General features: G+C 44.8%; 5 protein-coding genes, 1 long non-coding RNA gene and 3 other non-coding genes across 10 annotated transcripts; 7 read left to right on the plus strand and 2 right to left on the minus strand.

Moving 5' to 3' along the window:
• The first annotated feature begins 15,803 nt into the window (after positions 1-15,803).
• Positions 15,804-17,890, plus strand: LOC123082453 (bisdemethoxycurcumin synthase-like). The gene is made up of 2 exons (XM_044504780.1): positions 15,804-16,034; positions 16,381-17,890. The coding sequence occupies exons 1-2, from the start codon at positions 15,830-15,832 to the stop codon at positions 17,370-17,372; spliced, it is 1,197 nt and encodes a 398-aa protein (XP_044360715.1). The 5' UTR covers positions 15,804-15,829; the 3' UTR covers positions 17,373-17,890.
• Positions 17,891-22,050: 4,160 nt separating this feature from the next.
• On the plus strand, positions 22,051-25,216 carry LOC123087305 (uncharacterized). The gene is made up of 3 exons (XM_044509297.1): positions 22,051-22,359; positions 22,468-24,812; positions 24,908-25,216. Exons 1-3 carry the CDS (start codon positions 22,248-22,250, stop codon positions 24,992-24,994), a joined length of 2,544 nt encoding a protein of 847 aa, XP_044365232.1. The 5' UTR covers positions 22,051-22,247; the 3' UTR covers positions 24,995-25,216.
• Positions 25,217-26,436: 1,220 nt separating this feature from the next.
• On the plus strand, positions 26,437-31,217 carry LOC123087306 (pyruvate kinase isozyme A, chloroplastic). Its single transcript, XM_044509298.1, has 7 exons — positions 26,437-26,978; positions 28,834-28,921; positions 29,020-29,210; positions 29,432-29,550; positions 30,038-30,281; positions 30,395-30,629; positions 30,726-31,217. Exons 1-7 carry the CDS (start codon positions 26,574-26,576, stop codon positions 31,064-31,066), a joined length of 1,623 nt encoding a protein of 540 aa, XP_044365233.1. The 5' UTR covers positions 26,437-26,573; the 3' UTR covers positions 31,067-31,217.
• Positions 31,218-31,704: 487 nt separating this feature from the next.
• TRNAT-AGU (transfer RNA threonine (anticodon AGU)) lies at positions 31,705-31,778 on the plus strand. Its single transcript has one exon. It is a non-coding gene; the product is annotated as a tRNA-Thr (tRNA).
• Positions 31,779-32,691: 913 nt separating this feature from the next.
• TRNAT-AGU (transfer RNA threonine (anticodon AGU)) lies at positions 32,692-32,765 on the plus strand. The gene has a single exon. It is a non-coding gene; the product is annotated as a tRNA-Thr (tRNA).
• A 1,966-nt stretch (positions 32,766-34,731) lies between these two features.
• On the plus strand, positions 34,732-34,805 carry TRNAT-AGU (transfer RNA threonine (anticodon AGU)). Its single transcript has one exon. It is a non-coding gene; the product is annotated as a tRNA-Thr (tRNA).
• Positions 34,806-41,376: 6,571 nt separating this feature from the next.
• Positions 41,377-43,680, minus strand: LOC123082454 (transcription factor bHLH18). Of its 2 annotated transcripts, XM_044504782.1 has the most exons (4): positions 43,545-43,680; positions 42,768-43,388; positions 42,264-42,674; positions 41,377-41,714 (listed from the first exon to the last, which is right to left on the minus strand). In XM_044504782.1, the coding sequence occupies exons 2-4, from the start codon at positions 43,359-43,361 to the stop codon at positions 41,640-41,642; spliced, it is 1,080 nt and encodes a 359-aa protein (XP_044360717.1). In that variant the 5' UTR covers positions 43,362-43,388; positions 43,545-43,680; the 3' UTR covers positions 41,377-41,639. The 2 variants fall into 2 exon arrangements, with proteins under 2 accessions (XP_044360717.1, XP_044360716.1); XM_044504781.1 differs by lacking the exon at positions 41,377-41,714 and having other exon boundaries at positions 41,751-42,674.
• Positions 43,681-45,151: 1,471 nt separating this feature from the next.
• Positions 45,152-46,744, plus strand: LOC123087307 (uncharacterized). The gene is made up of 2 exons (XR_006441305.1): positions 45,152-46,282; positions 46,381-46,744. It is a non-coding gene; the product is annotated as an uncharacterized lncRNA (long non-coding RNA).
• Positions 46,745-53,385: 6,641 nt separating this feature from the next.
• LOC123082455 (transcription factor bHLH19) lies at positions 53,386-56,144 on the minus strand. Its single transcript, XM_044504783.1, has 3 exons — positions 55,281-56,144; positions 54,791-55,192; positions 53,386-53,594 (listed from the first exon to the last, which is right to left on the minus strand). The coding sequence occupies exons 1-3, from the start codon at positions 55,884-55,886 to the stop codon at positions 53,496-53,498; spliced, it is 1,107 nt and encodes a 368-aa protein (XP_044360718.1). The 5' UTR covers positions 55,887-56,144; the 3' UTR covers positions 53,386-53,495.
• Between the last annotated feature and the right edge of the window lie 14,166 nt (positions 56,145-70,310).

Here is a 70,310-nt window from a genome sequence, read left to right on the forward strand (position 1 = left end):
TATGTTGACACGCAGGTCATAAATAAATTAAGACAACTCCTATGGCTCCTGCCGGTTGTCATACTGATCGACATGCAAGTCGTGATTCCTATTACAAGAACATGATCAATCTCATACATCACATATATCATTCATCACATCCTTTTGGCCATATCACATCACACGGCATATGCTGCAAAGACAAGTTAGACGTCCTCTAATTGTTGTTGCAAATTTTACGTGGCTGCTATAGGTTTCTTAGCAAGAACGTTTCTTACCTATGCCAAAACCACAATGTGATATGCCAATTTCTATTTACCCTTCATAAGGACCCTTTTCATTGAATCCGATCCGACTAAAGTGGGAGAGACAAACACCCGCGAGCCACCTTATGCAACTAGTGCATGTCAGTCGGTGGAACCTGTCTCACGCAAGAGTACGTGTAAGGTCGGTCCGTGCCGCTTCATCCCACAATGTCGTCGAATCAAGATAAGACTAGTAACGGCAAGTAAATTGACAAAATTGGCGCCCACAACAACTTGTGTTCTACTCGTGCATAGAAACTACGCATAGACCTAGCTCTGATACCACTGTTGGGGATCATAGCAGAAATTTAAAATTTTCTACGCATCACCAAGATCAATCTATGGAGTAATCTAGCAACAAGGGGAAGGGGAGTGCATCTACATACCCTTGTAGATTGCTAAGCGGAAGCGTTGCAAGAACGCGGATGAGGTAGTCGTACTCGTGGTGATTCAGATCGCGATCAATTTTGATCTAAGCGCCGAACAACGGCGCCTCCGCGTTCAACACACGTGCAGCCCGGTGACGTCTCCCATGCCTTGATCTAGCAAGGAGAGAGGGAGAGGTTGGGGAAGACTCCGTCCAGCAGTAGCACGATGGCGTGGTGGTGGTGGAGGCGCGCGGTACTCCAGCAGGGCTTCGCCAAGCACTACGAGAGACGAGGAGGGAGAGAGGTAGGGCTGCGCCTTGGGAGAGAGAGACTCGCGTGTTGGGCAACCACAAAACCTCCACTATATATAGGGGAGGGGAGGGGCTGCGCCCCCACCTAGGGTTCCCTCCCTAGGGGTGGCGGCAGCCCCCAGATCCCATCTGGGTGGCGGCCAAGGGGGAGAGAGAGGGGGCGCACCTAGGGTGGGCCTTAGGGCCCATCTGCCCCTAGGGTTTGCCCCATCTCCTCTTGAGGGCGCCTTGGGCCTTGGTGGGAGGCGCCCCAACCCACCTAGGGGCTGGTCCCTTCCCACTCTTGGCCCACGCAAGCCTCCGGGGCTGGTGGCACCTCCCGGTGGACCCCCGGAACCCTTCCGGTGGTCCTGGCACATTACCTGTGATGCCCGGAACACTTCCGATGGCCAAATCCACACTTCCTATATATCAATCTTTACCTCCGGACCATTCCGGAACTCCTCGTGACGTCCGGGATCTCATCTAGGACTCCGAACAACATTCAGTAACCGCGTACATACTTTCCCTATAACCCTAGCGTCATCGAACCTTAAGTGTGTAGACACTATGGGCTCGGGAATCATGCATACATGACCGAGACATCTCGCTGGTTAATAACCAACAGTGGGATCTGGATACCCATGTTGGCTCCCACATGTTCCACGATGATCTCATCGGATGAACCACGATGTCAAGGATTCAATCAATCCCGTATACAATTCCCTTTGTTTACTGGTATGATACTTGCCCGAGATTCGATCGTCGGTATCCCGATACCTTGTTCAATCTCGTTACCGGCAAGTCTCTTTACTCTTTTCATAACACATCATCCCGTGATCAACTCCTTGGTCACATTGTGCACATTATGATGATGTCCTACCGAGTGGGCCCAGAGACACCTCTCCGTTACACGGAGTGACAAATCCCAGTCTCGATTCGTGCCAACCCAACAAACACTTTCGGAGATACCCGTAGTGCACCTTTATAGCCACCCAGTTACGGTTTGACGTTTGGTACACCCAAAGCATTCCTACGGTATCCGGGAGTTGCACAATCTCATGGTCTAAGGAAATGATACTTGACATTAGAAAAGCTTTAGCATACGAACTACACGATCTTGTGCTAGGCTTAGGATCGGGTCTTGTCCATCACATCATTCTCCTAATGATGTGATCCCGTTATCAACGACATCCAATGTCCATGGTCAGGAAACCGTAACTATCTATTGATCAACGAGCTAGTCAACTAGAGGATTACTAGGGACATGGTGTTGTCTATGTATCCACACATGTATCTGAGTTTCCTATCAATACAATTCTAGCATGGATAATAAACGATTATCATGAACAGGGAAATATAATAATAACCAATTTATTATTGCCTCTAGGGCATATTTACAACAGCGGTGTCCTTTCCCATGACAGAAGGGGCAGCAAGGCACGTATTGTATCGTTGCCATCGAGGATAACAAGATGGGGTTTTTATCATATTGCATGAAACTATCCGTCTACATCATGTCATCTTGCTTAAGGCGTTACTCTGTTTTTAACTTAATACTCTAGATGCATGCTGGATAGCGGTCGATGAGTGGAGTAATAGTAGTAGATGCAGGCAGGAGTCGGTCTACTTGTCTCGGACGTGATGCATATATACATGATCATACCTAGATATTCTCATAACTATGCTCAGTTCTGTCAATTGCTCAACAGTAATTTGTTCACCCACCGTAGAATACTTATGCTCTTGAGAGAAGCCACTAGTGAAATCTATGGCCCCCGGGTCTCTTTCTCATCATGTCAATCTCCATCACTTTATTATTGCTTTGCTTTTACTTTGCCTTTTACTTTTTACTTTGCATCTCTATACCAAAATACCAAAAATATTATTTATCATCTCTATCAGATCTCACTTTCGTAAGTGACCGTGAAGGGATTGACAACCCCTAAGCACGTTGGTTGCGTTGAGCTATTGTTTTTGTGTAGGTACAAGGGACTCGCCCATTTTCTTTTTGTTTGCTCGTGTGTTCGATTGCTTGTTTGTCATGATGGCTCTACCTCAATTTGGTGATCTTCACCTTAAAAGGTTAGAGGAGATCGAAAACAACGTCAGGAAGTTTATGGTTTTGCAATTTGAGAATAATAATTTCTTTAGAAATGAGCTTAAGGAACAAAAAGGTTTCATGAATTATATGAATAAAGAACTCGATGATATGTCTAAAGAATTTGATGGTATAAGATCCCAAATTGCTCATCTTGAAAAATTAACTGCTGAAATTTCGGATATGCAAGCTACCTTAGTCAATAAGATGGCCGCTAAACCGGATTCCTATGAAAATAATGATGAAGATCTAAAATTTATTGATGTGTCCCCTATTAAATCTTTGTTTTGCAATATTAATCTTGATAATAATGGGACTGAATATGATTCACCTTTACCTAGAAGGTGTTCTAAAAATTCGGAGTATTTAGATCTTGATGATGAAATTGATAGAAGTGGGATTAAAAGAAATAAAACCCTAGATGATGCGAAACCCACTATATTGGATTTCAAGGAATTTAATTATGAAAATTGCTCTTTAATTGATTGTATTTCCTTGTTGCAATCCTTGGTAAGATCTCCTCATGCTTATAGTCAAAATAAAGCCTTTACCGAACATATCGTTGATGCCTTGATGCAATCTTATGAAGAAAAACTTGAGTTGAAAGTTTCTATCCCTAGAAAACTTTATGATGAGTAGGAACCTACTATTAAAATTAAAATTAAAAATTATGAGTTTTATGCTTTGTGTGATTTGGGTGCTCCTGTCTCTACTATTCCCAAAACTTTGTGTGATTTGCTAGATTTTCGTGATTTTGATGATAGCTCTCTAAACTGGCATCTTGAGGATTCCACTATTAAGAAACCTATGGGAAGAATTAATGATGTTATTATTGTTGCAAATAGGGATTATGTGACCGTAGATTTTATCGTTCTTGATATAGATTGTAATCCTTCTTGCCCTATTATTCTCGGTAGACCTTTCCTTAGAACGGTTGGTGCAATTATTGATATGAAGGAAGGGAATATTAGATTTCAATTTCCATTAAAAAAGGGCATGGAACACTTCCCTAGAAAGAAAATAGAATTACCATATGAATCTATCATGAGAGGCACTTATGGATTGCCTACCAAAGATGGCAATACCTAGATCTATTCTTGCTTGTTATGCCTAGCTAGGGGCGTTAAACGATAGCGCTTGTTGGGAGGCAACCCAATTTTATTTATATTCCTTGCTTTTTGCTACTGTTTAGTAATAAATAAATTATCTAGCCTCTGTTTTGGTTGTGTTATTTGTGTTTAATTAGTGTTTGTGCCAAGTAGAACCGTTGGGAAGACTTGGGGAAAGTCTTGTTGAACTTGCTGTAAAAACCAGAAACTTTAGCGCTCACGAGAACTGCTGTAATTTTTATTTGGAAAGTAGTATTTAGTTAATTATTTTTTAAGATGATTCATAGATAAATTCCTCACGTCCAGAAATTTATTTTAGAATTTTCGGGGTTCCAGATCTTGCGCTAGCTACAGATTACTACAGACTGTTCTGTTTTTGACAGATTCTGTTTTCCGTGTGTTGTTTGTTTCTTTTGATGAATCTATGGCTAGTAAAATAGTTTACAATCCATAGAGAAGTTGGAATACAGTAGGTTTAACACCAATCTTCTATATCTAAATAGCTAGCCCCCACTAACATATTTCTCTCAACATGCAAGCATGACACCTCATCATTCAACATGCATAAAAAAGGCCCACCTCAACATGCAACTGTACATATTAAAAATCCACTTCACCATGCACCCATGGTGCATTTAAAATTCCATTCTATTATGCTATTTACATCAAATTCTTATATACTTTCAAAAACTATTATTTCAAATATTGATGTTTCGTGTAATCAAAAACCTCATTGAAATATTGCAAAATATTCCCGCAACAACGTGCGGGGCATCATCTAGTATAAATAAAGAATGAGTTTATTACAGTACCTTGAAGTGGTCTTTTGTTTTCTTTTGCTAATGGAGCTCACGAGTTTTCTACTTTAAGTTTTGTCTTGTGAAGTTCGCAAGAGCCTAAGCTTGGGGATGCCCACGGCACCCCCAAGATAATCTAAGGACACCTAAGAGCCAAAGCTTGGGGATGCCCCGGAAGGCATCCCCTCTTTCATCTACTTCTATCGGTAACTTTACTTGGAGCTATATTTTTATTCACCACATGATATGTGTTTTGCTTGGAGAGTCTTTTATGATTTGAGTCTTTGCTTGTTAGTCTACCACAATCATCCTTGTTGTACACACCTTTTCAGAGAGCCATATATGATTTGGAATTTGATAGAATACTCTATGTGCTTCACTTATATCTTTTGAGCTTTATAGTTTTGCTCTAGTGCTTCACTTATATCTTTTAGAGCACGGTAGTGGATTTGTTTTATAGAAACTATTGATCTCTCATGCTTCACTTAGATTATTTTGAGAGTCTAAATAGCATGGTAAGTTGCTTAAAATCCTAATATGCTTGGTATGCAAGATTAATAATAAAAAATTTGTATGAGTGTGTTGAATACTAAGAAAATTTTGATGCTTGATGATTGTTTTGAGATATGGAGATAATAATATCAAAGTCATGCTAGTTGAGTAGTTGTGAAATTGAGAAATACTTGTGTTGAGGTTTGCAAGTCCCGTAGCATGCACGTATGGTAAACGTTATGCAACAAATTTGAAACATGAGGTGTTATTTGATTGTCTTCCTTATGAGTGGCGGTCGGGGACGAGCGATGGTCTTTTCCTACCAATCTATCCCCCTAGGAGCATGCGCGTAGTGTCGAGGTTTTTGATGACTTGTAGATTTTTGCAATAAGTATGTGAGTTCTTTATGACTAATGTTGAGTCCATGGATTATACGCACTCTCACCCTTCCAGCCTTGCTAGCCTCTTCGGTACCGTGCATTGCCCTTTCTCACATTGAGAGTTGGCGCAAACTTCGCCGGTGCATCCAAACCCCGTGATATGATACGCTCTTTCACACATAAACCTCCTTATATCTTCCTCAAAACAGCCACCATACCTACCTATTATGGCATTTCCATAGCCATTCCGAGATATATTGCCATGCAACTTTCCATCATTCCGTTCATCATGACACATTCATCATTGCCATATTGCTTAGCATGATCATGTAGTTGACATAGTATTTGTGGCAAAGCCACCGTTCATAATTCTTTCACACATGTCACTCTTGGTTCATTGCATATCCCGGTACACCGCCGGAGGCATTCATATAGAGTCATCTTTGTTCTAGTATCGAGTTGTAATCATTGAGTTGTAAATAAATAGAAGTGTGATGATCAACATTATTAGAGCATTGTTCCAAGTGAGGAATATAAAAAAAGAGAGAAAGGCCATAAAAAAGAGAAGGCCCAAAAAAAGAGAGAAAGGCCATAAAAAAGAGAAGGCCCAAAAAAAAGAGAAAGGCCATAAAAAAGAAAAGGCCCAAAAAATGAGAGAAAAAGAGAGAAGGGACAATGTTACTATCCTTTTACCATACTTGTGCTTCAAAGTAGCACCATGATCTTCATAGTAGAGAGTCTCTCATGTTATCACTTTCATATACTAGTGGGAATTTTTCGTTATAGAACTTGGCTTGTATATTCCAACAATGGGCCTCCTCAAGTGCCCTAGGTATTCGTGAGCAAGCAAGTTGGATGCACACCCACTAGTTTCTTTTATTGAGTTTTCATACATTTATAGCTCTAGTGCATCCGTTGCATGGCAATCCCTACTCCTTGCATTAACATCAATCGGTGGGCATCTCCATAGCCCATTGATTAGCCTCGTTGATGTGAGACTTTCTCCCTTTTTGTCTTCTCCACATAACCCCCTCATTATATTCTATTCCACCTATAGTGCTATGTTCATGGCTCGCGCTCATATATTGCGTGAAAGTTTTTATAGGTTTGAGATTACTAAAGTATGAAACAATTGCTTGGCTTGTCATCAGGGTTGTGCATGATGAGAGCATTCTTGTGTGACGAAAATGAAACATGACTAAACTACATGATTTTGTAGGGATGAACTTTCTCTGGCCATGTTATTTTGAGAAGACATAATTGCTTAGTTAGTATGCTTGAAGTATTATCATTTTTATGTCAATATGAACTTTTGCCTTGAATCTTTCGGATCTGAATATTCATACCACAATTAAGAAGAATTACATTAAGATTATGCCAAGTAGCACTCCGCATAAAAAATTATGTTTTTATCATTTACCTACTCGAGGACGAGCAGGAATTAAGCTTGGGGATGCTTGATACGTCTCCAACGTATCTATATGATTTTTGATTGCTCCATGCTATATTATCTACTGTTTTGGACTATATTGGGCTTTATTTTCCACTTATATATTATTTTTGGGACTAACCTATTAACCGGAGGCCCAGCCCAGAATTGTTGTTTTTTTGCCTATTTCAGTGTTTTGGAGAAACGGAATATCAAACGGAGTCCAAACGGAATGAAACCTTCAGAAACGTGATTTTCTCATCAGATAAGATCCAAGAGACTTGGACCCTTCGTCAAGATAGCCACGAGGGTGGAGGGCGCCCCCCCCCAGGGCGCGCCCCCTGCCTCATGGGCCCCTCGAAGCTCCATCGACGTACTTCTTCCTCCCATATATATCCACGTACCCCCAAACGATCGGGGACGGAGCCAAAAACCTAATTCCACCGCCGCAACTTTCTGTATCCACGAGATCCCATCTTGGGGCCTGTTCCGGAGCTCCGCCGGAGGGGGCATCGATCACGGAGGGCTTCTACATCATCATCCAAGCCCCTCCGATGAAGTGTGAGTAGTTTATTTCAGACCTACGGGTCCATAGTTAGTAGCTAGATGGCTTCTTCTCTCTTTTTGGATCTCAATACAATGTTCTCCCCCTCTCTTGTGGAGATCTATTCGATGTAATCTTCTTTTTGCGGTGTGTTTGTTGAGACCGATGAATTGTGGGTTTATGATCCAGTCTATCTATGAATAATATTTGAATCTTCTCTGAATTCTTTTATGTATGATTGGTTATCTTTGCAAGTCTCTTCGAATTATCAGTTTGGTTTGGCCTACTAGATTGGTTATTCTTGCCATGGGAGAAGTGCTTAGCTTTGGGTTCGATCTTGCGGTGTCCTTTCCCAGTGACAGAAGGGGCAGCAAGGCACGTATTGTATCGTTGCCATCGAGGATAACAAGATGGGGTTTTTATCATATTGCATGAAACTATCCATCTACATCATGTCATCTTGCTTAAGGCGTTACTCTGTTTTTAACTTAATACTCTAGATGCATGCTAGATAGTGGTCGATGAGTGGAGTAATAGTAGTAGATGCAGGCAGGAGTCGGTCTACTTGTCTCGGACGTGATGCCTATATACATGATCATACCTAGATATTCTCATAACTATGCTCAATTCTGTCAATTGCTCAATAGTAATTTGTTCACCCACCGTAGAATACTTATGCTCTTGAGATAAGCCACTAGTGAAACCTATGGCCCCCGGGTCTCTTTCTCATCATATCAATCTCCATCACTTTATTATTGCTTTGCTTTTACTTTGCCTTTTACTTTTTACTTTGCATCTCTATACCAAAAATACCAAAAATATTATTTATCATCTCTATCAGATCTCACTTTCGTAAGTGACCGTGAAGGGATTAACAACCCCTAAGCGCGTTGGTTGCGTTGAGCTATTGTTTTTGTGTAGGTACGAGGGACTCGCGTGTAGCCTCCTACTGGATTGATACCTTGGTTCTCAAAAAATGAGGGAAATACTTACGCTACTTTGCTGCATCATCCTCTCCTCTTCGGGGAAATCCAACGCAGTGCTCAAGAGGTAGCAGTGGCACCTGATGGAGGTGCTTGTGCAGTGGAAATAGAGGATGCACGTGGTGTCCATGATGAAGATCGACCTGCAGAAAAGTTAGTTCGCGCCAATGCCTGTCGATCCTGCACTTCACGTTCAGCTTTACAAGCAAGATGAAATAAACGAGTGATATTAGTATACTTCTTATACTCTATAATGGTCTGAATCGCTCTATTTAATCCACCCATAAAACGTGCAAGCATAGCTTCATTCTCCTCAACAATACCACATTTAATCATGCCAGTATGTAATTCCTGATAATATTCTTCTACAGAATTTTTTTCCTTGTCTTAAACGCTGTAATTTTTGAAGTAATTCACGTTGATAATATGGTGAAACCCAACGAGTACGCATAGCAGTTTTCAAAGCAGCCCAAGTAGCTGGAATAGGATATAATCTACAATGTTCAGACCACCAAACACATGCAAAGCTAGTGAAACCACAAACAGCAGCAGGAACACGTCTCTCCTCAGGATATTGTAAACATGTAAATCGTTATTCAGTTTCTAACTCCCAAGTAAGATATATATCAGGAACATATCTACCCTCAAACGGTGGAATGTTCAATTTCAGTTTAGGGAGACGGTCATGATCACGTACCTGAGGTGGTTGTGTAGCCCTACCATTGCGATGATATGCATGAGGACGACCTGGTGGCGGTGGTGCTGGTGGTTGCACGTAGTTCTGATTTTGATCAACCTCATCCTCGTAATGGTCCTCCACCTCTGCAGTAGCAGTAGGAGCTACAGAAGCATCAACAGCGGCACCAGAATTTTGACCAGGCTCAAGGGGAATGCGCAGTGCCCGTCCCACTTGATTTGGAAGGCGATGTTGTTGTTGTTGTTGTTGTTGTTGTTGTTGTTGTTGTTGTTGTTGTAGAGGTGCGTTAGGTGTAGCCGGTGGTGGTGGTGGTGGAAGACGCGCGAGAAATTCATTAAACTTGTTATCGAGCTTTGTTTTGAACGTCTTCTCCATGCCATCTATCTTCTCCATGGCCTCTTCAAATCTATTTAGCACATCTTGCACCTGTCCACTCATCATTTGCTGAAATTTATCATGTAGCTCTTTGTTCGTCATGTTCTCCCAATCTGTCTTATCGGCTTGTGATCCTACCATGGTTAGCAGCAATAGAAACACACAAGAATATGATCCTACAAACTACTAGGAAGTGGTGGTGGTGATGTAGGACAAATCCGGCAAGCGAATCTCAAATTCTTACCAGTTCTTACCCAACAACGGGTGGTGATCGGTAATCGTCGTAGTCAAAACTCTCAAAGATTGGATAGAGCCATTGCTAGGAGGTGTCAAACGCACGATGTAGATGTATGTGGAGTTGGGAAGGCTTATGATATGGTAGCAAAAATGTCAGCAATAATCAATTCAGAGATGCAAAGTTGAATAAACGCTCAACGACGGTACTGTGCTGATCCTAGGCTAGACCGTACTAAAGATGCGAGCCTAGAACACGAACAAAATCACGGCGCGGCACGTAAACAAGGAGGAGCACTCTCTGATTTTTTTTCCTTTTTTGCACTTTTTTCCTTTTTTTGCTCCGCAACAATTTTTTTTCAAAAAAGTCTACATATGTCCTAAGAACTGCCTAGCCAGAATTTTCCAGACTTAGTTTTTTTTAGTTTGGAATTATTTTTCTTCTACGGATGGCTCGGAAGTTGGGGAGTCCTACTCTGTCACGACTCGGAGTATCGTGTAATCTGGAAATCAAAAACAAAGCAACAATTACTAGACTCGGACTAGGACTGGTGATGGAGATGAATCTGGTGGAATTTTGGACTGGTGACGGAGATGAATCTGGTGTAACTCAGACTGGTGGCAGATATATGTTGCAGGTGGACTCGGACTGGTGTGATTATGTGGTGGTTGTATATGGCAGCGGCGATGAAGTTGGTGCGGTGGTGGTATATGGCAGCAGCGATGATGATGATGCGGTGGTGATGTATGGTAGCGGCGACGTGACAACCTGTGAACAGAACTCGAAACTCTAAAGGACTAGACGCTAAGACCAGCAACTTGACACGACGATGCAACCGCAAATTCAACAAAGCAAATACAGAAAAGATTATGCAAAGGCTCGGATTGGTTCGGACAGGATGAACTAACCCTAAACTTTTTTTGGCTTTTTCGTGGACTATAGGTATGAAGAACAGACTCGATCTAAAGTACAAAAAACTGTAAAATCTCACCGAGCAACCTGGAAATCTGATACCACTTGATAGAGGCAAAGGTGTCCCGTCTTTCGATGAGATGGTGGCTATCGTTTTAGAGGAAGTAGACTTTGACGATCCGACTACGAACGTGCGAGGACATCGCGCCTTAGTAATCGCTAAACCAACTCCAAGGGGTTATTGACCACGTCGGAGCACAATCAACCTAACCACGAGGGCCTGTTTCCTGCGAGAAAACGAAGAACAAGCAAGAAACTAAGATTACAATCTGGATATTGCGAATATAAGATGAAAGCTTTATTGATCAAGGTGGGGTTCTGTGACGTCTTGGTCTGGTCGCTGGATACAAACGAAGTACGCGAAGTTGCAGCTATGGCGAACTTTTAATCTAAACAAAACCCAAAGTCTAAACGACGCCCTAAGAGTTGTATATATGGAGGAAGATGGGGGATTTCGTGGCCCTTGGAGGAGGGTTCGGAAACAACCCTAACTCTTGTTTCCCCACACATATGGACTCTAAAAATAGCCTATACTTAAGTATTTCGAAAAATACATGGGTCTGGCCTAATAATAAGGTGACGCAGCACCTAAAATAGCCTCTGGACGAAATTTATGAAGTGGCATCTTGTATATTTCGTCCAAGGCTTCATGCACTCCTTATGGTGGCTTCAAAGTCCTGAAATCATCACTTGTAACTACGTTCTTGATCCCCTTGCGCATGCCATCATCTCCATGCTTGAACTTGCTCCAAGGTTCATATTTTTGTCCAAGCTAGGCCCTTCATTTGTAAGTAAAACAAATGTATCCAATTTAGGCAACATCATATTCTCATGAACATTAGAATCGTTACCAAGAAACGAAAGTACCTGATAATTTCATTGACGTGCGCGAGCTCTAGTACTTGGTTCAGTATGTATAGCAGCAGAGGTTGTGGGTATAACAATGGTATTAATGTCCTCATCACCATTGCAGCCCCGGTAGGGTGCGTCTAACGAACGCTCCATTGTAGCCACGCAACGCAGCAAAAGTTGTTGTGATGGCGGCCGCGGCGAGCGGTGACTTGAGCAGCAGCGACGACAAATTGTGCAGCACCGGCGGCGAGTTGCATACGCTGCCCCGCTTGCAGCAAATTGTGTTCTGCATCCACAGGGTACATCACCACGACGGTGTGTATACATGGACTTCACCACGCAGCAACGCGGATGACCGGTGTTGAGCCCTTCATTTGGAGCAACAACAACTGCTGAAGTGGGAGAGTAGCAAGCAATGGTCGCCATTGTTTCTGCCGGTTCGCAACACCGCTGGGGGTGGATGGCTTCGCCATGGAATCGTCTCCTCTCGAGCGGAGGGCGACAGGGAAGAGAGATGAGAGGAAGAAGACACCGCGAGAGAAAGGAAACAACGGATGGTTGTGGTCTAAGAGGATAAGGCTGGGAGTGGACGCGGTGGGCTGTGGGCGGGCCCCTCAGGAGGCATGTGTCAAACGCACGAGGCGGTTTGTAGGAGAGAGAGAGATCAGCCGGTCGAAAAGTTCTCCATTTTTGTAACATGAGATACATTAGCATTGAGTATTTTTCCACACTTCTAATTACTTTTTTAGGGATGCTAAAAAGCGTGAGTGCACCAGGAGTAGATCAAGTGCGGGGGTTGTGTGTACTAACTCACTCCTCCAAACCAACTTCTTTAGAGAAACTCTGGCACACCCGACATCCCGCCGGCCTGCAAAACGCGTTTGTAGTTCGTAGAAAATGGTCTTTGCGGGCCAGCAAGGACGGCCGCAGATACAAATCCTCAAACGGACCCGTATAAAAGTATATTCGTGGAATATGCTTTTATACGGGTCGGCTTTACGGTGTCTGCTCTTGCATCGCTACATCCCGCATCTCATTGGCCGCAAATATCAAATGCAACATAATACAACAAACGGAAGCAAACTAAATAATTATTCAAATCCAACATAATACAACAATCATCCACATTACAAATAATTATTCAAATTACCGAAGCAAAGTTAAATAATGCAATACAAAACTTGTGATGAATGCAAATACAAATGAATACAAAAATGAGTCACTGTCCAGCTCTTTGCCAATGGTGCTCAATGAGATCCTCCTGAAATTGGAAGTGTGTGTTTGCCTTTTCAATCTCCTTGTATGTCTGAAGAAAAGCTCTAATGTGGTTAGGGTCTCTAGCTGGTTTGACACGGCTACCCACATTGTCGTAGAAGATTCCAAGTTCATTCTTCTCTCATCTTCAAGAATCATATTGTGAAGAATAACACAGCATGTCATGATATTTTTCAAGGTTCTCTTACCCAAAAAAAACAATTTTTTGTAATACTTTCATTGATTTTGAAAAAATCATTGATTTTCAAAAAATGTTCATTGATTTTGAAAAAATTAACAGATTATTAAAAAGTCATTGATTTTGGAAAAAAAATGTTCATTTTTTTTAAAAGGTCATCGATATTTTTTGGAAAACTTTATCGATTTTTGTGTTCTAAACTCAAATGTCTCGCAGTTTTTTGGTGTTAAAAAAAAGAAAAAAGGGAAGATGGGCTGGCCAGCGCGGAGGAAAGGGTCTGCGCCCTTTGCGAGAAAGCAAGGAACGGGTGCTTAAGGCGCCATTAAAGATTTGCCCAACTGGGCGTTCTGCTCAGACCTCCTAGTCGGCGCTTATCTGGGCCGGCCCAGTAGCACTGTTTGCTCGTCCCATGACGCCTAGTTCCCTTGCTCACATGTCGCCTAGTTTTCTCAAAAAAAAAAGTTTGCTTGCTCACATTTGACCGATCGATGGTTGACTAATTAACGGGTCAACTGTTGACTCTTAAAAAGTAATAAAAATATATAAAAATCATGAATTCAAATATGTTCATGATTTTTTTAAAAAATCACAAACTTAAAATAGTTCATGAATTTTAAAAAAAGATCTTTAATTTTGGAAAGAGTTAATCTAATTTTGAAAGAATGTTCACAAATTAGTAAAAAAAAATTGATAAAATATTCATCAAATTATAAATAATTTCATAAATTTGATAAAAAATCAAATGTATTTATAAATGTTTATCCAATTTGGAAAAAGTTTGCCAAATTTGAAAAAACAATTATTGATTTTGAAAAAGGTTCATCAATTTATTAACAAAGTTCAGGTACTTAAAAAAAGCTTATAGATTTTGAAAACAAATTATATATTTTTTTAAAAAAGCAAAGATTTGAAAGAAGTTTGCGGATTTGAAAAAAAATAATTCATTGTTCATGGTATCTTACCAGGGATTTGGAAAAAAGTTCACGAATTTGAAGAAAAAAGTTGCAACAAAACCGAAAATTTTCATGGGTTTGAAATGGGGAAAATTAACAGGAAAAGGAATAAAAATAAAAATAAAAGGAACAAAAAAGGGAAAAGTAACAGTAACATGCACGGTGTGGTCGTCAGTCACCACAGGATTGATTTGTGATACGCACAATCGCAGCCATCACTTTGCCCTCTCGTGGATCCAGAATAGCTCTCTTGCAGCGCACACCCCCTCCCAAGCATTGGTCTCTGTTCGTATCATCAGCTAGCCACCCGCTTGCCCCTGATTGCAGCACCAGCGCCACCGGTGCTGCTGGCTGCATCCTCCGCTAGATGCTGCAAAGCAACACCAGCGAGCCTTCATTGTACCGCCGAGAGCTACATCGCAGACCGAGACCGCTAGTCACTGCTCCATTGCAGCGTCTGGAGCGCCGGTGAGCGCTCCATTGAAGCGCATGTGAGCTCTTCGTTGCAACTCTAGGAGGAAGCGCCGGTGAGTGCTCCATTGCAGCGCCGGGAGGGAGCGCCGGTGAGCGGTCCAATGCAGCGTCGGTAGGGTGCGTCCGACGAGCGCTCCATTGTAGCCACGCAGCGCCACAGAAGTTGTTGTGACGGCGGCCGCGGCGGGCGGCGATTTGAGCAGCAACGACGACAAAGTGTGCAGCACCGCCGGCGAGTTGCGTACGCTGCCCTCCTCGCAGCAAATTGTGTTTTGCATCCACGGGGTACATCACCACGACGGTGTGCGTACATGGACTTCACCACGCAGCAACGCGGATTACCGGTGTTGAGCCCTTCATTTGCAGCAACAACAGCTGCTGCAGTGGGGGAGTAGCAGGCGATGGTTGCTGTTGTTTCTGTCGGTTCGCAACAGGGGGTGTTCGGCGTCGCCATGGAATCGTCTCCTCTCGAGCGGATGGCGAGAGGGGGGAGAGAGAGAGAGAGGAAGAAGACGTCATGGCTGGATTCGAGAGAAAGGAAACAACGAGCGGTTGGGGTCTGAGAGGATAAGGCTGGGAGTGGATGCATGTGTCAAACGAAGGAGACGGTTTGTAGGAGAGAGAGATCAGCCGGTCGAAAAGTTTTCCATTTTTGTAACATGAGATACATTAGCATTGAGTATTTTTTTTCCACACTTCTAATTACCTTTTTAGGGATGCTAAAAAACGTGAGTGCACCGGGAGTAGCTCAAGTGCGGGGGTTGTGTGTACGCAATCCCTCCTCCAAACCAAGTTTAATACCACAACGAATTGGAAGCTGAACAATGCTGGCCAACTTCCAACTAAACAGCATACTACGTACATGGAATTCACGTGACAGGCTCGTGCTCGTCGGTTTCGCTGCCAATTCTCGGGTCCAAAACGTGACCATCTTTGCTAAAAAAAAAAACGTGACATCTTGTCTCTGTACTTAATACCCGTACTCTTCCGTCTTCACTGTCCAAGCTGGACAGCAGAGCAGTTCTCCCAGCCGAGACCAAGATGGTGCTGCTCGGGAACCTCACGGCAAGTCCGGCGGCCGCCGTCATCCGGCAGGCGCAGCGCGCAGACGGCCCTGCGTCCGTGCTCGCCATCGGCACGGCCAACCCGGCCAACTGCGTGCTGCAGCAAGAGTACGCCGACTACTACTTCCGGGTCATCAACGCAGAGCACGACACCAAGCTCAAATCCAAGCTTCACAGAATCTGTATGTACTCCCTCCATTTCAAATTACTTGTCGCAGATATGGATGTATCTAGATGTATTTTAGTTTTAGATACATTCATTTCTGCGATGAGTAATTTGTACTGAAGGAAGTAATTATTAAGCTCTTCCCCTCAGTTCTGTTTTGCTTACTTCTATTCATTCATGATAAGGTGTAACTAGTTTTAGTCAGTCGATTGAGATATAATCAAGTCTCAGTCGAATGGCATAATATGCAAAAAAGAAAAAGAAAAAACTGATTTTTTATGTGAATCCTAATATAATATCTCACGGATATAGTATCGATTGAGACTTGGCAAACTGTTCATCGTAGCGTGTTCTATATTCAGGTAAAAGCTCGGCCATCAAGAAGCGTTACTTCTACCACACCGACGAGATGCTGCGAGACCATCCTGAGCTCATAGACCGGACATTGCCATCCCTGGACACCCGGATGGGCATAGCCACCACCGCCGTTCCCGAGCTCGCGGCAGCTGCCGCGACCAAGGCTATGGCGGAGTGGGGGCGCCCGGCCACCGACGTGACCCACCTCATCGTCGGCACCTACTGCGGCGCACACATGCCGGGCGCCGACGTCCGGCTGGCTTCCCTCCTCGGCCTCGCCCCCTCCGTCCGCCGCACCATGCTCTACCTCAACGGCTGCAACAGCGGCGCCACCGCGCTCCGGGTCGCCAAGGACATCGCCGAGAACAACCGCGGCGCGCGCGTCCTCGTGGTCTGCGCCGAGCTCACTCTCATCCTGCTCCGCGCCCCCGAGGACGAGGCCGACAAGGCCACGCTCATCATGCAGGCCCTGTTCGGTGACGGAGCGGCCGCCGTGATCGTCGGCGCAGACGTGAACCGCGGCTCTGTCGAGTGCCCGCTCTTCGAGATGGTGGCCGCGTCGCAGGCCGTGATACCGGAGTCTGAGCGCGCCGCGGCCGGACGGCTCGGCGAAGACGGGCTCCTCTTCCGCCCCGCCGTTGAGATGACAACGCTGATTCGCGAGAACGTCGAGCAGTGCCTGGTAGAGGCGCTGGCGCCGCTCGGCCTGAGCGGTGGCTGGAACCGTCTCTTCTGGGCGGTGCATCCAGGGGGGCGAGCAATCTTGGACGGCGTGGAGGCGGTGCTCCGGCTGGACTCCGAGAAGCTGGCGGCAAGCCGCCATGTGCTGAGCGAGTACGGGAACATGTCTGGGCCGACGGTGATCTTTGTGCTCGACGAGATACGGCGACGCCGCGGAGAGCTTGGGGTTGGACGTGACGGCCTGGGTGTGCTACTGGGGCTCGGACCGGGAATTTCCGTTGAGACCATAGTGCTGCACGCCACCGGTAATTACTAGAACGAATTTACTAGCGCTCGTAAATTACCTCGTAGAAATAAGTTTATGCTAAAACGGTCAAATAAAACCGTCTGTTCGACTTCTTTCATTTTTCGAAAAAAAAGTTAGAGTAGTTTTCCAAAAGTTTAAAAGTTTCTATATTTGACCAAGTTTTTAGTACTCCCTCTGATCCATAATAAATGGTAAGTGTCACAGTTTTTTACTAAGGTTTAACTAACCTTGTTTCAAAACTGTGACACTTATTTGGATTGAAGGGGTAGTAAAGTATATCAACATCTAAACTAGTAGATAAATAAAATATATAAATATATTTCATATGAATTTAAACATAATGATTTGCTATTGTACACGTTGATTCTGGATAGAATTTTAGCCAAGGTTTAAAAAATATAGTCAAAGTTAGAGAAATTAAACTTGAAAAAAATAATACACCTTACATTTGAAATATAAGAGAGTGGATATCAAATAACGTATCGTCTCATTGGAACCGTCTCAATGGAAATTCCGGGTCCACCCTTGTAAACACACCTACGTCATCACGTCCAACCTCATGCTCTCCGCGGCGTCGCCTTACCTTGTCGAGCACAAAGATCACCGTCGGCCCAGACATGTTCCCGTACTCGCTCAACACATTTTCATTGTTTTTCATATTTCACAGCTGTACTCGCTCTCTTCATTGTTTTTCATATTTCACGGCTAACTAGTGTGCAATATGTCTGAAAACTGACTTGCAATGGTCGATGGACAACTTAAAACTTAGTTCAGTCTGCGCTGTAATGTTAGGCTATATGGGATTAGGAAAAAGTACAAAATTGGCTGACCGGCTATCATCTCGCTTCAGTCCTGTTGCACGCTACATCGAATGGGGAACCACTATAATCAGCGAACATTCACTCAGTTGATGACACTTGCAAACGTTTTTTATTGCATTTTGTGCTGGCCGAGGATGGCAATTTTTGCTAGCGAGCATGGCAACTGCAGTCTGCTATAGTTTTGTTTTCCGCTGGTAAAAATTGCCATGCTTGCAAATTAAAATTAACATCCATGCAACAATATATATTGCCGTCAAAATGTTTCCAATTGCCACCCGTCCCAGCAAATGTCAACATTGCCCCTTATTCTTCATGCAATCCTCTCTCTCTCGCGCGCGCGAGCGCACACACACATCTCCTACCTCCGGACGCACCCCGCGTGCTCCTCCCTCCCCCCCCCCCCCCCCACCACACACACACACACACACACACAACGCCCCGCGCACCTTCGCGTGCTTCTTCCTCCCTTCCTACCCAATAGCGCTCGCGCGCCGCCCTCGTGTACGCAGCCGCGCTTCCTTGCAAGAGGCGAGGGCGTCGCTCGTGTGATGGCCGTTGGTGCCGCGAATAGCTAGCACATAGACGATGTAGCGGCTACAACCTCCTCGGACTCTCAGAGAACCACACACGCATCGCTACTGACCTCCCCCCTTTGACCCGTGGTGTCGTGGCTGTCGCCCAACCCCTTCTCCCCGACGATGGTGGCTATGGCAGAGATACAACCGCAACGCTGGTAGCTACAACTGACGATCACCATAGCTGGTACCGACGGTCACTGATGCTGGGACCGGTGGTGGTCGGTGCTGCAAGAAGACCACGCCGTTGATGACCCACAAGTGTTGGGGATCACAACAGTCTTCGAGCGAAGCATTTCAACCCTTTTTTTTTTGATTTGACACAAAGGAAGTCAACAAATATTTATAATCCTTAGCAGTTGAGATGTCAATTCAACCACACCTAGACAGATAACTTGCTTGCAACAATGTATTAGTAGCATAGTTCTATGATGGTTGTAGTGATATAGTTACAACAACAATAAGACTAACAAGTAGCAGTATTACATAGAGTAGTACCAGGGTGCAACATCAGTAACTTTAAAGGAAGCAACAATAATGAAAAGCGCATGCATGGAATTAGATAGTGGTTTTTTTTCTCCAGATGAGATTCATTATGTAAAAGTCATAACATAGAGCGTTAGTAAACTAGCTCCAATTCATCAATTATATGTAGGCATGCATTTCATAACTAGTTGTACGTGCTTGCGATAAGAACTTCCACAACATGCACAACATCTTTAGTCCTACCCTCCCGTGGCAGTGAGATCCTAACGGAAACCAAGGGTAATTAAGACACTCCTTTTAATAGAGAGACAGATCAAAACATTAACATACAGTGAATACATGTAATCCTCGAGGTAAAGTCATCCTTGTTAATATCTTAGTTATTGTCACTTCGAAGGCCAGACTTCAGAACAATAACAGGTGCATACAACTTGCAGATAAAATCAAAAACGTAAATATATTCAGAAAAACAAAGAGAGTTTAGATGTGAAATCATGGCACTCGGACTCTAATGACAAGCATTGGGCATAACAAAGTCATAGCAACATCAGCCTCAGAACATAATGGATATTAGGCGTCAAGCCCTAACAAATCTGACATCTATTACATAACAAATCTCATCCAATTCCCATCTACCTCCATGTGCTTGCAGATGAATTACTCACACATGGATGAGAGCATCATGAAATTGTTGTTGGAGAAGGATTGATGATGACAATGGCGAAGAATCCCCCTCTCTAGAGTCAAAAACGGACTTCAGACCAGATCTCCAGAGGAAGAAGAGGAGGTGGCGGTGGCTCTGTGTCATAAAATGCGCCGATGATTTTCTCTGATTTTTTCTAGTATATATATATATATATAACGATTTTTGGGCAGTGGAATCATCGTAAGGCGGTGCCCGAGGGACCCACACGGCCAGGGGCGCGGGCAGGGGGTGGCCTCACGGCCTGGTGGCCCCCCTCTGGTCCATCTTCATTCCATAAATCTTCATATACTTCTGAAATAATTGTCCAAGAATCCCGGTCCAATTTCAAGTAGTTTTATTTCCGCACAAAAATAACACTGTGGCAATTCTGCTGAAAACAACATCAGCCCGAGTTAGTTTCATTTAAATCATGCAAAATTTCATCCTTTTGGTGTCCTTGACACTGAAAATGCCACTCAAGGCCTCCCACACATTTTCTTCAACCGTGACTTGAACCAGAACTTCGGGTTATCTCCTGGTACAGGATGGAACATTGATCTTTATGCAAAAAAAAAAAATGAGTCGCAATAGGGGCCATCCCCCGTTGTTTCATGCTAAAGAAACACTAAAAAGGAGTTCCTGGTGGAAATTTTCACGCCGTCATCTTTAGCTCGACGGTTTGCATCTTGATTGATGAAGTTCCCCGAAACTCTGTCTGGCATAAAAAAAAAACAGAGATGACAAAACCTGTAAAAGAAAAATTAGAGCGGCATTCAAGGTTTTGTAGAGCTGGATGGGCCTTGTCCGCACGAGCTGTTGGATGTCACGACGTGGGCTGTGACTTGTGAGAGCAACTCTAGCAGACCCCGCATCCGGCGAAACCCGCATAATTCCGCCGATTATACGGGCTCGACCTATTTTTCTGATTAGACCAGAGGCCGCATCGGTGTCCGACCCGTAAATTTTTTTGCCGCAACCCGCAAATGCAACCCCCGAGCCACTATAACTGCGGGTTTGCGGGGCAGATGCGGGTCGAAACCCATCCTCCCGCCGCCGCGTTCCCCTCCAATTCCCCACTGCGCCGCTCGATTTCTCGCCGCCGGCGAGCCTTGAACCACCATGGCCGACTCGGGGGATGAGGCGGAGCGCCGCCGCCGCGCCAGACCTGACGCCGCGCGCAAGCGGGTGGCGCGTAGGTGGCTCAACCATGGTGCCCGACCGTCGCCGTCATTCGACCGGCGCGAGCTCGACGAGTTCGAGCTCGAGCGCGCCCGTCGCCGCCGCGAGCTCGACGAGTTTGAGCTCGAGCGCGCCCGTCGCCGCCGCGCCTCCTTCGGCAACTGGTCCGCGGGGAGCTCATCCGGCCACGTGTCCGCGGGGTGCTCATCCGCGAGCGCATCGAGCTCGCGGCTCATTCCGGTGAAGAGGGAGCCGGAGGAGGCCGTGCCCGATGCGCCGCCGCGCCGAGGCGTCATCGGACCCGAGGACTACCTCCCACTGGGGCAGGAGGAGCTCCTCGAGCGCGTCGTCCTCGAGCGGTCGGCGAGGGATCAAGAGGAGATGGAAGAGCGCATCCGGCGCGAGCTCGAGTACAAGCGGCTCTTCCTCGAGACGGGCCTCACGGCATCGCAGGAGCACGCATAGAAGGAGGCCGACCTGCGCGTGATGAAGGAGGAGTAGGAGAAGCTCTTCGTCGACCTCGACTCCGACTCCGACTGATCGGCGCCGGTGGGCAGCTACCGCAGGAGCTCCGGTGAGCTCAATTTTGTTGCAGTGATGCGGTAGCGTAGGCCCTGTCTATCATATCTAACCTTTATGCATATATGTGGCTTGTATGAGCTTATATGCAAAGAAGAACCATCTATGCGAGCGAGCTCCGGCGAGCTGTGCTTAAATTTCTCGCACGAAACAACTTTTTTAAAAGTTTAATGGTTTGTTTGCGGTTTCTAATCTGCCGCCGTAAATTTCGGCCTGCATAACTGTCTCGGTGCGACCTGCAAACACATTTTGTAGGTCGGGAAAATGCTAGAGTTGCTATGAGGAGAAGGAGGAGGAGGCAAGCGCGGCGGCTCGGTTTCAAAATGGCACCACAAAGCTGTGGCAACGGTCGGCTGGGTGAGCTGAAGCCTGAAGGCAACGGGCAGAAGAGAGAATCTCTCCTCTTAACTCCACCCGCGCCCATCCCCGCCCCACTCTCCGCACATTTCATTTTCATTCCATTCCCCCGAGAAGCGAAGAGAACAAACGGATTTCGAAATCAGCCAGAGAACGAACGGGGAAAAAAAGCCGTGATCCTCTCTGCTCTCCCTCCCCCGAGATGGCAGCGGTGGCCAGGTCCCCGTCCCCGTCCCCGTCGCCGTCGCCGGCCGCGGTCAGGCCCTGCCCCTCCATGCGGAGGAGCGCCGACTCCAACCCCTTCAAGCCCGCAGGTAATTCCCCTCCCCTCCGCTGGTTTCCCTTAATTTCCGTTGGATTTCTTCTCTCGTCGCGTTTGTTCGACTACGAGCTCTGGCTGAATCCCCGTCCCTGATCTGCAGATTGCCCCTCGCAGAGGAGCGCCAGCTCCAAGGGCGTTGGCGGCGGGTGCGGGTGCCACCACGCCTCCTCGCCCTCGCCGCGCCGGAGGTCCCTCTCCTCCTCCTTCGGGGAGAAGGAGAACGAGCCGCGGGACCGCACCCCCAAGCCCGCGGCGCGCACAGGCGGCCCGAAGAACTTCATGGCGCCCACCATCTCCGCCGCGTCCAAGGCCGCCTCGCCCAGGAACACCAGCAAGGTGCTCGGGGAGCGGAACCACGACACGCCTCACCTCGCGCCCTTCTCCCCCGCCAACCTCGCGCACAAGCCCAAGGCGGGAGGAACCCCCGACCCGCGCCGCCTGCGCCTCTCCTTCGACGCCCCTCTCGCTCCCGCTGGAGATGACGACGCGGGGACGGAGATTCCCGTGCGCGCGGCGGCCGAGACGGTGGGCGCGGAGCGCAGCCTGCGGCACTCGTTCGAGCCCCCTCCCGCGGCCGCCGCATGGCACGGCCCGCTCGCTGGAGATGACGACGACGCGGGGTTGGAGGATCCCGTGGGCGTGAACCACCCGCACGCGGCGGCCGATCCGGTGGACGCGGAGCCGTCCCGGGCGGCCCTGTACGACCCCAAGACCAACTACACTTCGCCGAGGCCGCGCTTCCTCCACTACAAGCCCAACCCCCGCGTCGACATCTACCGCCACGGCCGCGCTGGCGTCGGGCGCCTCGAGGACGGCTTCGCCTCCGCCTCCGCCTCCGAGAGCAGCGACGAAACCGACGCCACTGCCACCACGGAGGACGACCTCACGGAGGAGGAGCAAGAGCAAGCACAGCAGAATCACCTGCCACGGGAGCAGCCAGCTCTCGCCGCTCCATCCGAGGCCGCCGAGGCTTGCGTCCTGGCGCCAGATCCCACGCCGGGTTCACCGCGGGCTGCTCTGCTGCTGCCATCAGAGGCTGCTGCGGTGACGCCCGAGCCGGCTCGCGTCTCTGCACCGGAGCCTAGGGCGACTCCTCCGCGAGCTCGTGCACTGACGCCGGAGCCGGAGCATGGGGTGCGAGCTCCAGCGAAGAAGGGGTCCTCGTTGAGGTTCCTGCTTCCCCTTGCTTTCGTTCTGCTCATGTCCGCTGCTTCCGTGTGCGTGCTGCTGCAACCGGATTCGCCGATCATGTCAAACACCGCCTTGTCGAAGGCGTCAGGCTTTCTTTCAGTTCAAGAATCACACCCTGTGGAGTTGGCTGCTTGGCTCAAGCAATGGTCAAGCAGTTCGTTGGATTCGATCACGTCTTACTGGGAGGCCTTGGCCTCTACATCCACGCAAAAGCAAGAGTACTTTGGTCCGCACTTTGCAGCCAACTGGAGTGCGGCGGCTGCCGATGGTGACAACCATGCTGCTGCTGCTGATTTCTACTACAACTTTGCTGAGGCATGGCCAGTGCCGAGTGAAGAGCCTATTAGCAGTGCCAATGCCTTGACTGCAGAGCCGGAAGAAGAATCAGTTGCTGATGCTGGAGTGGGAGAAAAATATGATGCATCAGACTACTACGACATGGTGGTAGTTGAGCTTGATGTTGGAATGCCAGAAGAAGCTCCTGGTAGCAGCTATGGTGCCAGTGTCCTGGAGGAGCAGTTGAAGATCCAGGATGCAGTTTCTGAAGCAAGCAGTGCTGACTTGATTGCAGAATCAGAGGGTGTTGCTGCAGTGGTAGAAGAATCTGATGCAGACTACTCCAAGGCAGTAGATGAGCTTGATGTTGGGGCATCAGAAGCAGCTCCAGGTAGCATCAGTGGCGAAGAGATCAGTCAGGATTTGGGCACCCCATCTCAACCTGCTGAGCAGCATGAACAGGATGTTGAGAGTGAAGAGCCCGAGGACAACCACGGCAGTGGCAAGGAGGGCCAGGAGCCGCATCTTGGCCTTGAGTCGGACTCGAGCATGTCGCCAAGCTACTTGGACAGAATCTCAAAGCCTGCTGCAGCAGTAGGTGTTGCTCTCGTTGTGGTCATTCTTTCAGCAGGCGTTGCCGCCCTTTCCATGTGGAAGAAGCAAGCTCAGGTTGCCACAGGTGCCAATGTACCAGCTGAGCAGGGTCAAGCCGAGGAGGCTGAGACTCGATCTGGTTCAGCAAGCAGTGAGGGCCATCGTGTTGTCAAAGGTTCTGTGGCAGAAGAAACTGAGCGATTTGGTGACTCTGGTTTCTCTCAGTACAGCAGCAGCTTGTCGTCTGGCCATGGCCATGGCAGGGGGAAGACCAAGGAGGAAGAGAACGTCGGCCTCGAGCCCGCGTCCAAGAGGGAGTCCATGTCATACTCCACATCATCCTATGGCAGCTTCACGACCTATGAGAAGATCGCTGCCAAGAACGTAAGCTTTGATTCTTCTTGTCCATCTTCTCGGCTCAGTCAATTTCAAATGTGATATATGCATGTAACTTATAGCTTGTGAACTTGTTTTTGCAGAGGAACAAGGATGATGAGGCGATGACCCCGGTCCGGCGCTCCAGCAGGCTGCGGAGTGTCAAATCACCCGAGGCCGAGTCTAGTTAGTGCTCCGACAGATATGATGATTGATAACCGACAGCTTTCTGCTGTTATGTTCTGCGCAATTGATTATTAGGAGGATTTATGTTTGTAGTTTGAGATTGCTTTTGAAACTGCACGAGTGATTGTGGACAATTCCCTTGTATTGTTCTCTGATTGAGATGATGAACCTCTGCTGTTATGTTCCATACTGAGAGTTGATCCCAATAGATTCGATTTTTTTATGGATGTGGACAGGACATCTCATCTATTGCTAACAACATTCTTGCTTTGTGACTTTGTTTGTCCATATGTATGTGAAATGATGGGTTCAGCACATGGATAACTTGCATAATTCTTGTCATTTCTAGTACTTGGATGATGATACCTCACTATGTTCTATGGCGCTGTGTACCAGCGCAGACCTAGATCAGTTGGTACAATTGATCTTCAGTTAGAAACTCTTTATGCTTAGCCCTTCTATATTGATATTACCTTGTTTTTTTTTGTTCTTATGTCAGTGTTCTAGACCAACCAGCTAATTTAGCATTGTCAAATGGATATGTTTGTCACCAAAACTGTAGGTGTGCATCTTGTACTTCTCGTTTGCGAAATGCAAAGCACTGTAATTTTCAAGCATAGAAGCAGATAGGCTGTAGTTTGCCTGACATGCCAAATAAAATTTCAGGTTGACATTGTTGTGCTTGGCATATTTTGTTTTACTGGTGGTCTGTCTGTCATCTATTTGCCTCACTTCCAGAGGATTTCAACGCTTTGGATCTGTGCATCAGCAAAGTTTCTAATATACCCGCAAAAAAGAAGGTTTCACGTGTGTACGATAAAGAAATGACTATTGCATTGTTTGACGCTTCTATGTTTTTGTAGAACGCCAACTTAATAGTTGGTTTGTCTTTCCCTTTTCTATTTCTCACTATTGCAAAATAAAATTGTTTTTATCTTATGAGACTCCACAAATAGTTAATGAGTTGGACTTTGATATAGCTGCTCGGTGCATTTTGTTCATGTGCTTACATAATCCAGTATTGATCCACAAAATGATATATGGCTGTTGAATTTATTTCAAAGTGCCAATAGAACACACACACACACACACACACACACATACATGAACCCAAACGGACATCAACTTCATATTCAGTACATTTCCATGTGCCTATGTAATATCGTTTAAAAATGACTATACAAAAAATGGTGTATAACCTACAGACAACATGTCGACTACAAAATGAAATGATAAACATAATTCATGAACTTCTTTTATCACACACCGATCGCTAGCACAAAGAAATGATAAAAACAACAACTCGTGAAAAAGGATAATTTGGGGAAAGCGGGTACCAATCAGGGGCGGGAAAAAAACTCAAACATTAGTTCGGCCGGCCGGCCCCACTTGTCAGGGACAGCTCGCCCAATCCGTTGTCCACTTGCCAGGTGGGAGTGGGACCCACCTGTCACTGTGCGCCACCACCCTCCGCAGAGCCATAGGCCCGTCGCAGGAAGGAGTCTCCCTCCCTCGCATCGTCCGCCCACCACCATCGCCGCCGCCGCCGCCGCCTCCGCCGCCGGCTCGAAAACCCTAGCCCCGATGGCCACCTCCGCCGCCGCCAGCTCGTTCCCCTCCTACCTCGTCCCGGCCCACGCCTCCCGCCGCAGCGGGGCCCGTCCGGCCCGGGCGGCGGCGGAGGGGGTGATGGACGTGGTGTCGGAGGCAGAGCTCAGGGAGAAGGGGTTCATGGGCATGCGCAAGACGAAGCTCGTGTGCACGGTGGGGCCGGCGTGCGTGGACGCGCTGCCGGCGCTGGCGCGCGGCGGGATGGGCGTGGCGCGGGTCAACCTCTGCCACGGCGGCCGCGACTGGCACCGCGCCGCCATGCGCGAGGTGCGCAGGCTCAATGACGAGGAGGGCTTCTGCGTCTCCCTCATGGTCGACACCGAGGGCTCCCAGCTCCTCTTCGCCGACCACGGCGGCGCCGCATCCGTCAAGGCCGAGGTGTGTCTGCCGGGCATGTATTCTGTTTTCTGCAATTGCGTCGGTCAGATTCAGGCGCTACACACGGGTGTGGTCGGGTCGTGGTTTGTACGGTGTTTGACTTTTGCGCTGCTGTGGAGTAGTCTGATCAGGGATCATGCAGTGACCAGAAGTAAAAAATTCTACTCGATCTAGGAGAAGGTCATATTAATCTCTAGTTTTGTCTGGGGAATTGGGACTCATTTTGGTAGTAGATAGCATCACTAAGCCACTGACAATATTCTGCAACAACATCGCTAGATTCTCAAAATTTCATTATGGTAATAAGGAAGTTTGTGTCACTCACTAGGTGGTAAGTGCACATGATGACTAATAAGAGAAACAAACTGTAATGAGGGCCATAAGAAACTGTAATGATAAACAAATTTGCGCCCATCAGATTCGGGCGCTACATATGGGTGTGCTGGTTTCGTGGTTTGTACTGAGTTTGACTTTCTGCTGTGGGGTAGTCTGATCAGAGATCATGCAGTAACCAGAAGTAAAAAGTTCTATTCGATCCACGAGAAATTGTGACTCAGTTTGGTAGACAACATCGCTAAGCGACTGACAATATTGTGCGATAACCAAGCCGTAGTTTCCTTTTTGTACAACAACTCATGTGTCGCCAAACACATACATTGGCAGTAACAATCATTGTGTGAAAAATAGACTCCAAGCTCAAGCAATTGACATTGAGTATACAAGCACTATGTCTATTCTTGCTGATCTCCTCACTGAAGGTTGCTTGCAATAGCAAGTCTCTTTCGAACACATATTGCTGGCATGGGTCTAATGGGAATCCTATAACTATTGGTCGTTGGATACTTAATTACTTTTGATAACGAGATTCTCAAAATTTGACTACGGAAATAAGAAACTTCGTTTCACTCATTAATTGCACATGATGACTACTAAGCGTCTAAGAGAAACAAACTGTAATGAGGGTCATAATAATGGGCGTATGGCTGCATGCACATACAAACTAACTAGACTAACCGCATCACAAATGCAATTACAGCGGAATTAACTAGACTAACCTGAGTTTGGTGAAGAGAGCTAGCTATGGACAGGGGTGCGTGGAAGCTTGCTATCCATGTGCCCGAGTCATGAGTTGGTTGCGAGATCTTATGGGTTTCACCTCTAGCCTACCCCAACTTGTTTGGGACTAAAGGCTTTGTTGTTGTTGTTGTTGTTGTTGTTGTTGTTGGTGGTGGTGGTGGTGGTGGTGAAGCCATCTTTGTAGTCAATGTAGTAGAAGAAGCAGAGTCGATCATGAACCTGGTGGGTTTACTGACGGTGTGCTATCCAGATTGGTTTGGATTGATGCAAGATTGGGAGCACTCGTAACCTTGATTAGTTTTGTGGTTAATCATGTCCAGGGCCGCACCCTCTATTTACATGGATTTGTGTGTAGCGCCCATTACATGCTCGTTAATTAATTAATCCCTAATGAGATTTTTAATCTCACAATTACTTATGGTGCCTTTTAGGTCATAGTTAACTTAGTCATTTGATCACATTATTTTCTAACAGTGGAATCCCACAGTGACAATATGTGATTTGATTAGACTGGAGTATCAATCAGTTGTGCTACTCATACATTGAACAGCACACTGTTTTCATGCTGACTTAGATTGACTGGGTGTTTTACTATAAGTGGGAGTGTTTGATTTTGAGCTCCTGACGAAAACAAGTGAATTGTACTAGATGACAGGCCAGTCTGAGAGTTTGACATCGCCCGTGATCTGTATAATTATATGTTTTAGTCCTCTATGCCTTGTCTTTCATCGAAGATGGAAATCCTGATATCTTTTCTTCCTTTGATGGTACATTGCAGGATTGCTCTGAATGGTTATTTACCAGTAAAAAAACAGATAAAGCTCACCCATTTACAATGCACGTGAACTTTGATAAGTTTTCTGAAGGTCTGAAGATGAACATGAGTTGCTTGTTGGTTGTCCATAATATGACTTTTAAAAACAGCTTATTGCCTTATTCACAATGTAATTACTGCACTGTACAGGCATTCTAGTTGGTGATGAGCTTGTCATAGATGGTGGAATGGCGACATTTCAAGTTACAGAGAAGATCGGGAGTGATCTGCGCTGTAAGTGCACAGATCCAGGTTTGCTTCTTCCTCGAGCCAAGTTGTCATTCTGGAGGGACGGAAAATTAGTTGAAAGGAACTTTGGGCTTCCTACATTATCGACAAAGGTTAACTTATAATGCACACTTATTATTCTTGTAGCTCTTGTATTTCATTTTTGATAGTTCCATTTTAATTTTCTCACTCATCAAGAACAAACCATATTTTTTGTAATTATCAGTTTGATGGCATGACAATTTTTTTGGCTAATATTCTTAATTTTTTATTCTTATATTACTTACTGAAACTAGTATCTTCTTGCTTGCTAACTGCCTATATTGTATTGTAGGATTGGGCTGACATTGAATTTGGCATAACTGAAGGAGTCGATTGTATTGCTCTTTCATTTGTAAAGGATGCTAATGACATTAAGTCCCTGAAAACTTACCTCTCCAGAAGATCATTAGAGTGAGCAGAACTGCAATTCTTAAAGGACCTAAACATAAGTTGGTGATACACATATTTGTTCCCCAGAGGTGTCTGTAGTGTCTAGGATTGTTCAAGTTAGAACTTCGATCATAGAAATTACCAGCAGCAGGGTTCTGACTTCTGAGCCTCTGACTGCTGTTGTACAGCTTCCAATAAGTGCAGGATCCTTTTGTAGTTTAGAGCATGCTATTTGCTATATCTAACTTGGAAAATGTGGAATGGCGTAGCAATAGAAATTGACTCCATTGTTTGACGATAGAGCATATGAAGTGGGAGTCTGTTATTTATCCAACTAAAATGGCACTTTAGGACTTTTGCCTGTGATATGATATACGCCAAACTTAGCAAATGATACAATTCTATCCATTAAAAGATGGTATACATATTCATTAGGACTTGAGAGTTACATTACTGTTCTTTTTTTGGGGGGTACCTGATATCGTAATACAATCTACTTGTATAACAGACACATTAAGATATTTGCAAAGATCGAGAGTCTGGAATCTCTGAAGAACCTTAAAGACATCATAGAGGCATCAGATGGAGTCATGGTTGCGCGTGGTGATCTTGGAGTTCAGGTTCCTCTAGAACAAATCCCAGCCATCCAAGAGGCGATTGTTGAATTATGTAGAAACCTGAACAAGCCTGTGATAGTTGCTTCGCAGCTTCTGGAATCAATGGTTGAATACCCAACGCCTACTCGTGCAGAGGTAACCTGAACTATTTTTTATGAAATCTTATTTCTGAAAATTGAATTATATTTCATCTACTTTACCCTCTTATTCTCGCATTCACTTGATGAACTCCCGTTGCCTGTATGAAGGTGGCAGATGTTTCTGAAGCAGTGCGGCAATACGCAGATGCTATAATGCTGTCAGCCGAGTCTGCCATAGGTGCATATCCCGAGAAAGCTCTGTCTGTCCTACGTGCTGCTAGTGAGAGGATGGAATCATGGAGCCGCGAGGAAAACATGCAAAGACTTCTTCCACAGTATCAGCTTGCGATAGCTCTGCCTGACCGGATTTCGGAGCAAATATGCAGCAGTGCTGTGGAAATGGGTAATGGCTATTTTGTTTTCCTGTGCAAACTCCATATCCAATTTTTATCGTTCCAGCAAAACTCACCTGTTGTATATACTCCATGGCTCCATGCAGCAAACAACCTTGCCGTGGACGCCATCTTCGTTTACACAAAGCATGGCCACATGGCGTCGCTCCTGTCACGCAACCGACCCAACCCTCCCATCTTTGCGTTCACCGACGACGCCAACACGAGAAAGAGCATGAACCTTTACTGGGGGGTGATCCCGCTCCAGCTCCCGCTGTCGAATAGCATGGACGACAACTTCAAGCAGACCATCAAGCTCCTGAAGTCCAAGGGCTCGGTGAAACCTGGGGACTCCGTCTTGGTCGTGGCCGACTCGGATCTGAACCAACTTTGTGCTGCTGCCACATCATCAGTGTACCAATCCATTCAGGTCCGATTGGTGGACTAGGCTAGGCATGATTGAACCAATAGCTGTAACTATACCAAGGTTACGGCAAATGTGCTGGAGTGAAGAACAGTTTGTGTATTTGTGCATGCATTACGAGTTTTCGCTGTCCAGTGTGAGATATATGATCATGTTGATAACTGTTACTGCCTTCCACTTTCGTATGTGTTTTTTGGGGGTTCTTTTTGAAGGTAGAAGTATTGTTTGATCTGCGTACTGCCTCAGATGGCCCAATTCATTCAGGGAAGTGTATTAAGCGCAAATTCTTGGCATATTAGTGCTACATTTTTTTAAAGATGAATTTCAGTACTAAGGGCACGACTACGTACTGACATAAACTAAATTACTGTGAGCAAACTAATACAGTAATCACTATGAGTTAAGAGCCTTGTTTTCGATATATTCTAAAACATCTCTGCAATTCATAGTTCCAACAAAAACTTGTGGACGACTAAGCTAGGATCTGCCTTTCGTTTTGTTGTTCGTTTCAAAATACAAGATGTTGCGTGCATTCAAACTTTTCCATCATCTAGCACTACACAACGAGGGACTACTTCGGCGGGTTAGGCACCGATGTATTTGGGCACGAAAGGGCAGGAAATACTTGGACAAGAAAAGGAAACAAATGTTTTGAACAACAAGCTTTCATAGCTCAGTTGGTTAGAGCACCCGTTTAGTAAGCGGGAGGTCTTGAGTTCAACTCTCAATGAAAGCAATTTATTAATTTTTTTCCTCCTTTTATTTGTTCCCCATGTTGAGCTCTCAATGAAAGCAAAATCAAAGTGATTTTGTATTTTCCACCAGCACAAATATTTCTCCCCCAAAGTTTTCAATGAGCATAGCACCCCCCCCCCCCTCCTGGATGTTGAGCTCTCAATGAAAGCAAATCAAAGTGACTTTGCATTTTCCACCAACATGATTTTTTTGGTGTTTGTTACGAGCATAGCATTTTTTTCCCTGCATACTTCACATGTTTCCACGAGTAAGGACTATTGTTTTCTTCTGTACGACATAAGTCGAGTGATCTCTGTTGCCAGAACACCCATAGAGCACAATGACAATTACTAGCTCTGCTTGAAATATTGTGATTTTCCATAGTAAGAATATGTTTTTTCGTGCGAAACACACAGATCTATTATAAAGGTTCATCGAAAGTACAAAGCATCTCAAACATAATAAAATTTACGTCGAGGTCTCTGGACTATCGGCCGACCAGTACTGTCGCTAGAACGAGCCATTGACACGTCGTTGTCGCTGCTCCCATGTTGGAGCCGGCCTGACCTTGACAACCGGGAAGTCTTCGTGTACGTGCCCCTAAGAACAATACCCGCACTAGAGTAGTAGGTGTCATCGTTGAACCCTTGAACCATTCTGAAGCACATGATAACAGATCTCGCGATTGTGCAAGCAAGAGAAGAAATCCTAACCTCGCCGTCCCAAGGAGACGACCACTATGTATTCAACTTACCTCTAGTATAAGGGGACCTTATTAAACTGAGATATTATGTCCATAGGAGATGACATTCTGTCGACAGCAACACGTCTATCATGACTTTGGGGGGAGGGGGTGGGGTTAGGATCTGCCTAAATTGATCACATGTTTCGCCAAATAAAATTATTTGCAAGAAGCTTTCATAGCTCAGTTGGTTAGAGCACCCGTTTAGTAAGCGGGAGGTCTTGAGTTCAACTCTCAATGAAAGCAATTTCTGTATTTTTTTTGCTCCTTTTATTTGTTCCCCATGTTGAGCTCTCAACGAAAGCAAATCAAAATAATCTTGCATTTTCCACCAGCACAAATATTTCACCCCCAAAGTTTTCAATGATCATAGCAGCAAATCAAAGTGATTTTGCATTTCCACAACATAAATATTTCACCCCAAATGAAAGAAAATCAAAGTGATCTTGCATTTTGCACCAGCACAAATATTTCACCCCCAAAGTTTTCAATTTCTGTATTTTTTTTGCTCCTTTTATTTGTTCCCCATGTTGAGCTCTCAATGAAAGCAAATCAAAATGATCTTGCATTTTCCACCAGCACAAATATTTCACCCCCAAAGTTTTCAATGATCATAGCAGCAAATCAAAGTGATTTTGCATTTCCACAACATAAATATTTCACCCCAAATGAAAGAAAATCAAAGTGATCTTGCATTTTGCACCAGCACAAATATTTCACCCCCAAAGTTTTCAATGATCATAGCAGCAAATCAAAGTGATTTTGCATTTCCACAACATAAATATTTCACCCCAAATGAAAGAAAATCAAAGTGATCTTGCATTTTGCACCAGCACAAATATTTCACCCCCAAAGTTTTCAATTTCTGTATTTTTTTGCTCCTTTTATTTGTTCCCCATGTTGAGCTCTCAATGAAAGCAAATCAAAATGATCTTGCATTTTGCACCAGCACAAATATTTCACCCCCAAAGTTTTCAATGATCATAGCAGCAAATAAAAGTGATTTTGCATTTGCACAACATAAATATTTCACCCCAAATGAAAGCAAATCAAAGTGATCTTGCATTTTCCACCAGCACAAATATTTCACCCCCAAAGTTTTCAGTGAGCATAGCATCCCCCCCCCCCCCCGCATACTAAGCTCTCAATGAAAGCAAATCAAAGTGATTTTGCATTTGCACAACATAAATATTATAAATATTTCACCCCAATAGTTTTTGACTAGGCATAACAAATTTGTTTCCCACGTTGAGCTCTTAACTGAAAGCAAAACAAAGTGATTTTTCATTTTCCACCAACATAAAAATTTCAACCCCCAAAGTTTCCAGTGGGGCATATTTTCCCATGTTGAGCTCTCAATGAAAGCAAATTAAAGTGATTTTGCATTTCTACCAGCACAAATATTTCATCCCCAAAGTTTCCCATGAGGCATAACAAATTTATTTTCCATTTTCAGCTCTCAATGAAAGCAAATCAAAGTGACTTTGCATTTTCCACCAACATAATTTTTTTTGGTGTTTGATACGAGCATAGCATTTCCCCCCTACATACTTCACATATTTCCACGAGTAATGACTATTGTTTTCTTCTGTACGACATAAGTCGAGTGATCTCTGTTGCGAGAACACCCATATAGCACAATGCCAACTACTAGGATCTGCTTGAAATATTGTGATTTTCCATAATAAGAATATTTTTTTTCATGCGAAACACGCAGGTCTATTATAAAGGTTCACCGAAAGTACAACGCGACTCAAACATAATAAAATTTGCGTCGAGGTCTCTGGACTATCCAACGACCAGTACTGCCACTAGAACGAGCCATCGGCACGCCGTTGTCACTGCTCCCATGCTGAAGCCGGCTTGACCTTGACAATCGGGAAGTCTTCGTGCACGTGCCCCTAAGAACAGTACCCGCCCTAGAATCGCAGGCGTCATCGTTGAACCCTTGAACCGTTCCGAAGCACCTGATGACAGATCTTGCCGTTGTGCACACAAGACAAGAAATCATAACCTCGCCGCCCTAAGAAGACGACGGCTATGTATTCAACTTACCTCTAGTATAAGACGACCTTATTAAACTGGGATATTATCTCCATAGGATATGACATTTATGTCGATAGCAACACATCTATGGTGACTTTGGGGTGGGTGGGGTTAGTATCTGCGTAAATTGATCACATGTTCTGCCAATTAAAATTATTTGCAAGAAGCTTTCATAGCTCAGTTGGTTAGAGCACCCGTTTAGTAAGCGTGAGGTCTTGAGTTCAACTCTCAATGAAAGCAAATATACCTACCTTTTTTCATTTCAACGAGCATATTTTTTCTTAATTGAACTCCCAATGAAAGCAAAACAAAGTGATTTTGCGTTTTCTATGAGCATAACTATTTCCCCCACACCAAAAAAGTTTGTTGTGTTTCCACAAGTTCCAAAGCAAATTATTCAAAATTGATGATGAATAAGATTTCGTAACTTCCTACCAACATATATAAAGCAATGGTCGAGCACTTTATGTTACTTGGAGCTAAAGGTGTTAGCATGACCGCCTCTGCAGTGTCCACAGTGAGTCCACCTCCGGCCTATGCCAGATCAAATGACGATGCCGGCAACTTAAACGAGGGTTAACCTAGGGTCAAGATGGACGGTCCACCCTCGGCCCCGGGGATGCGAATGAACTATTTCTTTGCTCAAAGAAAATGTGTGCGTCCTTCAGCTGGTAAGATATCTCGATCCTGGATGCATACACAGTATCTTCCCCCAAAGATGGCAAGAAAGATCTGGCAGATGGCATAGCAACATGGGCGTAATGCATAGTACCAACTCAATAGTTCTCATTAGTCTACTAAATGAGATCGGTCTAGTTGGTGGGTAAGAATACACGGACGTCGGACGCATCAGTCAAGGAGTGCAGTGCAGTGCCTCGCTATAGTAGCAACTTGCAGGGAGAGTACGTACGATGGATTCTGTTTGTGCCCGGCCAGCAGGCAAACCGGTCAAAGTTTCAGTTCCAAGCGCTGATTGATTACTTTATACTCCTTTTTTGCGGAAGTACTTTATACTAAATCAGCGGCAACTAATATGAAATGGAGAAGAGAGTAATTTCAAAAATGTTGGCAAAAGGTACCTTTTTCCTTAAAATAGACTTAAATCTACTCCCTTAATTCCTAAATATAAGTCCTTTTAAAGATTTCAATATGGACTATACACGGAGCAAAATGAGTGAATCCGCACTCTAAAATGTTTGGGGGGGGGGGGGGGGGGGGGAATCAGTGCTTCAAAATGAGTCTGAAAATAGCATTTTCAGAGTATCGTTTTTTTTCATGACTTCCACAAATGTAATTTCATGATGAAACTTTCCGAGCTCGTAGGACATTCGTCAAAGTTTGCCATAAAAAATTCGGATTTTTTTGATCATTTTTTTTGACATTTATCGATTTTATTGTTCACCCAAGCTCATCTGAGGTCTGGTGCAAAAACTTCACGTCCTTCCCATCTGCATTTTAATTAGTTTCACTCACTCACGGTGGATGCATGCATGCCTGCAAGTGCCGCAAGTACAAAATCCGCGCGGCATCCATTGATCTTTTTTCCTTCTTCTCTTCAGCGTTTACACTGATAGACAGTTAGACACTTCATAATGACCTCATGTAGTCGTTTTTACTGACCTCTACTAGTAGTATTGTTTGTCGATATGACTGACGCCGGTGCAACGCGGACTGAAGCTTTAACTGATGTGGAATAATGTCGACAAGTTGGTAAAATAGAATGCTCAATATATTTTGAAACGTCCGTGTGAATTATGAACCGTTTTCACACTTGTAATCCTCGCTTTGATATCTTAGGAACTAAATCCCATGCCTATATAGATTTCAGTATTTTTTAACTACATGTTTTTTAGTCTATTTTTTTACGGAAAAACTTCAGATCTATTCATCAACTGTCAAAGTCGTATAAAAAGTCAGAAGTAGAAATTACATTGAGGTCCATAAATCATCTAGCGACGATCACAAGCACTGGAGCAAGACAAAGGCGCGGCGCTGTCATCGCCCTTCATCACCGGAGCCAGACAAACATTTTTTAATAGACAGTCGTAAAGTCGTCATGCTAAGACCCTAGAGGACCAACACACCAAAGCAGCAACCGCTGTCGATGAGGAGAAGCGTAGATCGGAATGATCCAACCTGTAGACACACAAACGTAGACGAATGGAGATCGGATCCAAGCGGATCTACCAAAGACAAACGCCGAATGAATCCCGCGAGATCCGCCCGAGACAAACCTCCACACGCCCTCAGACGTCACTAAAAGCATCATCGAAACGAGGGCTACACAGGGAGAACCTTATTTCATCTCTAATTTTTCAACTACATGTGCTTCCAATATTATCCGGTGCACTTATCGTATCACAATGTGTACTTACCATGTTATTGCATATATTTCCTTTTGCTAGTGTGTATTTTCGTTTTAATTTCTTTTATAAAGCCATGGATTTGTTTTCCGAAATAAGGAACATAGTTAATATTTGTGAACATTTAAAAACAAAAATATTTTTAAAGTATTGTGAACATGTTAGAAAATTGAACGTTTTTAAAAATCTGTGAGCATTTTTTAGAATTCGCAAACAATTTTAAAGTTCACAAAAAAAATTCTCAAATTCGCGACCTTTTTTATAATCGCGAACTTTTTCCAAAAATAATGAACACCTTTTAAAATAAGTGAATACTCTTTAAATTTTGGGAGAAACATTTCCTCAAATAGTACATGTTTTCATTTCTTAATATATATTTTTGCCTTAGGAAACCGTTGTAAGCCTGATAGAAAATAGAGAAAACCGCAAAAGGAAAAGAACAGCAGAACCGGCTAACACTCGTAGCCCGCGAAGCAGGCCGGGCCCTGACGCTTTTGCGTGTGCGTTTTGGCAGCAGTTTATCGCTTAGAGTGTAGAATAGGGAAATGTAACAAGATTCCCTCAAAACAAGGGCAAATGTAAGGAGATATTTTTAGGAAAGTGCATGAATGAACCCGGATACATATGAACCCACTTCAGAAAACATAATTCTAAATGCTAAAAAAATAATCTGAAAATTGTTGCACGGATTCGTCTTCATGTTTTATTTGTGTACATAAAGTTTCACGGAAAAATCAAAGCCCTGGAAACTCGTGTCCGGCTTATATTCCCATCCATCCGGACAGAGCACTGTTTTTGTTGATAAATATCAGATTCAAGAGGTCTTTTGAGTGTCTTTTCCTTGCAGAAAAAGGTCTCCGGTGAGCTCTACCCAGTGACGGAGACAGGCCTGGGGCAGCTAGGGCTATAGCCCCAGGCCTAGAAACAACTTCCTTTATAATTTCTTCATACAAAGCATAGAAAACCATAGAAGTTTATCACTCAACATAGCACAGCCCCAGACGTAGTCTGCATCTAGCTCCGCCACTGGCTCTACCAACTACACTCAAATGTGCTCCCTGATTCGCGTACTATTGTTATATAGTATATTTACGTAAGCTCATGCATCATAAACACACACCAGTTCTTAGAGTGCGTAGTTACGTAAGCTCATGCATCATAAACACACACCAGTTCTTCGTTTGGTAAGAACAAGATATGTCAGTCCCTACACAGCCGGGCCGGAGATGATATATCTTGAGCTGTGCAAGTAGAGTACGAGCGATCTGCAGATCAATTATTATTATCTTGAGCCTGTGCAAGTACTACACACACCGTGCATGCATCATGCATGCTTCTGCTCCGACACAACACGCTGCATTCAAGATGTGGCGCCGAGATTCGCGTCGGTCACCGGCACGCTACCTTTGCCCATCGCATCACCATTATTTACCTCATTACACGCATGCACAGGGTTGTATACTACGTACATTTGCTCGTTCGGGATTGGAGAATCATTTGTCTATGCTGGACTTTCGAAAGTGTACATTTGTCTATGCTCAGTGAGGACCGACCTCTCACTGTCTCCGTCACTGGCCGAGGGCATCGCTGCTGCACGCGCATCGCAGCTGCATGCTCGACTGACCATCGTCTCATCACCGCATTGAAACATTTTTTTTAAACCCGTGTAAAAGCTGAGGAACCTACTCTGTTTACGCGTCGGTTTACGATCGGATCAGCATTAAACGCAAACACAATGCCGGGCAAGCTTATTCCTTTAGCCCTCCATTTAAACGAGGTCAAACGACGGACAAAATCGCATCATCAAGTTCGCCGCTCCCCATCTTCTCCTTCCATCATTTTCTCCACTCTTTCAATGGCTTCTGACGAGCATGAAGAGCAGCTCTCCGGCATAAAAGCTGGCTGGATGGCCCGCCGAGCCTGCCGGATACGAGCGAGGAAACTCGCTGCTCTACCTCCCTCGCCTAGCCTGATGGAGCCAGTTGCCGCCCCAAGTCGGCGCGTGGTTCAGCAACTCGTAGCTACAGGCCAGCTCAAGGAGGAGTGGCGAGTTGCTCCACGCTAGCACGGCAGCACGAGCATCGTTCGCTGCCGTCGTCCCGCGTCTCCCGTGTTTGCGGCCGCGCCATGCAGGCAGGGACATAATCTAGGTGCGCAGAGGTCGACGAGTCGCTGGCCAGTGCGTCCGTGTTCGCCGCCATCATAGAGGAATAGTAGAACACGGGAGGCCGCCATTGCTTGGGTCCCAGGAAGGCCACCGTCGAGGCACCGCTGGCGTACACAACCGGTGTCTTGCCTTCTCGCGGGCTACCGACGTCCCCTTACCCAAGAACCAACTTTGGTCCGTGCAGCGTAGGGACCCTTCCCCTTCGACAGAAGCATCAGGCGACGGTTCCACTCCGATGAGCGGTGGGAAAGCGAGCCTTCCTTTGCGTTGAAGCTTATACCTTCGGTGCTCACCGCTGCCGGTCATGAGGACGAGTTGGAGACCTGTCGCGCCGACCATAGACTAGTCCGGTTTGTTTTTAGTTGAAAATATGTTCAAAATGTAACCGTTTTCGTCCGGTTTGTATGAAACCCGTCATGTTTATATGAAATCCGTCGACTTTGCAATTTCATCTGGTTTGTTGATTTTTTTTTTGAAATGTATGCGGCTAGTGTTGGATGACGACCCTTCAACATTCGATCCGCGGACTGGTCCTCCCTGTGCGTGGATGGATGCAGGAGGAAAATTACGAGTGGTCGTTGGAGATGCCCTAAGATACCTTTTTGAGTATTACTTTTCTCAACAAAGAAAGAAAACTATCCGGTAAACTCTACCTACTTGCCTTTCCCTGATCTGCGTATACTATGTTATAATTTTTTGCGGGGTTACTATTGTTATAAATATGGTCGTACAGAACTCAGTATACCCATTATCGGATTGGGGTGCCATATCTTTGCGTGTCCAATCAACTTGGAGAGGGCGCGTAGTTATACGTAAGCTCATGCATACTAAAACATGCATATTCCGTGGTTTGGTAAGATATGTCAGTAGCAGGAGATGATGCATACGGATACATCACGTGCCAACTTACATCCCCTCTCAGTAAAAAAACCAAGACACAACATCAAATCACTAACTGATCACAATTAGTACTCCATCTGTCCCAAAATATAAGAATGTTTTTAACATTACAGCAATGTCAAAAACGTTTTTATATTATGGACGAAGGGAGTACTGATCAATCTGAATTTAGCGTTAATCAACTCTAGCTAGCCGACGTGGATGATACACAAGCCGCTCGCATAGCAAACAAAAGTGTATTTGTTCCGTCCTTGCTTGAACTAAGCATGCGATCAACTTGCATGGAAACTCGCAACTTGCAGGTGTATATTATACTCCGTATAACCGGTCATTTTCGTCCAAGCGATCAATTATTTGAGCGGTGTGCAAGTACACATACTGTGTATGCTTCTGTTCCGACATAATACATCACATTCAAATCGAGATTCACGTCGGTCACCGGCACGCTTGGCATGCTTGCCCACCACATCACCATAATAACCATTAATATGATGATGTCGGTCTAAAATTATACTTTAGCGCAATGGCTTCCGATCGCCATACTTTATGGAGCTCGCTTCATCAACGACCTCGTAGCCTTCAATTTTGTAGGCCGGAAATATCGAGTATGAAATTTGCTCCAAAGCCTGACCGCCAGTGTGGGAAGGAAGTCGAAAAACCGGGTAAGTTTCATCCAAAACCAGATTTTGACCATGTGGCCAGTTTGACCGCCACGTAATCTGCCCTTGATGAAGAGTAAATTTGAAAAAAAATAGATAAGAAAATACAAAAATCTATTTTTTTGGCATCTAATACGCTTGGGCAAGGTGTGTGCAAAATTTCGTAGTGTCTGGAAACTCAAGGAGCTCATGGCCAAAAAACAATAAATCTACTTAGGTGAACAGTGAATTTTAAAAAATGCAAACCATTTTAAAGAAAATCTAAAACATTTTGGAACCCAAGATACTAGGTGTGCTATGCCCATGCAATTTTTTGTTGTCAAATATTCAAGGAGCTCTAGCAAAAAAAAGTTGGCTCAAATTTGCTCTCTTTTTTGCCACGAGCTTCTCGAATTTCCAAACACGAGGAATTGTGCATTGGAACATCTTGAATGCAAAAGATATTAAGATGTTTTCTTTTTTCTGTCTTTCCATATTTTTTTGAATTTATTCTTCATCTAGACTAGATCTTTTTGCCATGAGGTCCTCGAGTGTCCAAAGACCATGAGATTTTGCACGCACCTTGCACACTTGAAGATATCGGATACCAAAACAATTCAGATTCTGTTCACCAAGAGCAGATTACGTGGTGGTCATATCCAGTCAACATGTTCAAAATATGGTTTTGGACGAAATTTATCCTGTTTCGAGACTTGATGAAGGACCAAATGTCTATCAAGATATCTTGAGGGGCAAAGTCTATACTTTTGGGAACTTGTCGGAACAAAAACACACTTTTCTCATTATTCTATGGCCTGATGCACTCGTTGCATCATGCGCGCGTGACGAGAAGTAATTTATTTGCATGGCGAGACAGTTTTGCCGTGATCCCTGCACGAAATTTGCCGTGATCTCTGCACGAAATTTGCCGTGACGGACACTCTGCCAGCATGTTTGAACGAAGCGCTTCGTGTGTCTTGCACCTTGACCTCTCCCGGAGCCCCTATCACGTGGCTGCAGGCAACGCCGCCTCTAGCTTGCCAACAATGTCCTCCGCCGTGACGCTGAAGCCGTCGTCCACCTGACAAGATAACAATGTCGTTCCATCCGTCAGTTGGTGTCCAAATAAAGTTTTCTCAGTTCAGTTCTGTTGCATTTCAACCACAACTATTAATGTAAGGATAAACATGATTTGCTTTTGCCGCAAAAAAAAAAACATGCTTTGCTTTTGCCACACAAAAAAAACATGCTTTGCTTCTCCTATTTTATTTAACTGAAACCACAATGTCAGTCTAGGAGTACAAACCATGAAAGAAAAACAAAATGATAAATCCCGAGCGTTCGGAATTGCCGTGTTTGTCAACTAAATTTGTCACCCCTCGCGTATATCAATTGTCATAGAAAACATTTCATTTGCAATCGGCAAATCTCGAATGCTTGGGATTTATCGGCGTCCCAGAAAAAACAAGCAGAAAATACAGAACACTCACTAGAAACTCAGTGAAACAATTGCTGGTAGAGAATTGTGTAAAATACAGTAAAAGAACTTCTGTCCAAAGACGATGTAATCGAAGCCGCAACGGTAGAACGAAATTTCCTCGTGGGCAGCAGATTGTTGGGAGTAACTTGCCTTTGCAGTAACTGTTATGATCAGAGTGCAAGCGGGGAACGGGATGGCATTGGCGTGGGTGATGCTCAGGTGTAGCCCCTCCACCTCGGCGAGCAGCCTGACGAGCACCCCCTTGGCGTCCTCGCAGTGGATCCTCACCATCACGTCGCTCTCCGAGATCCTCGCCTCGATCTCCGGCAGCGCGCTCCCGGTCGTCGTCGCCGTCGTGCTTCCGGCTACCGCCCCTGCAGATGGTGACGGGCACCAGCCGCCGACGTCATCGTCTTCCGGCACGGCGGCGCGCGACTTCTTGACGAGCACCACCAAGTCAACGGCGGCGCTCCTGCGGTTGCGGTCCTCGAGCGCCCTGAGCTTCTCCTGCTGCTCCTTGACGTACCTCACGGCGTCCGACAGGATCGTCGCCTTGTCCATCTGAGCGAGTTAATTAGTTGGCCAATGAATCAGTTGACAAATTTCCCTTGTTGGATACTGTATGGATGTGGAAGAAGAGGCGCGGACGCGGACCTTCTTGAGGCCGGGGATGACGGTGGAGAGCTCGATGAACCGCCGGTTGATCTTCTCCCGGCGCTTCCGCTCCGCCATGATGTGGTCCTGCGCGTACGGCGCGTGCCCGGCCCTGGCGGCGCTCTTGGCGGAGGCTCTCCTCGACGGCGGCGACACGTGGGCCTGCTCCACCACGCCGGGGCCGTCGAGCGCTCTAGCTGAGGGAGCGGTGGCGGGGCTTGGCGCCGCCTCGTTGCTCGGCTGCGCCACGGCCGAGGTGAAGTTCCAGCTCATGGGCAGGTAGTTGTTGCTGCTGCCGACGCTGCAGGTCGTCGCGCAGTTGGCGTCGTTCTCCACGACCGCGGCAGACGTGTTTTCATGGCCGCTGTCGCCAGAGCTCCAGCTATCGGTGGCTAAGTGACGGTGGCCATCTTGCACCGCCATTCCCGCCGGAGCCGTGCCGTGCTGCAACGCCGAGCGGCGGAGCTCTTCCAGTGATGGGAAGTTGTCGCCGGCGGCGTAGGCAGCGGCGAGCGGCGGGTGCTCGTGCTGCAGCGTGTCCACGGCCCACTGCATGAACAAGCTGGAGTCGTCCATGGTCTCCAGATGATACATACTGCTTCTAGCTAGCACCTGAAGGAGCTGCGCGCACCAAAGAAATCACATGAAAATGCAGAGCTTGGACAGCTCTATTTATCTAGGGGTAGCCGGACGCGACCGGCGGCCACTTGCTGCGAGCTCAAAAGGCAGGGGAGGGCGGTGCAAGAAGACGACGGAGCGGCAACCGCAGACAATTACCTCGCGAGAAGAAGACGGGGAGCCCGGCTGCGAGCAAATGATTGCATGGAGACGTAGCAAGAGCAAGCCATCCGAATCAGCTGAAATTTGGGCGCGTCCTGTCCCAATCCAGCCTCACGCTTTTATGCCGTTCTCCATGGATGTATGTTATGGCGTGTCACATTTATAGATAGCTCCAGCAGGTCGTGGTAGAGCCAGGTCATCGCCACGTCTTATCTAATTTGCATACATGTTGTTAATTTTTTTTAATATCAGTACAGACACAAGCGCTCATATACATGTGCATACATTCACCCCTATGAACATCTTCGAAAGACTGAGCCGGCATATCATCTTGAAATTTACGAAGTCACCGTAGACACCTCGTCGTCGACGGGAACGTCTCCTCCCACTGAATGCGCATCGCCGGAAATCCTGAAATAAATCCAGAAATAAATGCGAGCATCGGGATTTGAACCCTGATGGGCTGGGAATACCACAATCCCTCTAACCATCCAATCACAGGTTGGTTCGCATACATGTTGTTAATTTTACCCGCAAAAAAGTTATAAAAAATTCGGTAGCTATTTTCATCAATAGGACATGTGGACAAGGTACTTTCTCATGGAGATTGACGAATTCATCACAAACATCGGTAGGCTATGGATTTAAAGAATACTCCGCCTTGATGCAACACACATATTAAAACATATGATTTGATCCCTGATAGACATGGGATACAATCGCCCTTCTAACCATCGGATCACGTATTGGTTCTCATGTCGATGCGATGCTCCATTGTCAGTGTGATTGATGTCGTTATGCTAGGTTTCAGTTAAGTGACATAACATATAAGAATGAAAAATAATTCACATACTATTTTGTAAGATATCACGAATATAGCATCGGCTGACACATAATCAAGTCTAAGTCTACCGAGGTTTAGCAAGACTGATTATGTTAGCTCCTGACAAGTTGCAAGTTCTCCGTACAACGGCTTGCTTTTATATCAAAATGCACTCGATCGTGGCAAAGATAGAGGGGCCGCGTGCACATGCACTACTATTCTGGACGTCAAATAGCGTACCTTTTTCATGGAAAAAAGGACAGAGGTAGACTAGTCTCTACTACCTAAAAAAACGCAACGTTCCGTTTCCCCTCTTACCTTGGTCCGACGCCAGATTTTCCCTCGTCGCTCGTGGCTCCTCGATCGTCCGCACATGGGCCAAAGGCCAAAGCCCAGCCCGAGCGAGCCAGCCTACGCGCACAAGCACACGCACTCCCCTCCTTCTATAGTACATGTGCGAGGTGAAAGGGAAGCGACTGATTTTTCCCGTCGATCCGCCGGCGCCGCCGCTGGTTTCCCTCCCCTCCGCCGGCTGCTTCGGCGGCGGGAGGGTGGGGAAACCTCGGATCCGCACGTCCGGTGTGTAAATAGCTTGTTTTGCCTGATCGTCGTCAGTGCTATGGGGGTGGCGGCGGCGGCGACATGTTTCGTCCCACAGCTTTCCCCATGGCGATGCTCTCCTCCGGTGTGGCGTCGTCGAGCTCGTGGGTGGTGGTGGTTGTCCGGCCGGGGGTCGGCTGCCTGTCCGACGTGCTCCTGGTGGTGGCGGCTTACGGTGAGGTCGCCGTTGCCGAAGGATTTTTGGTCACTCGTTCCTTCTCCGTCCAATAAATCTTTGCTTGTTGTTGATTTGTTGGGGACTGGGCGGCGTGTATCTCCTGATGATCTACGGATCGAGCGGTGTCTCGGCCTTCCCCTCCGATGGTGGCGCCGTCGGATGGAGAAGTGATTTTGGTCCTCACGAATCTGTAGATCCCGCGAGTTCTTGGATTCTCAGGCAGGGCGGTGTGGCGGCTTCGCCGTCCTGGCGATGTGAGTATCTATCTCCCCCTCCTCTTTGTTGTTGCGCCGGCGAAGTATCCATCGGTGGCGTGGAGGTGGGGTCCTGGAGTGTAGGAGGTGTTTGGTTGAGCTGCAGGTTTGATTCCCTCTCAAGAGATGCTGGTCGTCTTCTTCCTCTCCGGTTCCGTTCGGAGAGTGTCGTTCTCTCGGAGTATGCTGATGCCGTGGTTGGCTCTTGGTGTCGCCGCCGATATGCGTTCATCGACTTGAGATCCCGCCCGGCGTCGGGTGGCTCATGCGGCTTCAAAACCTTTATGGCGGGGGTTCCTGTACCCCTGAGGCGGCCTGTGGGCATGGCGTCTTCTCCAGCTTCGGTGAGCTCCGGCGATGGCGACGTGGTCTGCGCGTGTTCAGGCGATGAGTGTTTCGGTGGCCGGCTGTGCTTTTCTGTTGTATTTTCTTTCTGTTCAGAGGGTGTCTGTGTAATATTGTGCTATGAATAGAGCAGCTCTTTGTCTCAAAAAAAAGCACACGCACTCCTTCCTCCTCACGGCCTCAAATGGGCGACGCTAGGGTTTCGCCCAGCCCCAGCCTCGGCCGCCGCTCGACCTCGGCGACCGCCGCTCCTTGGCTCCGCGGCCGCCGCTAGACATCCACGGCCGTGCCTTGACCTCCTTGGCTCCTCTGCCGCCACTCGACCTCCTTAGCTCCTCGGTCGCCGCTCGACCTCCACCACCACGCTTCGCCAACACTTGCTTCCCCGTATCCGGCCCTTCATTGATATGGACTCGTGCTCCTCAGCCCTCATGGTGTTGTGCTACACGCGTGCTCCGCGGCCCCTCCTCCACGGTGTCATACAGAAAGGACGAGGGCGAGTCCTGGTTACTGACGTGTGTGGGTGTGGATGTGGGTAAGATTTTCATTGATTTCTTCTCCGTTGGAAATTGTCCAACCATTATTGATTTGACGTTTCAATTTTTCTTGTTGTTTTCACTGAATGAATTACAGGAACACACCTATCATATGCCCTAGCAGTGCAAGCCTGAACACATGTCATATGTTGGAGTAGATGCAAGTATATGAATGATGAATGGGTGCTGCCTTAAATCATCAGCACATTAGTGGTGCCCGATCAAAGTCAAACGCTCGCCCTGGACAACCCCGTTCGCCAAAGTGGTTACGCCGAGCTGTAGTTGCTGGGCGCCCATCTAGCCGCTCTGCTGGGTGTGGCGTCACTCCTGTCCCCGGCAACATGTACTTCTCTACCAGACAAATTAACTTAGATTGGGTTGCTGCAAGAGTTTTTATTGTTGATTTCGAATGTTTTTTAAGGAGAAAGGTTAGTAAATGATGTTGTTTTCTACAATGCAAATTCAGTCGTCGGCTTTGCTATTGAGTGCCAAGGTGTAGATTCAGAACTGCGGGGTTCAACATAGAGGGCTTCACTACAATATTTTCGCCATGCGGTTGATGGTTGTGAACGGCCTAAATAACACGGCCAATGAGTGGACGCTTCGTCGAATATTTTTGATCTATGCAACACTGGATCAATTACACATCCATCCACCCAACTTCAGTTTTGATATATTTGATGCATAATGCACAATGAATCTTACTTATGTTGAAAAACTTAGACATATAAGAATGTCTGCAAGCAAACCACGTACCACACATTTTAGAAGGTTTATTTTTCTACATTTCTATTTTTCTCTACATTTGTACTAGCTATGTATCAATAAGTATTTCTACATTTTTTATTTGATGCCAAATTTTAAGGAACGCTAATCTGATGTACTTTTACAGTAATCAGCATGTTGACTTGGCGCTTGCCCGTTCGCAACATACCTTCGTATTGTCGAAGGGTTGGATGATTGTAAACCGGATGTACCATTAATGACAATGGTGTGGATGGATTGGGGAGACAAAGAATACGGGAGGACAAAGAAGTAGGATGATTTAAAGGTTAAAAACATCAACAATGCTATTTGATGTGCAGGAGGATCCTAAACAAAACACAATTAATGTGAAACCAATTGAATATTCAGGCCTCCGGTGCAACGCACGGGCAATTACCTATCACTGTAAATGCGATCAGTGCGTGAGTAGGCTCCCTTATTATTCCTTTTGTACAATCACAAGCAGACAAGGTCATCAGACCCTATTGTTTATCAAGTGGCTGAGCTTGACGGAAAATGTTACGGGTACAGGAAAACAACCTATGCATGCTTAACCTTTACTTTTTTTTCTCGGTGTTTTTAATCCTAATATGTCACAAAATTAGCCAAGTTACGGCCGTCATGAGATTTTTTAAAGGTCAAACGTCATATATTATCGTCGATCAGCGCTTACAAGAGCATCATTGTAGAAATTAAAAGTTACACTGAGATCCTTGGGGAAATCGACGAAGTCTTCCTTCTGCACTCGACAGCTATGCATCATGAGTGAAGCTAGACGCCATCTCTGGACCTCTGAAACATGATCAGAGTAAGGGAAGTGTTGTCGCAGCCGAGAAGTCAACGATCGAAACTAGAAGACACCGACAACAACAATATGAGAAATAGTTCGCGTCTCGGAGAATAAGGTTGGACGGCCACTCTGAATCCATCTAGATAGATCCGGGGAGACCTAACCTCGCAAGCTCGCCAACGGTAGTAAAGTTGGCTGGTTGTCGCTTGTTGAAGAAGGAGCTCGAGGAGCAAGGCATGAAAAAGTGTCGCCACCCACTCCGCCGGCTCCAGCAGGGGAGCCGTCGTTTGGTTATCCAAGGACCTTGACGTAATTTTATTACGTTGAGGCTGCTTTGCACGTATTATGAACTTTTATAATAGATTCAAACCCTTCTTCACAACAAAAGACAAACCACCGTTGTTTTCCGCCAACAACAACAAATACACTTTCTAGATGCTCACTCAAAATCAAAACAAGAAGGCTCATTAATTTCCCATTCTCTCCAAAGGCCACCAAAAGGGAATACAAAAATATTTCATGGGATAGCGATTATACGGCCTAGTCGCACCAAAAAGATACGCTTAACCCCACAGATCAGCAGATACAAGCAACCCATGATACGATGATGTGGCCGCACCTTGTCCCAATATCATGTACTAATCAACGTCACTGATTCAGCTAAAGCCACTGATGGATAACCTAACGTGCAAATCTCCATGCAAGCCAAGCAAATTGGGCGGACATGATAGTATTGGGTATGGAGATCTGGAACAGTACGTGCTATGCTAATTTGCAACTAATAAAATAATTAATCTTCCGAAGATAGCCATCCGTGTGCACCAATCTTAGACCGACCGAGCGCACGTTACTAATTTCAGATCAGCAGAATCTTTCTTGATCGGAAACACCGGACAAAAGTTAGTACTGGATCAGAATCAGGCTGTGTCGACACAAACACACAGCACCGAGAACAATGTTTCCTGTGAAACACACCCTCTTTCTTTTTTGCAATCATGTTGCCCAAGCAAATAGTGATGCATATGTAACGCCCCCCCCCCCCCCCCCCCCCCCAACACACACACACATTTTCAAACTACAGTTGCTGATTTTGAATGTGCCAAATGAAACGAGAGTTACATGGGTGCTGCGTTTATGCTCCCGAGCTCATCTGCACCCGCCCTGACGACCCGCACATAAAAAAAATGATCGGCCGGGAGACTGCATAGCCAGTTGAAGTGGGGGATGTATCCGGTGCACCCGCACTTGCTTTGCTACCGAGGTTCACCGGATGCCATAAAATATTTTTAAAAATCTGAAATTCAATGTTAATGCAATATCAATGTATGATGTCACAAAATTTCATATAAAAAATTGAAATATTTTTTGAGATATAAAAATGACAAATTTGACATCACTGTGATAATGGGCCAAATCTAAAGCTCAAGTTATGTTATGTACTATTCAGTGTGGAATTTGTCATTTTTGTTTTTCGAGTTATGTTTCGAATTTCGACTTGAATTATTGTGACAACCTACATTGATATTGTGTGAGTGTGCTATTTTTTCAGAATTTCTTGAATATTTTAAAAGCACAATATGAGCTTGGTGCACCGTTAGCACCACAAGCTCCGGTGCACCAGATATTTTCCCAGTTGTTCAAGACTTTACTGTGCAAGTACGAGGTGTGCAGATCGTTGGACACCGGAGATCATGGTGAGGTTTAGACTTTATAGGGAAGGTCAAGAGCATTGCTGGGCGGGGGCAACGGCTGGGGCAGGTCGGGGCAACGGTGCGGATGGGGGATGCCATGTTTGTGCCGATGGTATGGCTGGCATTACGTGTGAGGGAGGAGGAAGATAGGCTGAGTAAGAAGAGGCATGCCAACCGTTCGATCGAAATCCAACGGCTCGAAAATTGATCCACTCCAACTTTTTATAAGGCAACAACAAAATACTAAGTATTTCTCTACTGGCAAAGTGCTATATTATGCTAAGATTACATAAAAGGAGCAGGGATATTGTCAGTTAGATAGTATTCTTGTCCCTTCACATGATGTAATATTTACTCCATCTTTTCAATAAACACCGTTTATATATTTACATCGTTCTCATTAATATTTGTAGGAACATATTTGTAGAAAATAACAATTGTTTGTATAACAAGTCTATCTTTCACACACTGCATATTTTCACCTCGTGAATCTACATATTTGAACTCAAAGTAAGAAAAGTTTGAATATAGCCCAACAACATGCATGTTGAGAGAAATACCGTAAGTAGCATTTCCCATACATGTAAGGAGAAACACAAGTAGTGTGGTTGATGAGGTGCCATGTATGGTGAGGTGTGATAAAACTAATTGTGACCAAATATATTGGATAAAACTAATTGTGATCAGAAGAAGGATAAATTGCATTAACTTTTCTTTCCCAACTCATCCTTTTTACATGATTCCTCAAGTAGTGTGTGTCAGGCGGACAGTGTGCGCACACATCCGTAGGGGTGTAATTTGAACATCATCAATTCGTATCCGGCCGTCGTGGGCGGACGTACGGGGACACGGTTCACTTTTTTTTTAGAAAAGGAAGATTACCCTTGCCATCTGTGTCAGAGCGATGCATGCAGTCATTTTATTAATTATTTATAAAGATTTTATAAAATAGTACGTTGGATAGTCTGAAGCCATCATCTTAGCAATATCTATCACTATTCCTATTCATTTGATGAAGGGATGCTGATAGTCTAAGCCTAATACCAAACAGACATCGCCCAAATGCCTAACATCTAAAACCGGAGGCCTCAACCAAGCCACATACCGGGTCTAGGGCACAAATTAGTCTGACGCACTTTCATGGGTCATCGCCGCCGTCCTCCACCAATCTATCTTCAGAGTGGACACTCATGTAATGACCTTGCCAGGCCTGCCGTCGACGCCGCCACGGTGCCAAACAGCGTCACCGCCATGCGCTCGTCCATCCAGACGCATCTGTCATCGAGATTCAACCGCACCATGCCACCAATACTCGTCGTCGTCGACGCGGTAGATCCAACGCCGCTCCTCCTGCTAACCTCCACACCGTCGCCGTGACTGGAGCTGCCACACCGAGCCCACCACCCACGATAACTCTCCCCACAACACCCAAGCCTCCCAAGACGGCGCCTCCATGGAGGATACGACACGCTCCACTTGCATCCCTAGTTTGATGAAACAAGTACCATCACAATGTAGCCAAAGCAACTTAGAGCATCTATAGCCGAGCGTACCAAACCGGCCTCAAACGTCTGGGCGGCCCGCTCGGTCACCAAAATCTGACCCAGACGGGCACCTCAAACTAGCCTGAAACGTTCGGGCTGACCCACACCCTCATATCCAGCCCAAATACGGGAGGTATATGGGGGCGCCCGCCACGCAGGACTAACGATGGGGTCCCACGCGGAATCGTCCGGAAACCCGACGGTCCGACAGACACCTCCTCCGTCACCGCGGTGTGAACATCACGTAACACCGCTCTAGCTCGCCGCCAGAGGACAAATCCGGCTGTTTAAGCTGGCCGGCGTTCCCCAACCCTAGCCCATCCACCTCCTCCCTTTCTGTGCCGCTACCCGAGCTCGCCTGCCTCCTTTTTCCCGCTCTCCCACGCTCTCCGGCATCGTCATGGTCCGGCGCAAGATCACGGCATACGCTATGCTGAAGCCGGAGCACCGGAGGCAGATCGCGTAGATCCAGGCGAGGCGTGCTGCCCGCATCGCTGCTGGGCGGCCTACAGACTCGCTAGAGCTGGAAAAGGAGGAGCAGCAATAGTCGGAGGAGGAGGAAGAAGGGCAGCTACCGGAGCCGATGGAGGTGGCCTATCCGAAGGAGGAGGAGGCGGAGCAGCCTGCTGCGGGGTTCAACATGGCGGACGCGGACGCGGACATGGTTCAACATGGCTGCTACAGCCTACAGGTCTGTGCAGAAAAAGGGTTGGTCTGCTCCCCTAGCGAGGTGGCAAACACGGGGGCGGCGTTAATTAACTACGTACTAGCGTAATAGTATTCGACATATTAGGGACAAGGCCACGTGGGTGGGTAGGGTAGGGGCCATGCAAATGCAGCCCAACCGGGCGAGCGCACCAAATGCACTTCCTGTGCGGCCTGGTTGTAGCAATAGTGTTCTTTCCGTCACGTCAGCTGATACTTACAAGTTTGAACCTTCAAAATCACAACTTGACTGATCAGTCCGCTCATGCAACAATGGGGAAGTGTCGGTGTTGTCCTCCAACTGCAGTACCACTAGTTTTTTCATTCTTTTCTCACCATTTCTTGGCGGCCGCCGGCCAGGTGGACCTTTTTAAAACTCCGATTACAATGTAGAAGTACACGTAGTGACACAAATACACACTCACTACTGAAAACTGGGTCGAAGTTGCAGAGCATGAAGATGTTTTTTATAGTGAAATGCTATCCGGCGAACGCCAGAGTTCTGGCATTTCCCGGCGACCGCATCCGCCGTTCGATCTATGAGCACGAATCGCGGCCGAAGGATGATTCCACGTCATATTTTTTGAATAGTTGGCTCTGACAAACTTCTTGCAGACACCCCAGAGTCGCTACAGCACATTGTCTGTGTGTGTTTGCACCAAAACACATGTGAGCGTATGCAACTTAAAAATCCGGAAACTCAATAACCTTCCATTTTTATAAGGAACCAACCTCACCGCTTGGGCTTGTTGGAGTCGAATCCGGTTCACCAGAGCTACGTCATGGTGAAAATCTTTCATCTGAACTTAAGTGGTCGGATGACATTTGTCGTAGTTGGGCGTTGTCAAGGACGGCGGTTGATGTTAATGCCTTGGTTCGTGCCATTGGCCACTCCAGCATGGCATTTTGGTGTCATGTACGTTTTTCCCTTAAAATAACCAATTTCATTGCATGCATGCATCTACGATGTCTTGAATAATTCTTGAGATTGTGTTGTTGGAGGGCCAAAATTACTTTATATGGAGGCTTTTAACGGTGGAGGCATGGGATCGCAGATGCAGATGCACAGGGGCTCGTTTGTGTCGCTGGGGAGACAGGAGGGGAGAAGATGACACTAGGGTTTTGGTTTGAGAGGGAGGATAATTGGTTTCCTTGTTGTTTGGCTTTTTGGGCATGGATTATCCTAGATGGTTGGATAAGAAACCACTTGAGTTTTTTCTACAACTTGCAATTAAATAATTGTTGAGTTGGTTTCTTCAAGCCAACCTAAAGAAAGAACTCTTTGAGTCGGTTTTCCTATAGATCCGTAACTAATGATTTTTATAATTATTTTGTGTTGGCTGAATTTTTCGTCCAAAACCAACTCTATGGACTGACCGAAAAACTAGGATTCCCTGTGGTAGTGTATACATATATAGTACACGCCTTATGAATGGATATTATTACCAGAATATTCAGAAAGCAATGTCCACAATTTGCATGCAGCCAGACGCCAGTCATTTTCGTTTGGAATCGTCTACTTGGCTTGATATTTCAGCAAGCTTTTGCCGTTGGTGTCGTTGCACCAACAGATACATGCGAATGCATGGTTCAGCTAGACATTCTCGTCAGAAACATGCATGCCTGCCTGCATGCCCTCCCTCTCACCACTTCCAAATATAATTATACAGGATAATGTGTTCCGTACTATACATATGACATGTTATATTTTCTTGTTTCATTTTTCATCGGTAGAAGTGCAGCTGCTATGCAATTGCAGCACAGAGTTGAGTCTTCCTACGATCTCCTCTGCCGTAACGGTGAAGCCCTCATCCACCTGAAAACAAAATGCGAACTAGCTATTGACCAGCATTGTATTCTCCTACTTCGTTCAGATGAATATAATACGTATGAACAAACATGATTAGCTCTTTTTCCCGGGGGAACATGCATGATTGCCTAGATTGACAATTATGTTTTTGTTCAATAAAAATTAATGGTCATCACACGAAAGTGCTACACCATTTACAAACATTCTACGGAACCTTCCAAACTCAATATTAAATACCCCCTCCGCCCTGAATTTCACTGGGTTAGGGCCCCTACCCTTTTATTCTCCAACCAAATCTCACGATATCAGCTCGTCCGTACAGTCCATAAGAAATTCCCCGTAAATGTAGCTTTACTCGTCATCAAATATATATGTAGGCTCTACGATAGTACGTTTGTGGAATTTTCTAAGCATGTTGACCATGCCTTGCAAATTAAGAAGCTTCCTCACAATGCGGGATAGATTATGTATTTTGTACAGAACATTAGTTAAGGCCATCGTAGAACAACTATGACGGTATGATCGATATCCAATTTTTAAGTTTTGCCGGGGCCAATATTTTTTTTGTTGAATGCTTCGAACTATTCAGCTTAAAACAATGAATATAAGTTTTAGTGTAAATAGCCCAGTTTAAAACAAAACTTTCGAGCATTGGAATCACATTGTCTTCGAAACATGAATGTCTTTTTGGTCCAAGTTGCTAATCACTTCGGTTTAGCTAAATCTAAGTCATCTGAGATTGTCCTATATCTAAGACGATGCTCTAATTAAGCCGTTTGATGTCCACATGTTGAGATACATGTAGAAGTGGGTCTAGAAATTCCGTGCCCGGCAACTATATTCAAAATAATTATAATGGCTAATATTGAGAATACCTCATTATGAAGCGAGTGTAACAATGGTTGATTATCAATGGAATATACTCCCTCCGTTAACTAGATGTTCTAACTTTTTTCTGATTCAAATGTATATAAACGCAGTGTGTTTGTTCATTCATTTCAGTCTATATATAGTCTATATTGAAATATTCAAAACATCTTATAATAGTGAATGGAGGGAGCATCATATATGTTGGGTTGATGAAACATCTTACTTGACTTTTATGTATATATGATCCATTTGTTCCGCGGAGATATTTGCTGCTATCATTTACCTACTGTGAATAATTGGTTGGAAATGTGAAATCAAGGAATGAAACTTGCCTTGGCCGTGATGGTTATGATGACAGTGCAGGCCGTGAAGGGCATGACATTGGCGTGGGTGACGGTGAGGTGGAGCCCCTCTTCCACCTCCGACAGCACCCTCACCACCACCCCCTGGACGTCGTGGCAGAGGATCCTCACCATGACGCCGGTCTCCGAGAACCGCACCTCGATCTCCGGCAGCGGGTTATTCCCCCCAGAAGGCGCCCCCGATGACGCCGACGAGGTCAAGCCGTTCTGGTCTGAAAGGGCGGCGTCGGCGTGGCGCGGCTTCTTCTTGATGAGTACCACGGTCTCGTTGCTCCTGCTGCTGCGGCCGGCGGCTGCCTCCAGGGCCTTGATCTTCTCTTGCAGCTCCTTGACGTGCCTCGTCGCGTCGGAAAGGATCGTCGCCTTGTCCATCTGAATCAATCATATGGATCTACACTGAGATGATTTATTTTCGTGGTGAAGAAGAACTAAGTGCAGGTGTTCAAAGTGGAGCGCGCACCTTCTTGAGGCCGGGGATGACGGTGGAGAGCTCGATGAAGCGCTGGTTAATCTTCTCCCGGCGCTTCCGCTCCGCCATGATATGGTCCTGCGCGTACGGCGGCCCCGACGACACGGGTCCGGTGCTGGTAGGGCTCCTTGCGGCGGTCCTCCTCGTCGGCTGGGACCCGTACACCATCTCCGGGACGACAGGCCCGGCCCCGGCGCTGCCGCTGTCCAGTGTGCCGTCACTGGCCGGCAGCGCGGAGGCGGCGCAGAAATTCCAGCTCGTCACGGGAAGGCTGGTGCCCCCACCGTTCCTGCAAAGCTTCGGAGCGCACCTGGCCGAGTTCGGGGACGGGCGCCAGACGTCGTGCTCCATGGCCGCCGGGGACGAGAAATTGCCTGAACCTCCGCTACCGTCTGTAGTTTCGCCGGAGCTCGCGCTGTTTGCCGGATTGGCTCCCGTAATCAGCTCTTCGAAGACGAGACGCTGCTCACGGAGCGCCTGAAGCGAGGGAAAGGCTGCCTCGCCGGAGTCGCCGTTGACGTGGACCACCACCGGGTCTGGGTGCTCCTGCTCCAGCGTGTCCATGGCCCATTCCATGAACAGGGCGGAGTCGTCCATGTTGCCTACTTAATTTGGATGGATGCAAATAATGGAGAGGAACCTTCTAATTAGGAAAGAAAAAGCACAGTTTAACCTAGATAGATGGTTGAAAAGTTTCCGAGAACCTTCTAAACCAAACTGAATGTAATACAGAAGGAGAAAGAGATCCATGTATGTACGTTACTATAAGAGGAGTCTTGTCCAAACTCAGTACACTACTTACCTCAAATCCTTCCTAAGCTTGCAGAAGATGTTATGATTAGCAAGTCCCCTCCAAATTATTTAGTGAGCATGCAGCGCTACCCAAAGAAGCAACGGAAAGTTTTGCCTTATATAGATATAGGGCAGTGACACCGCAGTGACAGTCGCTCCAATGCTAGAGGCCTCTGAATGGCTCCTCCCTTTCCAGAGGCCAATAATGCATGGGAGAAAACAGTCCTTTCAACCAAATCTGGTTATGTCGCCTAAATCAGGTAAAAATGATATTTTGCACCCCCTACAATACGCTAGGTAAACTAAACTACAAGAGCTGATGTCCACGCTTGATGTGTTGATTTGACCTAGCTCATTTATCTCTGGAGCTAACAATATTTCTCGTGCTAATTCGTCCCTGGTGAATATCACAATCTCATGCCGGGCGCGCGCGCTTCAGAGTGACACTTCGATAAAAGGAGAAGACAAAGAAGTAGGAAAGATCTTTGGATGCCTTAATTTAATTAGTCGAATTGCGGTGAAAATTAATTAAGTATGTAGTCGATGGCTCGATGCTGATGTCTTATTCGTGCTATGCTGAGTATTTTATCTTCATCTGCAACTCCACCAAGTCTCTGCAAAATTAAGTGCAATGTGGAGCCACTTACAATTAATATGCATCACCTTGTCTTTGTCGCTAAGCACTTGCAACCTTTACACGTTAGAACGGATGGAAACATAACTTGTGGATTTTTAGTTATACTAGGACTATGCTCGTGCGTCGCAACATGATATAAATATTATATTAGTATGTTAGCTTGTGATTATCTGCCCATATTAATGTGATTGTGTAAATAAATATTTAATAAATCTTGATTTACCTTATAGTTTGATGAGAAATTAGGTAAGTAAATTAAAGTGAAGTTAGTTTAGAAGCTAAGTAAATTAAGGTGATTGATTATCGTATACAGGAAAGGCTGGACGAATGGGTGGTGGGAAGAAAAGTGAAACATGAGACCTTACATTCTTTTTAAGTAGTAGAGATAGAGATTGATGAAGACAAACAACTTCAAATGAATTCATCCACGTATTAAATCAAGATGTGAGGACAAAGTAATATTCGACAGAAAAAAGTTAGCATTAATAAATGAAATGTAAGACAAGTTTCACATCATCCATTCAAATATGTGACGACAGAAGATTAGAGCTTTACTGAGTTTCGACAAGACCCCGAGAAGGCGGCATGCCAAGTGTCCACATGATGTCATTGTTGAGGAAATATGCACACATATCTTTGACGCAGCATTTGACTTTGACATGGCCACAGTTCTCACTAGCAACTTGTGTAAGTATTTTTTATTGTAATGCAAATTGTTGCGATGGACACGCTCATTCATATGTGCGCAAACATAGAACCCACATGCCATATAGGACCAACTATCTGTTACCTACAAGGGAAATTGAATTTGTTGGGTAGCTTGTTGGACTCCTTGCAACGATCCCCTTCTCCTAGTCATGTGAATACTTGGCCGAAATAGTCGTGCCTCTATATCAAGGAACAAAGGTAAAATATCTTGTCCCAAGGTACAACAACTGCATGCACAGAAAAAAAAGGAAGGCGTAAGCACACAAAGGTAGGTGGATATAACAAAAAAGGAAACACTTCCCATTTCAAAAAAAAGGAAACACTAATTAAGAACCCCCCCCCCCCCCCCGACCCCCGCACACAATTTCCCTGCCATTTTGAGTTCCATTTCTAGAAAATAGTTGGTAATACTTCTAGTACTCGAGCTGATTCTAAAAACCCCTTGGATAGTTCCCACTAAACCGCCTTGAATATTATGAATATAGACGGAATTCTCTCAGGAACCGCTTTCAATTCTTTAGTACTATAGGCAAAACATTCATGTAGCAATATGCAGGGTATCATCTATATATAGCGCTAAATAGTTGATCCCACTACTTTTATTTCTCCAAACATGCACACATGCGAGTTCAATACTCCACTAATTATTTCTATCCCCATGCATGTAGATGAAGAAGGGAAGCCCGGTGCATGTAGCTCCCACTTGCATGCGGAGGGTCCGGGAAAGGTCCAACCACTTGGGTCTATAGTACACAGTCTTTTCCATGCATGTAGAATATTATTCATATTCTCTCTCAACATACAAAAATCCTAACTCCCAACACATAAAAGGACCGTGAGAACCAATCTAGGGTCTCTTTTCCTCCCTTATCCCTTGGCGGCTAGGGTAAACTCTCCCCTCCAAGTTTCACCAGCGAGCCTGGGAATTCGCCTCCCCTCTGCTTACCGCTCCGATGGCCAGTGGCGAGGAGAGGAATCCCGGTGCCTCCGCTCTTGTTAGTAGTTTAGAGTAGGTTTTTTTAGTCCTCACAGGTGCGGTGCTCGGGCGGATGGCCGTGCTCCTTCTTCGAGTTTGTCTTCCGAACTCCGATCCTCCTCCAGTTTGTCCATCTGGATGTACTTAGATTCCTGCTGTCTCTTTGGAGCGGTATGTTTAGGGTTTCTCGTTGTGTGGCAAGATTTGGTGTCAGGTACTTCAGACATATTCAAGAGTTCAACAACGACGACTGTGACTCTAGGGTGCTAGTTCTTACGGGCACATGCACGAAGACTTTCCGGCAGTCATCGAAAAGGTCAAGCCGGCTCCGATAGGGCAGCGGCAACAACTGCTCATCGTCGGCTCGTTTTGACGGTGGTAGTGGTCGTTCGGTCATCTCGGAATCTCGATGTAATTTTATTATGCTTTAGGTGCTTTATACTTCCAATGAACTTTGATAATGATCTGGATCACTTTCCCTAAAAAATGCATATGAAATGCTACTTATATTCTATAACTATTACAACTATATAATGATAAAATAAAATAAATCATAACATATATTTTCAGCTTCCAATATTATATCCAAATTCCAAACAACCAAACCTAATCAACATGCATTGCAATCCATACCGGCGTGAGGTATCATCTAGTCAAGACATATGGCACATCGTTAACTCCATTATTGGATGTCACCTGTAGGCATCAGCCACCCAGACCGTCGAATCGACCGATCTTTTGGGGTAAAGCGACGTGCCATTTTTGTCCGGATGATCCAGCACGAAAGTAAACGCCCGCCTGATAATAATATAAGCATCAGTCGCTACCTAGCGATGGTACCGTCCGCACCCATGTCAATTATGCTCTCACGCGTGCATGTGGTAGTATCTAATTATCCTCGACGTACTTGGGTGTGTGTGGACTTAGTGTGGTTGTATGTCCTTTGGCGGTTTGCTTTATCTATAAAGCGGGGCGAAAACCTTTTTCGGTAATTATCCTCGACAAGTTTACAGCATGCATCACGTGCTCTGTACACAGCGCGCTGTGCAAATTGCGGCCCTCCAGTAAGAATCCGAGGCCGGTCAGTTCGTCACTGTAATTATAATATAGGTAGCCCCTCCTTTGCTGTCACGAGGTGCCCTCAATAAAAATGTACTCAACAGCAACGAAAAATACAATGTACACATTCTGCTTCAATTCGTTCACGAAGTGCAACGTTTCTCCCGTGCCTCTTTTCTTTCACCATTAACTTGTTGTCATTATCACTTTGACAGCGTACTCAACATGCAGGGCTAGTTAGTTTTTTTTTTTTGTTTAGCAGGCACAAGAAGTTTTTGTTTTCTTTTGCGGGACTAGTCACCGCAGCGAGAAGTTAGTTTTCCACCTGAAAAATGGACAGTCGTAACACAAATCTTTAAATGCTAAATGCAAATTTGATGTCAGAAATATTTAAACAAAGATGAAAAAGCTTAACTGTTTGATTTAGTATTTGTAAAATGCACACTTCCGGTATGTTTTGCGGGGAGCGGCTCGCGGAGCTCGGTTTCAGCGACTCCGTGAATTGAGCTACAGTTTTCTCCGCTCCGCTCTCCCTACTCCGCGGAGTCGTACTGTTCGGCACCGCTCCGTCCGCTCCTGGAGCAGAGCGGTGGAGCGGAGTCGATCCGAACAGGCCCTTCATATTGACCTACTCGATATATCTCAAAGAAAACACTTTTGGGCATTCCCACCAAGTAAATGTTTGGCATCCGTTATGGCATCTAGCTACTCGGTGTTCTAACATAAATTTCCAGAAAGATATGGTCATATGGATATCTACAAGACGGCATATACAGGTCGATTGACCTATCTACTCACAATTTTTCTCATTTCAAACTGTAAAATATACCCACCGGTCAAATGTACATACCACCAAAACAGCAAATCTAAGTTTGAACAGATGACAAATATCTTGAAACTGAGACTTTGGGTCATGATCAAATATTGCGAAACCGGTCAAGTGCCCTGTCTATGTCTAAATAATGTATACATATAAAAAAAATGCATAACCATCAGCGTATCTCGTCAAATCCACTAAAACTAGAGTTGAACCCCCCCCCCCCCCCCCCGACCCTCTTCCGATTGGTAACCCGATGAAATAATCTTTGATTAGTAGCTAGATAAATAATTAGGATTGGTTGATGAGTGTAACCCCCTGATACCTTGATCTGGCAATGATCCTCGCACAAAATTAAAATATTTGACCTATCAAAATAGGGGTAGGGGGCAATGAAAAGTACATCAATTGTTGAATCGCATGCCGTGATTGCAAGGATAGTTGCATGGGCACGTTGATCAGATGGAGACATTTTTCCATGCTCGTTTTTATCGATCTTTTACTCTCTCTCTCTCTCCTTTTGCGGTTACTTTATTGTTATTGGCTGCACATGCATGACAGCGAACAGGCTAATTATGCTCCATGGGCGCAGCATCTTTAGGAAGAGCACTTCCTTGGTGCGGCATTTGATATAGTTTGGCTGAAAAGGTAAAAAGGATTGGTGGCGAGTGTAGTGAATTGTGTGTTTGTGATCTCTAAAAGTGCATTTTGTGTAACCTATGCAACCAACTGGAAATATTGCGATATGATTAACCCTAGCGTATAAACACCATATATACCTAAGCCAAGTTTGAATGGTCCAGACAACTTCTTAGCTCATCCGAGAATTGCATTTCCGCTTCAACTTTACCGGTTTAGTTGGTTTCAAGGCCTGTGAATGGATTCACTGCCATATGATTAACCAGCTATTACTAGCGATTCATGCTTTTTGCAGGCGAGTTGCGGCCTGCAATCTAAACTGGGGACGGGTTTATGAAGTTAGCTTACCCTCGCAAGGTTGTGACCCTTTGTCCCACACATTATAGCATGTGTGTCACGGAGGGCGTAAGGGGCAAGATGAATTGGCATCATCCCCTCCTTCGTCTGGTTAAACACCGACGGTGTGGTCAGGGTTCCAAAACTTCTTAGCTCAGCAGAGTTATCGCGAACATCTAAGGTTGCAGCTATCAAGTATGTACTTTTGTAAAATATACTCCCTCCGTCTTATAATATAGTGTCAAAAACGTTTTTATATTATGGGACGGAGGGAGTACTTTATAATACGCTCGGGTGCAGCGGGTGATTGCATGGTCATAGAAAGCTCTCTCCGGTCATGAGATTGGGAATAAGCATGAATTATCTCCAGGTTGTGGGGAAAGTGGCTAAAGAAATAAAGGAGTACTTCTGACATTTCTTTCATGAGTTTTGAAGAAAGGAAAACAGGTACGGTTAGAACCATTTTATGAATTGTTAGGAGTGGTAGTTCGCCATGATTAGCTTTACCCACTCACAAGTGGGCTACCCCTGCCATCGACGTACCAACGTAAGCGCGACATTGTACAAGTAATGAGATAACAAAAAATATATCTTAAAAGTAAGAGTTCGTACGAAAAAGTTGATATAGGCGCCACTTTCCCATTGGCCATTGTCACTGGTGGTTGTCAATTATGCAATGTCAGGTGACGTGTTTCCCCTATTAATATTGGAATAATGCAGTGCACTAGCTAGCTATAGCTAGCTACCATAAGTAAGGTGCATGTGACAAACCTCAATTGCTCCATTTTGGTTACACCTAAATAGTACTCCCTCCATTCCATTTTATAGTGCGTATGGTTTCTAGCACCAAGACCAATGTATGACGTGGAGATGCGGTTTATACCAAACTAGCCCTGCATGCAGGGTCTGGCTGACACCCATGTGCGCCGGGCAGCTGTTTCTCGCATGGTGCAGCCGAGGGCTAATTCGCCAATACCAGCCTGGAGCTGCATGCACGCACTACAATTCGGAATTCTAGCACAAAGCTAATGCGCACTACAAAAAGGAACAGAGGGAGTATTGCTTCAGACTTTATCTGGACACCGTGATATTTTGTTTCAGATGCCGAACTACATTTTGCCTTTAGGCTTTATGTACTCAAGCTGACAAAAAAACTTTTATGAATATTTTATTTTATTTTTCAAAAAAAACTTCTATCTATTCATCTTCTTCCCTTTTGCGGGCCCGATCTATTCATCTTCAATCTTGGTAGTACAGATGGTCTACGGACTTGAATGTAATTTTTATTTCTGGTGTTCTTTGTACTATCTTGATAGTTGAATGGACTGGAAGTTTTCTCGCAAAAACAAAAGAACATCAGAAATTATAAAAATTATATCCAGATCCGTAGACCACCTATCGACGACTACAAACACCGAAACGAGCCGAAGGTGCACCGCCGGCATTACCCCTCCCTCGCAAGAGCCGGACAAAACTTGTTGTATTAGACAGACGGGAAGTCGTCGTGCTATAGCACACCAAAGCATCAACCGCCACCGTTGAAGATTAGCGGAGATCGAAAGTATCCAACCTGAGACGCACAAATGTAGACTAACTAAGACCAGATCCGAGCAAATTCATCAAAGACAAATCTGCCGGAGACACACCTTCACACGCCTACGAACGATGTTGGACACACCACCAAGACAGAGACTAGGCGGGGTGAATATTTTCGATGCGAAAGTAATTATGTATCTACTTTTTCTTATGTATTGTTTAGGTCCCTCGGATGTACTAACAATTACACAAGCACTTATGTTTTTTCCAAGGCCACAAGTAGGTCGTGCACATATCAGACAAGACACGAGTTTACTATACGGGAAACAAGTCCCTGTCAAGGTATGCTTTTTTGTATTATAGAGAGGTTTGTCTCTCTTGTGCCTGTTTAAGTTTACTAGAACAATGATCGCAACGGGATAAATATTCTAGTACGTTAGTTTGTGATTTACCTGTCAATAATAATGTGATTGTGTAAATAAATATTTATCAAATTTTAACCATGAATTACATTATATTTTGATTAGAAGTTTGGTAAGTAAATTAAAGTAGAATTGGTTTAGAAGACAAGTAAACTAAGGTGATTGATTATCGTATACATGAAAGGTTGGACGAAGGGGTGGTAGTAAAAAAGGTGAAATGTGAACCTTACGTTCTTTTTAAGTAGTAGAGATTTCCCCTGGGTTTGTGGTGACAAATCTTTGGAACATAAGGGCAAATGCAAATGAATTGAAAAATAAAGTCCAAACTTTCTTAAAAAAATTGTAACAAACATGCCCTAGTGTAATACTCATGTGAAAGTTTCGCGGAGGAATGACTCTCATGGTATCCTAGGCGAAAAAATTAAAACAAATACATGTCCAGAAAATGTTAATAGTAACTTCTATATAGTATTGATTTTTTCGTAGAGAAAGCCACGCTAGTCGTTCCTTCGTGAAAATTTCCATGTGAGTATTACGCATACTCATGTTTATTACAAAAAATGTTTACATTTTTTTAACTTTTTATATTATTAAAAAATCAATTCGGGTGGAAGGAAACCCAAGACCCATTGGTTATTTCGGGATCGGGTTACCCATATATAGGTTTTTGATGTTTGGATTCGCCTGTTTTTTATGTTTTTTATTTCGATTTTTATGTTTTTTCTTTGTTTTTCTTTTCTTTGCGTCTGTTCCTTTTCTAACTATTCTTTTGCATCTATACAACGTTTTTTTAACTTTTTGTTTTTCCATATTATTTTCTCATTTTTCCAATTTTGTTTTTTTTTCTCTGGGGTAAAATAAACTAACTTTACTAGAGCTATATAAAGGCCTTTTAGCCATGTGAACATTCTCATGAACAACGTGAACATTTTCTGAAAAGTATGATTTTTTTTTGAAAAATACATAAGCATTTATAAATATGCAAACATTTTCAAAAATAAATAAATAAATAAACGTGTGGACACTATTAAAAATTTGCAGGAAGACACTTCTAAAAGTTACATGAACATTTTAAAATGTGAAAAAGAAATTTAAGTACATAATGTTTTAGAAAATATATGAAAAATTGTAATAAAGGATAAAAAAGATGAATTACTGTATGGCCATTTTTAATATACAAGATAAATTTTTTGAATATCCGATGATTCTTATACAGGCGAACATTTTTTAAATCACAGTTTACAGCTTCTCAATATGCAGCGAACATTTCTCTAATTTAAGAGGAACAATTTTAAATACATTAAGCATAATTAAATACACGCTGACCATTTCTTAATACCTGAGGGGCATTTTTAATACAAGAAACACTTTTATAAATTTTAAATTAAAAATAAATATACCAAATATATATCTTTGAAACATTTTGGAATATAATACAAATGAAAAAAGAAAAGTCATAAGAAAATTTCAAAATTTTACTTATCCTGCACAAAACAATCATGCCCTTTTTTCAGTCGGACGTGCCTTTTTTTAGGATGGTCTGACGTAGGAGACCTCCAATACAGCCGTTTAGCTCCACTTGTGTTCCCTGACGCTCACGCGATTGCAGACCTGGGTCTGGCCCAACAAGGCGACAGGAGGACGCTTAAAAATTAGAAGAAAACAATCATGGATTTAAAATAGTTCTGCGAAAAGTTTTACCGATATGAACTTTTAGAAAAATGGAAAGTTCATGCATTTAAGAAAAACATGGATTTAGAAATAAAAGAACATTTGAGGATTTGAAAAAAAATTGCGAACTTGAAAAAGTTTGCATAATTCGAAAAAGATCATGAGTTAAAATAAGTTTGAGGATTTGAAAAAAGTTTGTCAACTCAAAAATTTCACGGGTTCAAAAAAATCAATGGACTCGAAAAAAAATCACAAATTCCAAAAAAAGTTCCCACATTCAAAAATAATTCTTGGATTTAACAAAAGTTCATGATTTTGAAAAGGTTCACACATTTGAAAGATAATTTCATGAAACAACTAAAAGAGAGATGAAAAAAGAAATAAAAAGGAGAAAAAGGAAAAACCAAAAAGAAACCCAAAAATAAACGGTCGGAAGGTTCTTGCCAAAACCAACCGGAAGCTTCACCATATAGGTTGGCACGATTTGGAAAAAGCAAGGCAGTGACCACTTTACCTGGGCGGGTCCATTCATGAGAGACCGTGCGAGGCAGAAATGAAGCAAAAATTGTGGGCGCCGAAGACAAAGAAATTACAAATGGCCCAAGCCCAAGGTGGAGAGGGGACCGGTTCATCAATTGCACTGTAACCAGCCCAGTTCCTCTTCCGCGCCATAAGCGCAGGCTATAGTATAATTCGCTAAAAGGAGTACACCCCGAAACTACACTATGTATGTAAATGGCACGGGCCATTTTGGTCTTTCTTTCCACCGGTTTTTCGAGACCTTTCCAATGATTGTACTCATAGTCTTTCTCGACGGACGGTTTTCATATGGTTTTCCCAGCATGATTTTTTGCCTCTTTTCCCTTTTTTATTTTTATTTTTTAGTTTCAGTTTACTTTTTTATTTATTTTTCATTTTTCAGTTCTATCAAATTCTTGAACTTTTAAAAAATCCTTGAACTTTTTCTGATTTGTTTTAAAACTTTTTATGAAGTTTTCTAAAATCCATGAACCATTTTAAATTTGAGAATATACCTGAAATTTTTATAAAATTCTAGTTACGAACTTTTTCAAATTTGTGAACTGTCTTTCATTTTTGTTAACTTTTTCAAATTACGAACCTTTTCAAGTTTGGAACTTTATTCCAATCATTGAACCTTTCTTTTTAAAATCATTGAACCTTTTTTTTCACAAGTGACAACTTTTTTCAACCCCGTGACCATTTTTCCAGAATCAGTGAACTTTTTTTAAATTCGTGAACTTTGAACTTTTTTCAAAAGCTATGGCTTATTCAAAATCCATGAACATTTTACAAATTCATGAACTTTTTTTCAAAATCGATGAACTTTTTCTGTAAAATCGGTAACTTTTTGAATTCATGAACTTATTCAAATTTTGCAAACTTTTTTCAAGTCCATGAACTTTTTCGAATTCACGAACTTTTTCCAATATGGGATTTTTTTATGCGTTTTTGAAAAAGTCGGCAGTTGAACGGTCAATTGGTCAACCGTTGACCGAATGAACCAAGTTTTTCGGACAATCTCGCGAAGCTTTATTGAACCATCAGAATGTTTATAAGGATGAACAAAAGATCACCCGGTTGGTCTAACTAGGCATGATGGACAACTCCTAAATATATAGCATGCTTCACTAGATTGTGTGCGTCGAAATTCAAGATCCTAAATTCATGAACAAAATTACACAAATGAAAAGCACTATATGATGGGTAACATAGCAGAAATTCAAAATTTTCTACGCATCACCAAGATCAATCTATGGAGTAATCTAGCAACGAAGGGAAGGAGAGTGCATCTACATATCCTTGTAGATTGCTAAGCGGAAGCGTTCAAGTGAACGGGGTTGATGGAGTCGTACTCGTCGTGATCCAAATCACCGGAGATCCTAGTGCCGAACGGACGACACCTCCGTGTTCAACACACGTACAGCCCGGTGACGTCTCCTATGCCTTGATCCAGCAAGGGGAGAAGGAGAGGTTGGGGAAGACTCCATCCAGCAGCAGCACGACGGCGTGGTGGTGGTGGAGAGCGTGGTACTCCAGCAGGGCTTCGCCAAGCACCGCAAGAGACGAGGAAGGAGAGGGGTAGGGCTGCGCCAAGAAGGAGAGGAACTCATCTGTTGGCAGCCCCAAGTCCTCAAGTATATATAGGGGAGAGGGAGGGTTGCGCCCCACCTAGGGTTCCACCCTAGGGGCGGCGGCCAGCCCCAATCCCTTCTAGGGTGGCGGCCAAGTGGAGGGGGAGAGGGAGGCGCACCAGGCATGGGCCTTAAGGCCCATCTGCCCTTAGGGTTTGCCCCCTCTTCCCCTTAGGCGCATGGGCCTTGGTGGGGAGGCGCCCCAGCCCACTTAGGGGCTGGTCCCTTCCCACTATTGGCCCATGTAGGCCTCCAGGGCTGGTGGGCCCACCTGGTGGACCCCCGGACCCCTCCGGTGGTCCCGGTACACTACCGGTGATGCCCGGAACACTTCCGGTGGCCAAAACCATACTTCCTATATATTAATCTTTACCTCCAGACCATTCCATAACTCCTCGTGACGTCCGAGATCTCATCCGGGACTCCGAACAACATTCGGTAACCACGTATATCTATTCCCTATAACCCTAGCGTCATCGAACCTTAAGTGTGTAGACCCTACGGGTTCGGGAGTCATGCAGACATGGCCGAGATAACTCTCCGGCCAATAACCAACAGCGGGATCTAGATACCCATGTTGGCTCCCACATGTTCCAAGATGATCTCATCGGATGAACCACGATGTCGAGGATTCAATCAATCCCGTATACAATTCCCTTTGTCTAGTGGTACGATACTTGCCCGAGATTCGATCGTCGGTATCCCGATACCTTGTTCAATCTCGTTACCGGCAAGTCTCTTTACTCGTTCCGTAACACATCATCCCGTGATCAACTCCTTGGTCACATTGTGCACATTATGATGATGTCCTACCGAGTGGGCCCAAAGATACCTCTCCGTTTACATGGAGTGACAAATCCCAGTCTCGATTCGTGCCAACCCAACAGACACTTTCGGAGATACCTGTAGTGTACCTTTATAGCCACCCAGTTACGTTGTGACGTTTGGCACACCCGAAGTATTCCTACGGTATCCGGGAGTTGCACAATCTCATGGTCTAAGGAAATGATACTTGACATTAGAAAAGCTTTAGCATACGAACTACACGATCTTTGTGCTAGGCTTAGGATTGGGTCTTATCCATCACATCATTCTCCTAATGATGTGATCCCGTTATCAACGTCATCCAATGTCCATGGTCAGGAAACCGTAATCATCTATCGATCAACGAGCTAGTCAACTAGAGGCTTACTAGGGACATGGTGTTGTCTATGTATCCACACATGTATCTGAGTTTCCTATCAATACAATTCTAGCATGGATAATAAACGATTATCATGAACAAGGAAATATAATAATAACCAATTTATTATTGCCTCTAGGGCATATTTCCAACAGTCTCCCACTTGCACTAGAGTCAATAATCTAGTTCACATTGCTATGTGATCACAGGTCACATCGCCATGTGACTAACATCCAAAGAGTTTACTAGAGTCAATAATCTAGTTCACATCACTATGTGATTAACACTCAATGAGTTCCGGGTTTGATCATGTTATGCTTGTGAGAGAGGTTGTAGTCAACGGGTCTTGCCATTTTCAGATCCCTATGTATTTCGCAAAACTTTATGTCATATCGTAGATGCTGCTACCACGTTCCACTTGGAGCTATTCCAAATTGTTGCTCCATTATACGTATCCGGTATCTCTACTCAGAGCTATCCGGATAGGTGTTAAGCTTGCATCGACATAACTCTTTATGTCGAACCCTTTATCACCTCCATAACCGAGAAACATATCCTTATTCCTCTAAGGATAATTTAGACCGCTATCTAGTGATCTACTCCCAGATCACCTTTGTACCCTCTTGCCAAATATGTGGCAAGGCACACATCAGGTGTGGTACTCAGCATGGCATACCGTATGGAGCCTATGACAAAAGCATAGGGGACGACCTTCGTCCTTCCTCTTTCTTCTGCCCTGATCGAGCTTTAAGTCTTAACTTCATACCTTACAACTCAGGCAAGAACTCCTTCTTTGACTGATCCATCTTGAACACCTTCAAGATCATGTCAAGGTATGTGCTCATTTGAAAGTACCATTAAGTGTTTTGATCTATCCTTATAGATCTTGATGCTCAATGTTCAAGTAGCTTAATCCAGGCTTTCCATTGAAAAACACTTTCCAAATAACCCTATATGCTTTCCAGAAATTCTATGTCATTTTTGATCAACAACATATACTCATCAGAAATTCTATAGTGCTCCCACTCACTTCTTTGGAAATACAAGTTTCTCATAAACTATGTATAAACCCAAAAACTTTGATCATCTCATCAAAGCATACATTCCAACTCCGAGATGCTTACTCTGGTCCTTAGAAGGATTGTTGGAGCTTTGCATACTTGTTAGCATCTTTCAGGATTGACAAAACCTTCCGGTTGTATCACATACAACCTTTCCTCAAGAAAATCGTCGAGGAAACAATGTTTTGACATCCTATCTGCAAGATTTCATAAATAATGCAGTAATCGCTAATATAATTCCAACAGACTCTTAGCATCGCTACGAGTGAGAAAGTCTCATCGTAGTCAACTCCTTGAACTTGTCGGAAAACATCTTAACGACAAGTCTAGCTTTCTTAATGGTGATACTTACCATCATTGTCCGTCTTCCTTTTAAAATCCATATGTACCTAACAGCCTTACGACCATCAAGTAGTTCTTCCAAAGTCTACACTTTGTTTTCATATATGGATCCTCTCTCGGATTATATGGCATCGAGCCATTTTGGAATCCAGGCCCACCATCGCTTCTCCATAGCTCGTAGGTTCATTGTTGTCTAGCAACATGACTTCCAAGACAGGATTACGTACCATTCTAAAGTAGTACGCATCCTTGTCATCCCACGAGGTTTGGTAGTGACTTGATCTGAAGTTTCATGATCACTATCATAAGCTTCCACTTCAATTGGTGTAGGTGCCGCAGGAACAACTCCCTATGCCCTGCTACACACTAGTTGAAGTGACGGATCAATAACCTCATCAAGTCTCCACCATCCTCCCACTCAATTATTTCGAGAGAAACTGTGACGCCCGGGTAATTAAGCTACAGTAACCCTCTACTAAGGATGCCACGTCACCTCGGTTACTGTTGATAATCTCTCGTTAGTTCAAAAACCGATTCAAATTCAAATTCAAAATCAAGTAAACAATAAAAGTTTTCAAGTATTAAAAACCAAAATGTTCGGGGTGTGTCATTTAATGCATAGATGGTTATGATGAATAATCCACATTTTTATATAATGTATAAATGCACTAAAATTATTTAAACGGTAG

Source organism: Triticum aestivum, chromosome 4A (assembly GCF_018294505.1).
Source record: "Triticum aestivum cultivar Chinese Spring chromosome 4A, IWGSC CS RefSeq v2.1, whole genome shotgun sequence".
NCBI classification, from domain to species: Eukaryota; Viridiplantae; Streptophyta; class Magnoliopsida; order Poales; family Poaceae; genus Triticum; species Triticum aestivum.

What these genes read in the sequence shown, in the direction of transcription:
- LOC123082454 (XM_044504781.1), bottom strand. Translation starts at nt 43,361, where the DNA reads ATGTATCATCTGGAGACCATGGACGACTCCAGCTTGTTCATGCAGTGG. An exon ending in TCATCCCCGGCCTCAAGAAG is followed by an intron (nt 42,675 to 42,767) that starts GTCCGCGTCCGC and finishes TAACTCGCTCAG; the next exon opens with ATGGACAAGGCGACGATCCT.
- LOC123087305 (XM_044509297.1), top strand. Translation starts at nt 22,248, where the DNA reads ATGGCAGCGGTGGCCAGGTCCCCGTCCCCGTCCCCGTCGCCGTCGCCG. An exon ending in CAACCCCTTCAAGCCCGCAG is followed by an intron (nt 22,360 to 22,467) that starts GTAATTCCCCTC and finishes CCTGATCTGCAG; the next exon opens with ATTGCCCCTCGCAGAGGAGC. An exon ending in AGAAGATCGCTGCCAAGAAC is followed by an intron (nt 24,813 to 24,907) that starts GTAAGCTTTGAT and finishes TTGTTTTTGCAG; the next exon opens with AGGAACAAGGATGATGAGGC.
- LOC123087306 (XM_044509298.1), top strand. Translation starts at nt 26,574, where the DNA reads ATGGCCACCTCCGCCGCCGCCAGCTCGTTCCCCTCCTACCTCGTCCCG. An exon ending in CTTTGATAAGTTTTCTGAAG is followed by an intron (nt 28,922 to 29,019) that starts GTCTGAAGATGA and finishes TGCACTGTACAG; the next exon opens with GCATTCTAGTTGGTGATGAG. An exon ending in CTCTCCAGAAGATCATTAGA is followed by an intron (nt 29,551 to 30,037) that starts GTGAGCAGAACT and finishes CTTGTATAACAG; the next exon opens with ACACATTAAGATATTTGCAA.
- LOC123082453 (XM_044504780.1), top strand. Translation starts at nt 15,830, where the DNA reads ATGGTGCTGCTCGGGAACCTCACGGCAAGTCCGGCGGCCGCCGTCATC. An exon ending in ATCCAAGCTTCACAGAATCT is followed by an intron (nt 16,035 to 16,380) that starts GTATGTACTCCC and finishes TTCTATATTCAG; the next exon opens with GTAAAAGCTCGGCCATCAAG.
- LOC123082455 (XM_044504783.1), bottom strand. Translation starts at nt 55,886, where the DNA reads ATGGACGACTCCGCCCTGTTCATGGAATGGGCCATGGACACGCTGGAG. An exon ending in TCATCCCCGGCCTCAAGAAG is followed by an intron (nt 55,193 to 55,280) that starts GTGCGCGCTCCA and finishes TGATTGATTCAG; the next exon opens with ATGGACAAGGCGACGATCCT. An exon ending in TCATAACCATCACGGCCAAG is followed by an intron (nt 53,595 to 54,790) that starts GCAAGTTTCATT and finishes TTTTGTTTTCAG; the next exon opens with GTGGATGAGGGCTTCACCGT.